Below are 64,070 nucleotides of genomic sequence, written 5' to 3' on the forward strand. Positions count from 1 at the left end.
TTTTCTCTGACTGAATTGCTTTTACAGCAGAAACCAAGACTGTTAGTCTGAGAGACTGTGCTGCTAAGACTGAAATAGTTCTGGAGACCAGTGACATGTGGCCAGCAGCCAGTCATAAACTGGACGTCTCGAATTAATCAAAAATAATTGACTACAGTAGCTCTGTAAATGACACTCCTCTCCCTGTGTGAAGCCTGTGTGGTCAGCTCTCTGGTCTTGTCTGAGAGATCTCACAGTGACGGATATTGTTGTAAAGTTCAATTCACTGTAAGTCCCAATGTGGAGTCCTGATTGAGGTGTGTGTGTGTGTGTGTGTGTGTGTCCAGGCACCGCTATGTCCTCCCCTCGCTCTGAGCTGGACAGTAGCAGTGCTATACTAGACGACAAGGAAGACTCCTACTTCAATGAAATACGAAACTTTATCGGCAATACAGGCCAGAGACAGGCATCTCCTGACCATTCTGAGGAAGGGTAAGTGTCATGGATGTGGGTGTTTATTATTGTATGTGTGTGTGTGTGTGTGTGTGTGTGTGTGTGTGTGTGTGTGTGTGTGTGTGTGTGTGTGTGTGTGTGTGTGTGTGTGTGTGTGTGAATGTATGTCGGTCTTTGTGTGTGAACGACTTCAGCAGAACAGCCTGAACAGACATGGGACTAGTCTGTCTGTTTCTTCAGCAGTCATTCAGAGCTGTGGGGTAAACAGGGAGATGATTATAGGCAAACACCAGTGGACACGGCCTTGCTTGACCCCACGAGACCCCTGCTGCTCTACAGTCCGAAGACTTTATTAATTACAATGTTGCCCAGGGGGGTTCTGGGTAAAACATGATCATAACTGACATTCTGGATCATTACAACATTTGGAAACGTGCAGGGGCTCATTTTAACTGTTGACTTTTGGCCATGCATGTGCAAAGATATCTGTGTGCATACAATTATCTTTCATGATTATGCAAATAAATTCCTGAAACTTGAAGGAGAGTTTAAAGCAAGCTAGTGGAGCAAGAAGGTTGGTGGGTTTATTTATATCTGTCTTGGAGTGATCAGGGAGAGATTGGGGAGAAGATAGAGATCTCCCAGTCTGGGTCGGTCTGGAGGACATGAAGTGTAGACAGTAGAGAGAGAGAAGAGAGAGACACGGGGAGACAGAGAGAGAGAGAGAGAGAGAGAGAGAGAGAGAGAGAGAGAGAGGGAGGGAGACAGACAGAGAGAAGAGAGAGAGAGAGAGAGAGAGGGAGAAGAGAGGGAGAAGAGCGAGAAGAGAGAGGGAGAAAGGGAGAGAGAGAGGGAGAAAGGGAGAGAGAGAGACTTGCAGATGTGAGCAGGCCACATCTGGACCCAACATGTCTGCCTACAGGAAGAGGGTAGAAGTCCGAGGTCAAGAGGTCAGCTCATGTTTCCTTTCAAAGTGCTGTGCTCCTGACTACTTATGATAGATACTTTATCCCCAGCAAATTACCACGTTTGAAAGCGTAATTAGCGAATCTGTTTTCTCAATCATAGAGCTTGGTCTTTTTCTCCCAGAGCTTGTCCCCTTGTGTAGACCTGCAGTCTGGACACTGCACCCCAAGTGTACAGGCTGCCTAGTGCTCCTCCTCCACCAGGGGGCACTGCTTTTTAGAAACTCTCAAAAACTCAGTAAAACATCTTCTGAAATACTTCTGTTGTATCTGAATCTACATCCGTACAGTGTACATTCTGCACTGTGCACAAATATAGACTTCAATCATTTCCCCTATTTTCTGCCACAGTTGTTCAGTTTGTGAGCCGCTTTTTAAAACGCATCACATCCTGTTTGTAAGAATGTTCTCATCTCTGAGGGGAGTTTGGTTATAATATGTTCTGTTCTTTTCTTAATTCATCTTCATGTCTCTCTTTCTGTTTCTTTCTCTCTGTCTCTCTGTCAATCTTTTACTTTCTTTCCCTCTTCTGCTTTCTGGACTCTTTGTGCAGAAATTGCATTTTTGTGAGCTGACGAAAGACATCCCTGAGTGTAATTAGTGAATCAGTCTAAATGTGGTTCCAGATGATTTACCAAATGGTTGTTTCCTGTGGCGCAGAGGCAGTGGGCAGATTAAGACACAGAGAGTTTGGATAGCTGGCCTTCTCTCCGTAGGGACTGGGAAATGGGCTGGTTGGCAACGCTCTCATAACTCTCCCACCAAATGGGGCTGTCAGCTAAATATTTTGCCTATTAGATGAATACGAGATAGTAGGAAAATAAACAGGCAGGGAGGCAGAGCGGCCCAGCTAAGTGGCGGACCGATCCAGTACCCAAAGGGGCCTCCCTGCCTCCCCTCCCTGCCTCCCTGCCTCCCCTCCCTGGCTCCCTGCCTCCCCTCCCTGCCTCTATGACACAATGAATGTAGATCTTTCTCCTCTCTTCCTTCTCTCTGTCTCTTTCTTTCTCTCTCTCTCTTTTTCTCACTCGCTCTCCGTATCTCTCATCCAGTCCGTTTCACAATATCTCTTACGTTTCCCATCTATCACTTTCTCTCTCTTTCTCTCTCTCTTTCTCCCCTCATAGTTAGAGAATTAGCGAATGATGCACCTTGTGTGCAGCGTGTGGTTGAAGTGTGCGATGGTGCAGGGGGCTGGACTGCATGAAGAGTGTGCTTTTGAGTGGTGAGGTTGATGTGTGGTGAGGTTGTAGTGTGGTTGATGTGTGGTGAGGTTGATGTGTGGTGAGGTTGTAGTGTGGTGAGGTTGATGTGTGGTGAGGTTGTAGTGTGGTTGATGTGTGGTGAGGTTGTAGTGTGGTGAGGTTGATGTGTGGTGAGGTTGTAGTGTGGTGCGGTTGATGTGTGGTGAGGTTGATGTGTGGTGAGGTTGTAGTGTGGTGAGGTTGTAGTGTGGTTGATGTGTGGTGAGGTTGTAGTGTGGTGAGGTTGATGTGTGGTGTGGTTGTAGTGTGGTGAGGTTGTAGTGTGGTTGATGTGTGGTGAGGTTGTAGTGTGGTGAGGTTGATGTGTGGTGAGGTTGATGTGTGGTGAGGTTGATGTGTGGTGAGGTTGTAGTGTGGTGAGGTTGTAGTGTGGTTGATGTGTGGTGAGGTTGTAGTGTGGTGAGGTTGATGTGTGGTGTGGTTGTAGTGCGGTGAGGTTGTAGTGTGGTTGATGTGTGGTGAGGTTGTAGTGTGGTGAGGTTGATGTGTGGTGTGGTTGTAGTGCGGTGAGGTTGTAGTGTGGTTGATGTGTGGTGAGGTTGTAGTGTGGTGAGGTTGATGTGTGGTGTGGTTGTAGTGCGGTATGGTTCATGTGTGGTGTCTGTCCTTCCCAGGTTGAATGGGCAGGAGAAGCCCCTCCAGGCTACCCGGGGGTCCCGCGACCCAGAGGATGGGGAGGAGCTTGTTGGCCCCGACGATGAGGAAGACGAGGAGCACAGTGATTCTGCCGGGAAACCGGGAGATGAAACACTTCCCTGTAACCATGACGATGACGACGTTGTGCAAGACGACATCGACTTCGAGGGAGCGGATGATGTGGACCTGAGCTGCAAACCGTCTCCACGGAGGTGAGCGGACCAAACACTCTGAACACCCTCATGAGCCCCTGGGTCTGAACACCCTCATGAGGCCCTGGGTCTGAACACCCTCATGAGGCCCTGGGTCTGAACACCCTCATGAGGCCCTAGGTCTGAACACCCTCATGAGGCCCTGGGTCTGAACACCCTCATGAGGCCCTGGGTCTGAACACCCTCATGAGGCCCTGGGTCGGAGGGAAACGGCATGTCCATTCCTCTGTCTGAAAGTTGAAAGTTGTGTAGGCAGACTTGGCTAGCGGTCGTGCGCCGTGCTAACGTGCTAACATGCTAACGTGCTAACGCCTGCTTCTCCCTCGTCCACAGCAGGTATGAGGAGGATGATCAGAGTGGATACTCAGCGCTCGATCACATCCGCCAGCTCTCTGACATGCATAAGATGGAGGAGAGCGAGTTCAGTGATGGTGACGCAGCCTCCTTCAGCTCCTCTAGTCTGGTGGAGACCATCAAACAGCCCCTGTACAGGAAGTCCAAGTCCCAGGTAACACATGCTGTGTGTACATGTGTGTGTGTGTGGGTGTACCTGTCTGTGTGTGTGTGTGTGTACCTTTCTGTGTGTGTGAGTGTGTGTGTACCTGTCTGTGTGTGTGTGTGTGTGTGTGTGTGTGTGTGTGTGTGTGTGTGTGTGTGTGTGTACCTGTCTGTGAGTGTGTGTGTGTGTACCTGTGTGTGTACCTGTGTGTGTGTACCTGTGTGTGTGTGTACCTGTCTGTGTGTGTGTACCTGTGTGTGTGTGTGTGTGTGTGTGTGTGTACCTGTCTGTGTGTGTACCTGTGTGTGTACCTGTGTGTGTGTGTGTGTGTGTGTGTACCTGTGTGTGTGTGTGTGTGTGTGTACCTGTGTGTGTGTGTGTGTGTGTGTGTGTGTGTGTCTGTGTGTGTGTGTGTGTGTGTGTGTACCTGTGTGTGTGTCTGTGTGTGTGTGTGTGTGTGTGTGTGTGTACCTGTGTGTGTGTGTGTGTGTGTGTGTACCTGTGTGTGTGTCTGTGTGTGTGTGTGTGTGTGTGTGTGTTGTGGTCTAACCCCTCTCCCCTCCATCCCTCCAGGCCTATGCCATGATGCTCTCCCTGGCTGACAAGGATGCGCTCCACCCGGCCTCTCACTCCCCCGCCAGCATGTGGCACAGCCTAGCCCGTGCTGCCGCTGAGTCCAGCGCCATCCAGTCCCTCAGCCATGTATGATAGCCCCCCTCTGACCCCGACCTATGGCACTGGGAGCCCCCTGGGCCGGCGGCAAGGTCTGTGGAGCCTGGCTCATCAGAGACTGCTGAGCAGAACGCCTCTGGCAGGGTCGCCCCAGACCCGCGCCGCCCAAACAGCCCACCACCGCTACATCCGGTTACCCTCGTTAATATTGACAATGATGATAGTGATGATAATAATGACAATAATAATGCTGAATAATAATAGCTGTATTTATTCCGTTTGAGTTTCTATGTTTTGCACAGCAAAGGCAGCTGTTGGACAGGGGGGATGGAGGTTAACCACATGCTTACGTGTCTGAAGCGTCTGTTATCCAATAGGAAGAGCCGAGCCCACTAGACGTGTGTTAGGGTTGTATTTGAACACCTAATTCAGAGTGCCCCACCGTTTCCTTAACCTTGCCCCCTCCTCATCGTGACCTCCCGGAGCCCCCCGGAGAAGCAAAGCTGGCCCTAGAGATAGTATACTTTGCGAAGATGTTTGGAAAGGTGGGGTTGAATTGCAGACGGTTTTTCACATGAAAGTCTCTCCTGAGTTTCAGACACAAGGGCATTCACTACATCACCACGGTTACAGTCTCTAAAGATCTAAAAGAAAGGAAATAGTTTAAAAAACAGTGACCAGACCAGCCTTCTACATTGCCTGTTATTTTGCCGAGGTGCTTGTGTCTGCACAATCCAAGCACTGCACACAAGACTGTCAACTGCTCTCCATCCTGCCCACCTGTGCATCTGTGAAAAGATATAAATAGATTGTCTTTTTAGTGGAAGAAAACCACGTTTTTTTTACTGAGTAGCAAGTACTGAGATGTATTGTCGTTCTTTAAACCCCCACAAAGCCTCTCCCTCTTTAGCCCAAACTCACAGTAGTCAGCCGATCATACCACTACATAGCCTAAATGGTAGTTGTTAGCGACTCGATCTTTGTGTGTCTTTCTTTTTTTTTTAGACAATCATGATTCTTTTTTTTTTTTTTTGTCATTTATGTCGGTGTTGTTGTTGTTGCTGTTGTACGTTGAGAATTGTATTTATTTCTTGGCAAACTGTAGTTTGTTTACTGAATAGTACTGCTCTCCCCTCTGTACAGAGGACTTCCACGGAGCTCGATCCAGAGTTCTGTGGGGTTTGTAGAATATGTCTGAGTGCCGGATAGTATTAAACACCATTCTCTCTTATTCTTCTAATGAAACAGGTCCATGCATAGATATTAACTCGTTTTTTGTATGAAAATGAACTGATTCAAATGTAAGAAAATGAAAAATCCTTATAAAGAATGATCAAATAAAAATGGCATCATTTCTTCATTAAAGCATGATTGGTCTGATTAGATCTATGTCTGACGTTTTTTACGGTTGTCTGCAAGCTTGTGTGATGTTGAGTCCATGTTAATCCCTTGTGCCAGACCTATAAGAAATAACAGATTATATACGTTGATCCATTTTGAGGGACCAGATTGTTGTTTTTTGTCGTCGTTGTTTTGTTTATAATCCGTTTTAAAAAGTAATCAGCAAGTTGAGGTACTTTGTTTATGCTTTCTACAATGTAACTGTAATGCATTTCAATTCAATACTGTGGGAGGAGCAACTAAGAAATAAAGGACTACAAAGTACTTCTGCTCTATTAATGTCCCTACAGTCTCTGAGGCTTCTGCTCTATTAATGTCCCTACAGTCTCTGAGGCTTCTGCTCTATTAATGTCCCTACAGTCTCTGAGGCTTTCGCTTCCTCTGTCAATCTCCAGCTCTAGTGGATCTAGCCAATCTCTCTCGTCTCCCGCCTTGTTGCTTTACTACATTTCCTCTGTCTCCCTCTCTCCTCTGTCTCTCTCTGTCTCTCTCTCCTCTCTGTCTCTCTCTCTCCTCTCTGTCTCTCTCTCCTCTCTCTCTCTCCTCTCTCGGTCTCTCTCTCCTCTCTGTCTCTCTCTCTCCCTTTTTCTCTCCCTCCCTCTCTCTCTCTCTCCTCTCTGTCTCTCTCTCCTCTCTCTCTCTCCTCTCTCTGTCTCTCTCTCCTCTCTGTCTCTCTCTCTCCCTTTTTCTCTCTCTCCCTCCCTCTCTCTCTCTCTCCTCTCTGTCTCTCTCCTCTCTGTCTCTCTCTCCTCTCTCTGTCTCTCTCTCCTCTCTGTCTCTCTCTCCCTTTTTCTCTCCCTCCCTCTCTCTCTCTCCTCTCTGTCTCTCTCTCCTCTCTCTCTCCTCTCTCTGTCTCTCTCTCCTCTCTGTCTCTCTCTCTCCCTTTTTCTCTCCCTCCCTCTCTCTCTCTCTCTCCTCTCTGTCTCTCTCCCCTCTCTCTCTCTGTCTCTCTCCCCTCTCTCTCTCTCTCCCCTCTCTTTCTCTCTCTCTCTCTCTCTCTCTCTCTCTCCTCTGTCTCTCTCCCCTCTCTCTCTCCCCTCTCTTTCTCTCTCTCTCTCCTCTCTGATGTCTTCCTCCCACCTGAGTAGAACAGCCACCTGAATCCTCCTACAGCTCCAAAGCGAAACAGACTGATTAAAAAAGCTGATACTCTTTGGCAAACACACAGAGAGAGCCAAGGAGCGGAGCGGAGGGTCTGAATGCGTCGGGAGCGGAGGGTCTGAATGCGTCGGGAGCGGAGACAGGACTGTGTCTCTTTGTGTGGGGCATTTGTGTGGCATGATGGATGAGGTGGAGCGATGTGATGACCTGGCTCATCGCTCAAGAGCTCAATGAGGGCCCCGTCCTACAGCCGGCCCCCCTAACCCTGTCAGACCCCCTCCATCACCAGCAGGCTGTGTGGGCGGATATTGTGACTGGGGCCCTGACTGGATTGTCCACCGAGGGCCTGGGGGGGGGGGGGGGGGGGGGAGGTTCAGTTGTGTCAGTGAAGAACTCTGGCCCTGACTCTGCTTACAGTGCTCCTGGCATCTTAATGGATGGGAGGTTTTTGCTGCGTGTTGTCCAGTCCACGGGCGCTGTAGGATGTCCATCTTTGATGAGGTCAGAGTGGGGGCGAGCAGGTCTGATGAGGTCAGCAGGGGTCAACCCCAGGAGAACAGGACTGTAATGGAGTGTGTGTGACGAGGAAAGACCCAGCTGTGTTGGTCAGCCTTTCTGGCCAGTAGGACGTTAGGATCCTCGTTCTCAGTGCTGAATGCTCCCTGCCAAAACGCAGCGGCATTCTCCTTTTAAAATTACACCAAATTATGAAAAAAAGTGTCTCCATTGCCGTGACGATGTGTTTTGGGTCCGACTGAGAACAACAGAGGCGTCGGGTCTCGTTGGATTAACGGCGCATAGCATGGTGTCCGTGCATCCTCACTCTTAAGCCACATGCTTTCACCAGTTTTTAGCATATTAGCCTGTCGATCCACACAAAGGCTTCTGTGAGGATAGAGCTGGCAGTATAAATGCTGAGAGCCCCACAACATGCTCCTGACAGGATTACAGCACGACAAGAAGAAGAAAATGTGTCCATGGTTTCCAGTTAACAAACCATTTCCTTGATCTACATGAAATATGTTTTAGGATTAGGATTGTGCGTGTGTGTGCGTGTGTGTACGTGTGTACGTGTGTGTGTGTGTGTGTACGCGTGTGTGTGTGGTTGGGTGGGCATTGTGGGCAGCCGTGCCCGGGCTGGGAGGCACTCAGCTAATGGGACAGCTGGCAGAGGCACAGAATCCACCAGGCCTCGTTATGGCCCCGCCCACCAGCTCCGCCACCACCCAGCCTGCCAGGCTCTCACACACCCTGCCCCCCCCCCCCCCCACACACACACACACACACACACAGACACATCACACCCCAGAGGGCACACACAGCTGGCTCTCAGGGTGATTGGCTTGGCAGCGTCGCTGGCTGGAATGCCAGGGGAAACATTGGTGAGGAGGGAGTCGGGAAGGAAACCCTGAAGAGCGCCTCAGTTTGGCACCAAGCAGAGCCTCAATAGGAGGAACTACACAAATCATCACATCAACTTTTAGCTGTGTTTCCAATCTTGGTGACACCTCCCCCCCTCCCCCCCCTTATCCTCCTCCTCCTTCAGTAACAGGGACAGACAGGACAAATCTCTTCCCTGCTTTCATTAAAGAGTGTGTTATTGTCCCCTGGTGATTCAAGGCGGTAACTGTTATTGATGGTCCTTTACTTACAACAAATCCAACTAGAAAGGCGTGGCAGTGGAACAGCCAGGAGGCTGTTGTTGAACTCCACTCTCCTTGATTTTCTACAAAAAAAACATCCAAACGCTAGTTAGCACTTGCATCATCAATCGCAGAATGTTTAAAATGGGTCTGAATAAAGGTTGTCATTTGGGCTTCAATCGTCTTACATGTTGAGTGCCATCCAGTAGTGAACGTACCTTGTCCACACGTGGAATAGAAAATCCATGTGACCGAAGACATTACAATTCACATTGCAAATGGACTTGAATGGATGAATTAAATGAGTTAATAAGGTAATACTAGTCCTTACTCTACAGTGGGCACCTCGAGGTAAGGCTGCTGGATTTATAGTTTTGGTAAATCCCCACACTGACACACTGTTAGACTGAATGAGAGAAGTAAACTAAGGATGGCTTCTCGGTGTGTTTACACTTGCGAGTGTGGGAGAGTTCTTAGATATTCATCTTTTAGCAGCCTGGTCTTAACTATTTATTTTTCTAGCCAACTACCAGACAAATGGCGCAAGACGTGCTGAAATGATTTCCTCCCTGGTCCTTTATCAGAGCCGCCAGCTTTGTCACCAGGAGTTCAAACAGCGTGCCTCGGGGGTGCTGGCAGAGTGGGAGAGAGGTTATGGACGTCAGACACTGCAGTGATAGAATCATTTTGCTTCGAGTTCTGGCTAATTACAGAGAAAAAGTACCAGAGATGCAATCTTACCTTGAAACAGACTATTTCATTGCTAGTTTCCTGTCTCCCTCTTGCTCCCCTTAGTCCCAGATAACCCTGCCTACTCCCAGCATGCCCTCACTGTTTTAGCCTGGCTCAGCTCGCCCGGCCCGGCCCTGGCCCCTGTGCAGCACCACAGAGCAGCTCTGAAGTGTGTGTGTGTGTGCGCGCGTGAGTAAGCATGTGCGTGTATGTTTGTGTGTGTCTGGCGCTGTGTGTTTGCGCGGTCGGCTTAGCGGCCACCCATAGCTGGGCGGATGGATGGCTTTGGGAGATGTTTGACTGGAAACAGGTGTGTGTCATCTTAGGAGGAAGGGTCTGCCTGATAAACATTATTGGGGAACATCTGTTGCTTGTCCACAACACGAGGCCGGGCAGCGCAAGCCCCCCCCATCCATCAGCCAGCCCCATGTCCTCCTCCTCCTCCTCCGCGGCTCAGGCGGCCATCACTCAGCCCAGGCTCCCCCACCCCGGCCCTGGACGGCTGGGCTCACACACCTGCCGTCCGAGGGGCCAGATGGACGCTCCGCTGAGCTTGAGAAATGCCTCTGAGATGTCTCCCTCCAGCCAGTGACCCCCGCCACCCCCCCTCCCGCCACAAAACAACCAATCACACCGTTCCACTTCCGTGGCCCCTCCACCTTTGACAGGTGTCAGCAGGTGGGCAGGTGCTTCATTGGCTGATGACCTCGCTGTGTGATGTGCAGAGGCCCGTGGGCTCCGAGCCTGGTGCTCTGTCACTTCTCTGGGACAGGCCCCCCCTAGCCCCCCCTTCTCACTGCCCTTCTCTTCACGCCCCCCCTCTAGTGTCGCAGGAGCCGATACCATGCTACACTGCCCCCCAATTATCTGCCCCTTCCCCCCCTACCCCAAGGGACAAACGGAGAAAGACGTTTAGTTTTTTAGTAAAAACTGAAATTGTTTACTTCTACATGAATCCAAACAGCACACTTGACAGTACGTAAGGTACAGTACAGTTTAGCAGTAATGTCCTGAGATGTGAAACACTTCACTCGTCAGGCCATCCTTATTACAGTACACGATAGGCATGGACAACAGAGATTTGAAGGTGTTTCTGAACAAGTCAACTATTTAACCAGCACAAAGATCAGAGCTTTATACTGAAGCTGAAGCGACCTTACAGAGCTGAACATTACACATGAAACATAAATATATTAACAATATTTAACAAGTAAAAGTTTAGTGAATGTAAAACACAATAACCTGTAGGCTGTAGGGTGTGGTGTTAGGGGCGGTAGGGTGGTGTTGGGGGGGTGTAGGGTGGTGTTGGGGGGGTGTAGGGTGGTGTTGGGGGGTGTAGGGTGGTGTTGGGGGGTAGGGTGGTGTTGGGGGGGGTGTAGGGTGGTGTTGTGGGGGTGTGTAGGGTGGTGTTGGGGGGTGTAGGGTGTGTTGGGGGGGTAGGGTGGTGTTGGGGGGGTGTAAGGTGGTGGTGGGGGGGTGTAGGGTGTGTTGGGGGGGTAGGGTGGGTGTTGGGGGGGTGTAGGGTGGTGTTGGGGGGGGTAGGGTGGTGTTGGGGGGGTAGGGTGGTGTTGGGGGGGTGTAGGGTGGTGTTGGGGAGTGTAGGGTGGTGTTGGGGGGGTAGGGTGGTGTTGGGGGGGTGTAGGGTGGTGTTGGGGGGTGTAGGGTGGTGTTGGGGGGGTAGGGTGGTGTTGGGGGGTGTAGTGGTGGTGTTGGGGGGGTAGGGTGGTGTTGGGGGGGGTAGGTGGTGTTGGGGGGTGTAGGGTGGTGGTTGGGGGGTGAGGGTGGTGTTGGGGGGTAGGGTGGTGTTGGGGGGGTGTAGGGTGGTGTTGGGGGGTGTAGGGTGGTGTTGGGGGGGGTAGGGTGGTGTTGGGGGGTGTAGGGTGGTGTTGGGGGGGTAGGGTGGTGTTGGGGGGTGTAGGGTGGTGTTGGGGGGGTAGGGTGGTGTTGGGGGGTAGGTGGTGTTGGGGGGTAGGGTGGTGTGGGGGGGTGTAGGTGGTGTGTGGGGGGTGTAGGGTGGTGTTGGGGGGGTAGGGTGTGTTGGGGGGGTAGGGTGGTGTTGGGGGGGGTAGGGGGTGTTGGGGGGTAGGTGGTGTTGGGGGGGTAGGGTGGGGTTGGGGGGGTAGGGTGGTGATGGGCGGTGTATGTGTCACAGCAGCATGCGGGCCTCGGAAAGGCTGGAGCAGGGATCACGTCTAACTCCTGAAATACTAGAGGCCGACAAAAAAGGAGTTTGGCACCTTGGCAAAAATGAAAAGCACATGTTCCTGGTCTGGTGGAGTCGATGCTTACCCCCGTCTCCGTGAGCTGGGCACGGGGCGGAGGGGCGGAGGGGGTACGGGAGACAGCTTCAATTCAGACTCCCTGCAGGGTCACATTAAAATAACTGTCAGAAGTGGAGAGACTATTGAGATGAGACAGGGAGGTCCCTGGAGCTGCCAGCTTCACCCCAAACACCACACACACACACTGAAACAGTACCTCACTAAGAATGGCAGCTCCACACACCAGCCCAGAGGAGAGGTGAGCGGGGGGTAAGGTGAGAGTTTAGGCAGGGTACAGGTGGGGAGGAGAGCGGATACCTTCAGTGCAGAGGGAACCCAGCCGAGGCAGGGGGCACTCACAGTGGCCAGTACGCACGTCACACTGAGCATGCTGGGAACACTGGCACTGCAGGGAGCAGCAGGGCAAAAATAACCCCTCTGACAGTCTGAGAGAGAGAGAGAGAGAGTGAGGAGAGAGGAGAGAGAGAGAGAGAGAGATGAGAGAGAGAGAGAGAGAGAGAGAGAGCGATGAGAGAGAGATGAGAGAGAGAGAGAGAGGGAGAGAGAGAGAGAGAGAGAGAAGAGAGAGAGAGAGAGAGATGAGAGAGAGAGAGAGAGAGAGAGAGAGAGAGAGGACAAGTAATAGAAAGAAAGGAGGGCATGAGACAAGAAAAGGACAAACAGACTTGTATTACTTAGATGTAGTAAAACCTCTGGATCTGTTTTAATCTTGTGACTGCATTGTGTGAATCCAGTACCCTGTTAACATGTGGCTCCTGTGTGTGTCTCTGTGTGTGTCTCTGTGTGTGTGTGTGTGTGTGTGTGTGTGTGTGTGTGTGTGTGTGTGTGTGTGTGTGTGTGTGTGTGTGTGTGTGTGTGTGTGTGTGTGTGTGTGTGTGTGTGTGTGAATCAGGTACCCTGTTCACATGTGGCTCCTGTCTTCCCTGGTGGGCACAGACACTGCCCTGAAGCTGCATGACACCACGCCTCTCCAACACACTCACAGGCCTGCTGACAGTCCTGCCCAAACCTGCCAGCCTCACATCCTACACACACACAGAGACACAGAGAGACACACACAGAGAGACACACACACAGAGACACACACACACACACACAGAGAGAGAGGTCTGTGGTTTGCCGTGTGTGCACAGTCCCCTCCTTCTGGGGCTGAAGTAGGCATTAGCCCCCCCCGCTGTGCCAGAGCCCCCCCCCCGCTGTGCCGTAGCGCCCCCCCGCTGCAAGGAGGCCACCAGAGACAACAGGAATGCATGAAGCTGTCTGTGCCAACCAGGAAGCACCTGTCTCCCATCAAGTAACCCCACCTCCAGGCTCAACACTCCCTCACACACACACACGTTTCAACTTAACTATACATTTAGTCATTTAGCAGACGCTCTTATCCAGAGCGACTTACAGTAAGTACAGGGACATTCCCCCAGAAGCAAGTAGGGTGAAGTGCCTTGCCCAAGGACACAACGTCATTTTGCATGGCTGGGAATCGAACTGGCAACCTTCAGATTACTAGCCCGACTCCCTCTCCGCTCAGCCATCTGACTCCTCATCTGTCGCCCCAACTATACACATGTTGTGATCGTGCTGATCTGCTCGCGTGATGCTTAAACACACAGAACGTCCACATTCTAACCAGGAAGAGATAGTAGTGGCGTGCCTGTGCCAACAGCTGTGACCACGCACAGGAACATCTACCTATCAGACCAGAGGCTCTCCCACGAATCCCTTTTACTCACGTTTCTGACACCGGGAGCCATGGTAACCCAGAGGGCAATCGCAAATTCCTGTCACATGATGACATGTGAGTCCTCTCCTGCAGTCACATGTGAGGGAACAGTTCAGGCCAAACAGACCATGGGGACACTCTGAAGACGTGAAGATGGAGCACACCGTCACCATGGTGACCACAGACAGGAGTTTTGATGTTCAAAACACTCAAGCATCTTTTCCTTCTCTTTAAAAAAAATTTTTTACATGAAGAATCTGTATTTCTCGATGATCACAAGTGGTTTATTTCTTTTGAGGTCTGTGATACTCACGGTGTTCGCAGGTAGGGCCGTAGAACCCTGCAGGGCAGCTGCACAAGCCGGTAAAACGATCACATGTTCCGTTGTTCTGGCAAGGACAGGCCAGCTCACAGTCAGCACCATACCTTGCCTGGACACACGCTGCAGCCAGGAACAGAAACACACACTGTTCTTACAGGAGCAGAAACACACTGGAGAAACACACAGAAGCAGAATATGTATGTGTGTATGTATGTATGTGTATAGCACCGTGTGGTCTTACCCATGTCACAGCAGGCTCCCGTCCAGCCCAATCCACACCTGCAGGTCCCGTCCCTAGGGTCACACAGCGCCCCGTTCTGACAGCTGCACTTGTGTTTGCACTTCAGACCATAGCGCCCCCTAGGGCACACTGGAGGAACAGAGCAAGGCTACGTCACCCCACAGAAGAGGCTCTTTACTGAGCTCAACAGTTCCACCACAAAGCTCAACTCTGACACACCCACAGACGGATGCACACAAAACCATACTGCACATGTACACACATGCCACACACACGTTTACACACATGCCACACACACACACACACACACACACGTTTACACACATGCCACACACACACACGCACACACGTTTACACACATGCCACACACACGTTTACACACATGCCACACACACACACGTTTACACACATGCCACACACACGTTTACACACATGCCACACACACACGTTTATTTAAGCAGTAGTTCATTAGTAAGATGGCAAAGTGGCCTCATTTGGCAGAGATATAAAAGTACAATCATGTTCTTAGGGTAATTTAGATTTGGAAAACAGTAAGCGAATCCCTTTGATTCTCCTGCGTTTATTTATTTATTTCTCCGGCAGTTCCATCTACACGGAACACAGAAAAGCTGTTACTTATCAGTCTCTGTAAACATTCAACACACGAACACAAGCAGAGCTTCCTCAGAGAGCTGCGCAGTGTGATGTACGTTCTTAAGAGAACATCGTCTGGGATGGAAAACCCCGTCCACGCTGGCGTGTGATAAACAGGGAGATTAGAGAGCAAAGGTTGCTTTTGTCCCCCCTGCCCTGTACCTCCTCAGACGGCGGAAAAGGAGAGTTCTCTAACTAAACACCCATCTGAACATTCACCCTCCTTATCTTGGACGGTTTCCCAGTTGCCAATCAGAGCCTTCATTTCTGATGAGTTCATTGCCTGTTTCCAGTAGATTTACGTCTGAAACACTCAGGGCTCTCTGTGGGAGGGGTGGAAGGGGGAAGGTCCTTACCGTGCTGACAGGACAGTCCGGTCGTGCCTGGGGCGCAGATACACATCCCAGTCACTGGGTGGCACTGTCCTCCCTCCTCACAGCTGCACAGCCGGGCACAGTCCTTCCCATAATGCCCGGCTGGACAACCTGTGTTAAAACCACACAAGATTCAGACATATGTACCTGACAGGAGGCGTCCTGTGGCAGATAGACACTCTGGAGAGCGGACTCACCCGTGCTGCAGGTGGCTCCTGTGTAGCCTGGCGGGCACTGGCAGGACCCTGTCTGGGGGTCACAGCGCCCTCCGTTGGTACACCTGCACCGGGACTTACACCCCAGCCCGTACGTTCCCGCTCGACACTCTGGTGAGGGGTGGGAGAGGGAGGGAGGGAGGGAGGTGGAGATGGAGATGGAGAGATGGAGAGAGAGAGAGAGAGAGAGATGGAGAGGGAGGGAGGGAGAGAAAGAGATAGAGAGAGAGGGAGGGAGATTTAAAGAGAGTGTACATTCGGTCAATTCTGAGCCTCAGTGTTCACAGCTGTCAACTTGTGCCAAAATACCCCCAAAAAATGCTTACTCAGCTCACAGCGGTTTCCGTAGTAACCAGGTATGCAGGTACACGTCCCGGTGGCAGGATGGCACCGCTGGCGCCTCCCGGGGCACTGGCAGGCCTGGCTGCAGCCCGGGCCGAACGTGCCGGGGGGGCACACTGCAGGGACAACACACAGGGGGGGTTGGACCACACTCCAGACTCACACCACCGCTCTCATCCACACAGAGGACAGCATTCTGCATGCCAAAACCGCTCTCATCCACACAGAGGACAGCATTCTGCATGCCAAAACAGCTGTCATCCACACAGAGGACAGCATTCTGCATGCCAAAACAGCTGTCATCCACACAGAGGACAGCATTCTGCATGCCAAAACAGCTGTCATCCACACAAAGGACAGCATTCTGCATGCCAAAACCGCTCTCATCCACACAGAGGACAGCATTCTGCTCTCATCCACACAGAGGACAGCATTCTGCATGCCAAAACCGCTCTCATCCACACAGAGGACAGCATTCTGCTCTCATCCACACAGAGGACAGCATTCTGCATGCCAAAACCGCTCTCATCCACACAGAGGACAGCATTCTGCATGCCAAAACAGCTGTCATCCACACAGAGGACAGCATTCTGCATGCCAAAACCGCTCTCATCCACACAGAGGACAGCATTCTGCATGCCAAAACAGCTGTCATCCACACAGAGGACAGCATTCTGCATGCCAAAACAGCTGTCATCCACACAGAGGACAGCATTCTGCATGCCAAAACAGCTGTCATCCACACAAAGGACAGCATTCTGCATGCCAAAACCGCTCTCATCCACACAGAGGACAGCATTCTGCTCTCATCCACACAGAGGACAGCATTCTGCATGCCAAAACCGCTCTCATCCACACAGAGGACAGCATTCTGCTCTCATCCACACAGAGGACAGCATTCTGCATGCCAAAACCGCTCTCATCCACACAGAGGACAGCATTCTGCATGCCAAAACCGCTCTCATCCACACAGAGGACAGCATTCTGCATGCCAAAACCGCTCTCATCCACACAGAGGACAGCATTCTGCATGCCAAAACCGCTCTCATCCACACAGAAGACAGCATTCTGCATGCCAAAACCGCTCTCATCCACACAGAGGACATCATTCTGCATGCCAAAACTGCTCTCATCCACAGAGGAGGACAGCATTCTGCATGCCAAAACAGCTCTCATCCACACAGAGGACAGCATTCTGCATGCCAAAACCGCTCTCATCCACACAGAGGACAGCATTCTGCATGCCAAAACAGCTGTCATCCACACAGAGGACAGCATTCTGCATGCCAAAACCGCTCTCATCCACACAGAGGACAGCATTCTGCTCTCATCCACACAGAGGACAGCATTCTGCATGCCAAAACAGCTCTCATCCACAGAGGAGGACAGGTATCACTCAGCGGAAGGTCACTGACTGCGGGTCAAGAGGTCACAGGTTTGAATCCGCTTCTGAATGTCACTTTGGGCAAAAACTAAATGAATCCATTGTGAACTAGCTTGACCTCGGGCAGTTTGCAGCAGTGCCCTGGCCTTACCTTGGGCAGTTTGCAGCAGTGCCCTGACCTTACCTCAGGCAGTTTGCAGCAGTGCCCTGGCCTTACCTTGGGCAGTTTGCAGCAGTGCCCTGGCCCTACCTCAGGCAGTTTGCAGCAGTGCCCTGGCCTTACCTCGGGCAGTTTGCAGCAGTGCCCTGGCCTTACCTCAGGCAGTTTGCAGCAGTGCCCTGGCCTTACCTCAGGCAGTTTGCAGCAGTGCCCTGGCCTTACCTTGGGCAGTTTGCAGCAGTGCCCTGGCCTTACCTCAGGCAGTTTGCAGCAGTGCCCTGGCCTTACCTTGGGCAGTTTGCAGCAGTGCCCTGGCCCTACCTCAGGCAGTTTGCAGCAGTGCCCTGGCCTTACCTTGGGCAGTTTGCAGCAGTGCCCTGGCCTTACCTTGGGCAGTTTGCAGCAGTGCCCTGGCCTTACCTTGGGCAGTTTGCAGCAGTGCCCTGGCCTTACCTCAGGCAGTTTGCAGCAGTGCCCTGGCCTTACCTCGGGCAGTTTGCAGCAGTGCCCTGGCCCTACCTCAGGCAGTTTGCAGCAGTGCCCTGGCCTTACCTCGGGCAGTTTGCAGCAGTGCCCTGGCCTTACCTCAGGCAGTTTGCAGCAGTGCCCTGGCCTTACCTTGGGCAGTTTGCAGCAGTGCCCTGGCCTTACCTCGGGCAGTTTGCAGCAGTGCCCTGGCCTTACCTTGGGCAGTTTGCAGCAGTGCCCTGGCCTTACCTCGGGCAGTTTGCAGCAGTGCCCTGGCCTTACCTCGGGCAGTTTGCAGCAGTGCCCTGGCCCTACCTCAGGCAGTTTGCAGCAGTGCCCTGGCCTTACCTCGGGCAGTTTGCAGCAGTGCCCTGGCCTTACCTCAGGCAGTTTGCAGCAGTGCCCTGGCCTTACCTCGGGCAGTTTGCAGCAGTGCCACAGATTAAAACAGACTCCAGACTAAAAAGGCTATTACACAGCTGTCATTATCCATGTCTGTGTTCCAAAAGCCCTTATCCGTTGAGGAGACAAAAACAATGTCTCCAGTTTTTCTTGGCAATCTGAGTGTAATGTTTATCAGATGTCTGATGAGGGAGGGCGGGGGGAGCAAGGGTAGGGAGGGGGAGAGGGAGAGCGGGTGGAGTAAGGGTAGGGTGGGGGAGAGGGAGGGGGGGATGAAGTCAGTGATGACCTTCACTTAGCCACACACACACACCTTCCTGTCCGATGGCTACGATGCTGCCCAGCCTGGTTACAGACACACACACACACACACAGCAGGCTCCGGACCAGCCTGGTGGGTGGACAGGCAGAGGGCTAACACACACTCAGACTAGGAAAATAAATCATTTACCTACGACCCTTCTTATTACAGTTGTAAAAAATCTATGTTGGTCCATCGCCAATCGTTTATTACAACAGTTCACACCCTATTGGCACCTGGCCCTGGTCCACCCTGTCACACAGCTGTCCTGTGGCCAGTCACACGCTCAAACCCCCTGGTCCAGCTGCAGTTCTCTCCAAAGACACACTCTGGACCGCCTTCACTCACACGCACGCACACACACACACACGCACACAGTTATCTCCTTGGCCTGGTGGCAGGATATGGTCATGTATGTGTGCGTGTGTGCATTTTTAGAGCGCTATCAGTACATCTAATGACGAATGTCTAGAATGACATTTGAGTCAAATTGAGAGCGAGGGAAACCACCTAATGACAGAACTGTGTCATTAAGCTGCGCTTGTGGCTTTTTGCTGACTCGGCCCCTGGTAATCAAGACCACAAACTCTGCTCTGGGAGGGAGGAGCCTTCAATAACCCTCCTGAATGACAGACTTTGAGCTTTAGAGGGCATTTCACAAGGTTCATTAAAACAAGAGCATGAAGCTAAGATGAAACTTCTCATGAGAGGAGTACCGAGGGAGCTTTACGGCTAACTTCTGACATACCTCCCCCACAAACACGTGGATGCATTTATCCAGATTCTAACCCTATTAACGCTCTGAGCCCCGGGGGCATTCTACAGCCCCCCCTTACCCATCCCTAAAAAAGGATTGCCGATGTATCATTACAGACATAATTGTTCACAAACACATTGCAGTTGTATTTAGGGCAGAATGCCGTGATGGGCTACAGACAGGCTCCCTCACACCCCGTTTTAATGATGTGGGCTCTGTACCCAGAATGCAGTGCGGCCCCGCCCAGCCAGGGGAGCCTAGGCAGGCTCCTGTGATGTGGTGACAGTGGGCAACGTTCCTCCACTCGCACATCTGGCCACAGTCAAGCCCATAAAAGACACCCGGGCACACTGCAAGCCAAGATGAAACATCCTCTGGTTACCACTGGCAGATTTACAAAAGAGGAAAAGAGTTAGTGCCAACTTTCTTTTCTCCTGGCTCCCTCTCCGTGTCTTACCATCCCACCTCAAATACAGCATCGCATGGCGGAGGCTTGTCTTGGGTGTTCGCGTTGGAGGAGTGAGCTCATGTCAAACATGTGCAGCGTGTCTGTGGCACATGAAAGCTACTGGCAGACCTGGTGATCAGAACACCTGCTGGGTCCTGCGCTCGGCTGTCAGGATCAGGAAGCCAGGAGCAAACACACAGCTACGTTACAGCGCTCTGCTTCACGCACGCCGCCACCGCCTCTCACCACGTCGGTGCTCTGGGCCCGCGTCTGGTTCCTATTGACTGGGAGGTTAGCTAGAGCCAGACTGTCCAGAGTGTGTTTGTTGGTGTGCATGTGACGGTTTGTGTGCATTCAACAGCCACTCAGGGTGTTTGGTAAACAGAACGTGTTCTCTCCTTGTTTGCTTTTGCACTGGGTGTAAACACTGTCTATACGCATGGCTGGCCTAGAACAGGACGGAACCACCATGTTTATTCTCACATTCTGCTGATTGCTCAATTTGACAATAAAAGACAGTAAGATCACAGACCAGACGAATGGTTGTGATTTACAAAACAAGCTGGGCATCACGGCTGTCATCATTATAGAAACGCTTTTCCGGCCTGCCAGAGTCTGTGATTGATTGACAGCTAGCTGACCAGCCCCCTCCTGCTCAGCTCTCGTGTATAGCTGCACGTCTGGAAGCGGTTATGGCACCAGTTGGTGCCCTGTCCCTACATTCCTGTGTCTCGAATGGGCAGTGGGCCAAACCATTCCTTTCATATCCATCCTGCATTACCTGTAAACACAGAGACTCTGTTCTCTTCATTGACCCAGTTTTTTTTTTGTTGGCCCATTCAGATATATTAGGTCCTCATTTGTGGTGGCTTGGTTGCTGAATTGGCCAGTTGGATTCTACCGTCTCATAACAGCTGGTTTTATTGTACATTTTCAATCCATGGGTCTAAGATGACCACACACCACTGGTGGTATTTGGTTAACCGTGTCTCCTGAATGGCTCCAGTTCCAACGCTGTAACGTACAGTATGTGTCAATCATACATTCATGAAGGTGGTGGAACTATATATCCCCCTTGTCATGACCTCTTCGTACAAGCAGAGGGCTACACCGTGACTAGGACATGTAACACTCTCCCAGACAGAGCTGAGAGGAAGGTCCGAGAGCTGTGTGTGTTTATAATAGAGAGAGAGATAGAGAGACACAGAGAGAGAGAGAGAGAGAGAGAGAGAGAGAGAGAGAGAGAGAGAGAGAGAGAGAGAGAGAGAGAGAGAGAGACAGACAGAGAGAGAGAGAGAGAGAGAGACAGAGAGAGAGACAGAGAGAGAGAGAGAGAATGGGGGATCTCTATGAGTACTGAGTAGGAATGTGTAGACAGTCAGGTATCTTACTCTCATCACAGAAGGTCCCGTTCCAGCCCTCTGCACACCGGCAGGCTCCGCTCACATGGTCACAGCGAGCCTGGTTCTGACACTGACACAGCGAGGAACACCCTGGCCCGTATCTCCCCTCCAAGCACTCTGACAGGGAGGGACAGGAGACCACATCAAATACACCCATTAATAATCAACAGTGCTGGAAACAGTGTGTGAAAGAGGTGACCAAAACATTTAGGGGTGACAATGTGTTGCTAACTTTGTGTTGTAATTACACTGCATGTCCAGTAGATGGTAGTATAGCCACAGAGAGTGAAGCGCATGTCTTACTGTGCAGGCAGTGTTCCCCAGTGAAGCCAGATTCACACACACACACGCCAGTCAAAGGCTCGCAGCTCAGAGAACTGTTCCCACACTGACACCTGCTGGAACAGCTCTCACCCCAGAACCCAGCCTTACACACTGGACACACACACACATGCACACACACAGCACCCATACACATGCATGCACACGCACACATAGTTAAAGGGGTCGCTTGGAAAAGAAAACACTCATTAACGAAACTTTTAGAAATTAGATCATTTGTTCAGAAGGTTTTGCCAACAAACTCATTTGATTCATGTAATACCACTGCTGAACTAGCCATGCTGTGTATATCAAGCACCAGAACCATGTGCAAAACATATTTTTTGTTATCTTTGCTTTGACATGCGAGTCAGGTGGCTGAGCGGTTAGGGAATTGGGCTAGTAATCATAAGGTCGCTGGTTCGATTCGGGCCGTGTCAAATGACGTTGTGTCCTTGGCCAAGGCACTTCACCCTACTTGCCTCGGGGGGAATGTCCCTGTACTTACTGTAAGTCGCTCTGGATAAGAGCGTCTGCTAAATGACTAAATGAATGAAATTACATAATTTGTTATTGTGTGGGTGTCAATCATCCAAAAAGTAATCTTCTGGTTCTCTATCATTTCTGACTCCCATGAGATCATCTGGTTGTCATGGTTTGTACCTTCCTGACAGAGTGATCCTCTGAAACCAGGCGTGCACACACACAGGCCTGTCTGCTGCTCACAGGACCCGCCATTCTCACAAACACAGACTGACTGGCACTGCAAACCCCAGAATCCCTCGGGGCAATCTGGAGGTGAAAGCAGGAGAATGTATGGTTATATCTCTGATGACAATCGGATAAACGTCTTTGTAGTACTCAAACATGTTTTGGTTGAAAACATAACTGGCCGTCGTTGTGTAGAGAAATGACGGTTTAGATTCTATTGCTGCAGCCAACCCTTCTGTACTGTATCTCTCCTGCTAGTCAAGAGTGTGCTGGCTGCTCCTCAGTCACGTACAAGGGTGAGGGGCTGTCAGGTAATCTCACCTAGCTGGCACCCGTTTCCATGCAGTCCTGCTGGACACTTCTGAATACAGGCTCCACTCCGGGGGTCACATGACCCCTCAGCCGGGCAGTCGCAGCGCTGAAGACAGCTGTCACCAAAAAACCCTGACACACACTCTAGACACACACATCAGACAGAGACACAGGGCGCTGGTTCAGGTTGGTTGAGGGGCAGTTCTGTGGGTGTATGTGAATCTCTTTGAACCCGTTCCCCAGCATGCTGTGCCAGCATGCTGTGCCAGGTACACTGTGTGAGGTACACACGCTCACCTTCCTCACACTGGGGACCATGGTGACCAGGCTTACACAGGCAGGTTCCGTCGCGGGGGTTGCAGCCTGAGGAATGTTCTAGAACGCAGTCACACTCCCTGGAGCAGCCGGCACCGTGGCTCCACCTGGGGCAAGCTGCAGCGGACAGCAGACAGCGTTCAGACACAGGAGACGTCTCTCTCCAGAGTCAGACACGGGAGACGTCTATCTCCAGAGTCAGACACGGGAGACGTCTCTCTCCAGAGTCAGACACGGGAGACGTCTCTCTCCAGAGTCAGACACGGGAGACGTCTCTCTCCAGAGTCAGACACGGGAGTCGTCTCTCTCCAGAGTCAGACACGGGAGACGTCTCTCTCCAGAGTCAGACACGGGAGACGTCTCTCTCCACAGTCAGACACAGATGTAAAGGACAACCTAACCTCTGAGCAGTTCTCACAGGAGAGCCTCTGTATTCTTTAGCTACACGATCATGGTGCTGGTAAGGGTGCCAGGCAGGTGGGTACTCACGCAGGTGGCAGAAGCGCCCGTACAGCCCCGGGGCACAGAGACAGGCTCCGTACAGGTGGTGGCATCGGACGTTGTTGGGGCAGTTACACTTCCTCTGGCAGCGCTGCCCAAAGTATCCTTGTGGGCAACCTGTCCCCGTGGCAACGGATCAGACCAATCAGCAACAACAGGAAGAGAGAAGAGGAGGTGTGTGTGGGTGGGCGGGGGGCAGTACCTACCGTCCTGGCAGAACAGGCCGAACACACCGGGGGGGCAAACACACCTCCCAGACACAGGCTCACAGGAACCTCCGTTCTGGCAACGGCACAGGCTGTTACACGCCAGGCCATAGGTCCCCACTGGACACGCTGGGGAGGGAGAGGGGGAGGGAGAGAGGAGGGGAGAGAGGGGGAGAGATGGAGAGAGGGAGAGAGAGACAGAGAGAGAGGGGGGAGAGAGGAGGGGAGAGAGGGGGAGAGATGGAGAGGGAGAGAGAGACAGAGAGAGAGGGGGGGGAGAGGAGGGGAGAGAGGGGGAGAGGAGGAGAGTTGTGAGAGTGTTTGTTTCTTTGCATTTCATCGCTTTCTGGCCTTGTTAGTCCAGCCCGTCTGGACCTGAACTGCTACAACCTGTGTAGTGTCGAGTGTTTTGGGGGTGTCCGTGTCGACATAGTAAAATTGGGCTGTCCTGTGGATATGGGCAAAAGGTGTGATTACATTTTGTGTTGGATTTTTCTGTTTGATTCTAAGCTATCAGTGCAGAATACAACACACTAAAGGATGCAGTAGTAGGAGAAGAATGTCCATTCTGTTTTCAGGTGAAACAGACTTGCACCTCCAAGGCGTGCGAATGTGAGGCCTCCGCCTCGGGAGCATGTTTCTGATGACTGATCACCTCTAATGGCTCTCTCCTCCCGTGGCAGCACTCCTAGTCGTGGGTCCAGGCCAAACACACTCATTAATCATGCTGCCTGGAGAACAATGGCCGCCGGCTTCCCAACCAAGCACTGGACATCCTTGGCTCAAGGCTGTGGGCCTTGGATCTCCTCCAGGAGAACACTGATGGATTTCCCTGATGGCCCTGTGTCAGCCCGATCTCCTGCCCTGTGTCAGCCCAGACTCCTGCCCTGTGTCAGCCCGATCTCCTGCCCTGTGTCAGCCCAGACTCCTGCCCTGTGTCAGCCCAGACTCCTGCCCTGTGTCAGCCCAGACTCCTGCCCTGTGTCAGCCCAGACTCCTGCCCTGTGTCAGCCCAGACTCCTGCCCTGTGTCAGCCCGATCTCCTGCCCTGTGTCAGCCCAGACTCCTGCCCTGTGTCAGCCCAGACTCCTGCCCTGTGTCAGCCCAGACTCCTGCCCTGTGTCAGCCCGATCTCCTGCCCTGTGTCAGCCCAGACTCCTGCCCTGTGTCAGCCCAGACTCCTGCCCTGTGTCAGCCCAGACTCCTGCCCTGTGTCAGCCCGATCTCCTGCCCTGTGTCAGCCCAGACTCCTGCCCTGTGTCAGCCCAGACTCCTACCCTGTGTCAGCCCAGACTCCTGCCCTGTGTCAGCCCAGACTCCTGCCCTGTGTCAGCCCGATCTCCTGCTCTGTGTCAGCCCAGACTCCTGCCCTGTGTCAGCCCAGACTCCTGCCCTGTGTCAGCCCAGACTCCTGCCCTGTGTCAGCCCAGACTCCTGCCCTGTGTCAGCCCAGACTCCTGCCCTGTGTCAGCCCAGACTCCTGCCCTGTGTCAGCCCAGACTCCTACCCTGTGTCAGCCCAGACTCCTACCCTGTGTCAGCCCAGACTCCTGCCCTGTGTCAGCCCAGACTCCTGCCCTGTGTCAGCCCAGACTCCTGCCCTGTGTCAGCCCAGACTCCTGCCCTGTGTCAGCCCGATCTCCTGCCCTGTGTCAGCCCAGACTCCTGCCCTGTGTCAGCCCAGACTCCTGCCCTGTGTCAGCCCGATCTCCTGCCCTGTGTCAGCCCAGACTCCTGCCCTGTGTCAGCCCAGACTCCTGCCCTGTGTCAGCCCAGACTCCTGCCCTGTGTCAGCCCAGACTCCTGCCCTGTGTCAGCCCAGACTCCTACCCTGTGTCAGCCCAGACTCCTACCCTGTGTCAGCCCAGACTCCTACCCTGTGTCAGCCCAGACTCCTGCCCTGTGTCAGCCCAGACTCCTGCCCTGTGTCAGCCCAGACTCCTGCCCTGTGTCAGCCCAGACTCCTACCCTGTGTCAGCCCAGACTCCTACCCTGTGTCAGCCCAGACTCCTGCCCTGTGTCAGCCCAGACTCCTGCCCTGTGTCAGGGCTGGAGCCCTCCTCCCTGTCCCAGACCAGGACCTTCTGATCAGTGAGTGGACGGTGATGTCTGACTGTCTGTAGGTCATGGGTGACAGGTGTTAGATGGTTCTCTGGGTGGGTCAGGTCTTACTCACTCTGGTTACAGGCGTGTCAGGTCTTACTCACTCTGGTTACAGGCGTGTCAGGTCTTACTCACTCTGACTCTGGTTACAGGCGTGTCAGGTCTTACTCACTCTGGTTACAGGCGTGTCAGGTCTTACTCACTCTGGTTACAGGCGTGTCAGGTCTTACTCACTCTGGTTACAGGCGTGTCAGGTCTTACTCACTCTGGTTACAGGCGTGTCAGGTCTTACTCACTCTGGTTACAGGCGTGTCAGGTCTTACTCACTCTGGTTACAGGCGTGTCAGGTCTTACTCACTCTGGTTACAGGCGTGTCAGGTCTTACTCACTCTGGTTACAGGCGTGTCAGGTCTTACTCACTCTGGTTACAGGCGTGTCAGGTCTTACTCACTCTGGTTACAGGCGTGTCAGGTCTTACTCACTCTGGTTACAGGCGTGTCAGGTCTTACTCACTCTGGTTACAGGCGTGTCAGGTCTTACTCACTCTGGTTACAGGCGTGTCAGGTCTTACTCACTCTGGTTACAGGTGGTCCCAGTCCAGCCAGGTGTGCAGTCACAGCCCTCCCTGTCCTGGCTGCACACCGCCCCATTTTCACAGTCCTCACAGCCCACACTGCAGTCATCACCAAAGGAGCCTCCTAGACACACTGACACACACACACACACACTACTGTGAATCCACAAAGAAACACAATACAGTATGCTGCCCTATAGGGCTTCTAAACTATATACTGTACCTGTATGGCTGAGCAGTTTCAGCTCTCCTGTAGAATCTCTCTGAAGCTCTTGAAACTTTTCCTGTACCCCCTCATGGCCCAGCTCATAGGGAGTGAGCAGGGCAGCTGTGTACTGCAGCAGCTGAGGGGGGTGTCGAAACAGCAGATCTGGCAACCTGTGCACCTCCAGATCCTCTTCCTCCTCCTCTTCGTCATCATCCCCATCTAGGTCACTATCATACAGAGCTTTAAAAAACACAGAAACATGTCACACATTTGAATCCACAAATGAAACCAGTATGATGTAAAACCCTCACTGGGAAAATCCTGAAAAACCATTTCTGCCCGCGCTGCCACTACTTTATTTGAGTATATATAGAGAGACTAATAACATTGCTTTTCATCCAGCACACCTGATTCTAATGAATGGGTTATCAATCTCTGTGGAGGCCTGGTAACGACCATTCCTTTGAATCAGGTGAGCTGGAGCAGGGAAACATCTACAACACACAGGACAGTGTGGACCCTGAGGACCAGGGCTGACCTCCCCTGCTGTAGAGGGCACTGTAGGGACTCAGCCCATGAAAACCCAGCCTGTACTCACGAAGGCAGGCCCTCTGGTCCTGGTCCAGACTGAAGCCCAGCCGGCAGAAGCACTCGTAGGACCCCAGCGTGTTCACACAGTGATGTTCACAAGCAGTCTTCTCCGACAGGCACTCATCAATGTCTGACACACACACACACACACACACACAGCATGGTTTAACAGCTTCCTAACCCCAACAAACACAGGGGGTTTATACTTGTGGGCGTGTGGCGTACCAGCGCAGCCACAGCCGTCTGTGTTGAGTCTGAAGCCGGCCCTGCAGTTACACTCATAGCCTCCGGGGGAGTTCTTGCAAACCTGAGCACAGCACGCCTCCCCGTGTTCACACTCATCACTGTCTAGGAGCACAACAGAGAGTCGGTTAGTCTGCACTGTACAAGGAGGGGGAGAGGGAGAGAGAGAGACATAGAGAGAGAGAGAGAGAGGCCTACCTATGCATGTCTTCCTGTCCTCTGTCAGGTGGTAACCCTGGTTACACGAGCAGAGAGGTCCGTTGGTGGTGTGTTCACAGTGGTGGGAGCAGCCGCCATTTTGTTTCTCACAGCTGTTTACTATTTCCATCTCAATACCTGGAGCGACACCACGTACAAACACACACACAGGGGCACTGTAACAGGAGGGACACCACACACAAACACACACACAGGGGCGCTGTAACAGGGGGGGAAGATCAGGATGATTCTAAGGGCCCTGGTCACACAGGGGCCCCAGCAGAACCCCAGACTTTCCTGCATGACTTCAAATTTTTGGGCCCGGAGTACACATCAGCCAGGGGGCCCAGGGCTACCTTCAGTTACCACCTCACCAAGGAACGTGCGAGAGAGCGTGTGATTATCTTTACTCACGGTAGCACTGCCTCCCGTCAGCCCCCAGGTCAAAGCCAGGCTCACACACGCAGAGGAAGGAGCCCAGGGTGTTGACACAGCGATGGGCACAGTGGGCGTGGCCTGAGGCACACTCATCTACATCTGCAACGGGAACAGCAAACAGGTCAACAGCTCACACAGTGGCAAATACACAACTACCGTAGACACTCCAAATATATGTTTTTCTCCAACAAGTATGTCATCTGTTCACCTCCTGTCTCTCTGCAGATACACAAGTGGTTGGTGGTCTGGAGTATTTAGGGACCCAGCATACCACAACACACACATTTATACAAACACACACATTTATACACACATGCACTTAGCAGGTTAGACACACTCTGGACCAGCAGGCTTCAAGGCCTCCAGGCGTGTCAGAGGTCAGATGGCTGAGCGGTTAGGGAATCGGGCTATTAATCAGAAGGTTGCTGGTTCGATTACCGGCCGTGAAAAATTATGTTGTGTCCTTGGGCAAGGCATTTCACCCTACTTGCCTCGGGGGGAATGTCCCTGTACTTACTGTAAGTCGCTCTGGATAAGAGCGTCTGCTAAATGACTAAATGTAAATGTCATGTGTCTGGTGCGTGCACACTCACCCTGGCAGTGTTTCCCATCCTGCTGCAGCAGGAAGCTGTCTCTGCACTCGCACCTGAAGCGCTCGCTCCCCAGGTCTACACACCTGTGCTCGCAATCACCGTTCCCCACAGAGCAGGACGTCACAGCTTTACCAACAAGTAAACAATAACGTCAGACATAGTGACGAGGCCACACTGTCACATACCCACACACACACACACACACACACACACAAACACACTGTCACATACCCACACACACACACACACACAAACTGTCACACACTCACACACACACACACTGTCACACACAAACTGTCACACACTCACATATTCCTTTTAGTGTCCATTGGGTGAATTGTTGGATTAATGGTCAATTAATTCCCTGTGAGGAATCACTCTAATGAAGAATGACATGATCCTTGACTTCTGGGTAAGTCACCAGGAAAAACTCTTCCCATTTGGCCAGTGGCTTTGGTCATGTAACAACTGCATTTTGCCAGTTGACCATTGTGTCTGTGTGACCAAGATGGATATAATAATGAAGAACTACAGGAAGTGTAAAAACTGTTTTCACACCTCATGAATTCTAAAGTTACCCTGGGATTATGGAAAATAAAAAAATTGTAAATATGTCCATGTTTGAGCTTTCCAAGTGCGTACAGCTGGTCTAATGGTCTCTCCATCCTGGTTAATCTCAATGATTTACTCCTGTGCTGAATGATGATGTCACCGCTGTGCCGCCTGGACGCCCCAAACACAGACATGAGGATACAGAGCCGATAAAACTGACACAACACTGATGACTTCTACAGACAGCTATTTAGCCCTTCAATCATTCAGCAAAATGTAATTTAATGTAGTTTACTCACCCAGACAGGTTCTGCCGTCAGAGTGCAAGCGGAAGCCCTGGCTGCACTCACAGTGGTATGAACCAGGGGTGTTAACGCAAGTCTGCTGGCAACCACCATTCATCTCCTCGCACTCATTCAGGTCTGTACAAAACATGAACGTTGGTTCATGTTAACCAAGCCCTCTTAGCAACAAAATGTTAGATTTTCTTGTTGCTTCTCAATCCGAAGATCATTCTCACCCTTGTCTCAGATGATTATTATTTTTTGTTAAATTTTTTACATTTTATTTCCAGATATCAAGGAAGTTATTTTTTCTGTCTGTAATATTGTAAATAAATACATGTCTGTATACATACTGAGGTCCACAAAATAGCTAGATGCAGCACGGCAACCTTAACTCCTCCCTCTCTCACTCTCCTACTCACTCTCAGCTGCAGCAGGTAACTGACACCTACACTGTCTTCATGAGCGAAGTGCAGGTGAGTTATTTTCCTGTGTGTCATGTGTGTGTGGCAACTGCAGGAGAGGAGGCAGGACAGGAGGCAGGACAGGAGGCAGGTCAGGAGGCAGGACAGGAGGCAGGACAGGAGGCAGGAGAGGAGGCAGGAGAGGAGGCAGGACAGGAGGCAGGACAGGAGGCAGGAGAGGAGGCAGGAGAGGAGGCAGGTCAGGAGGCAGGAGAGGAGGCAGGACAGGAGGCAGGAGAGGAGGCAGGACAGGAGGCAGGAAAGGAGGCAGGACAGGAGGCAGGACAGGAGGCAGGACAGGAGGCAGGAGAGGAGGCAGGACAGGAGGCAGGACAGGAGGCAGGAGAGGAGGCAGGACAGGAGGCAGGACAGGAGGCAGGAGAGGAGGCAGGACAGGAGGCAGGACAGGAGGCAGGAGAGGAGGCAGGAGAGGAGGCAGGACAGGAGGCAGGAGAGGAGGCAGGACAGGAGGCAGGACAGGAGGCAGGAGAGGAGGCAGGACAGGAGGCAGGAGAGGAGGCAGGACAGGAGGCAGGACAGGAGGCAGGAGAGGAGGCAGGACAGGAGGCAGGAGAGGAGGCAGGTCAGGAGGCAGGACAGGAGGCAGGACAGGAGGCAGGACAGGAGGCAGGAAAGGAGGTAGGTCAGGAGGCAGGAGAGGAGGCAGGACAGGAGGCAGGACAGGAGGCAGGAAAGGAGGTAGGTCAGGAGGCAGGAGAGGAGGCAGGACAGGAGGCAGGACAGGAGGCAGGAGAGGAGGCAGGAGAGGAGGCAGGAGAGGAGGCAGGACAGGAGGCAGGACAGGAGGCAGGAGAGGAGGCAGGAGTGGAGGCAGGACAGGAGGCAGGAGAGGAGGCAGGAGAGGAGGCAGGAGAGGAGGCAGGACAGGAGGCAGGAGAGGAGGCAGGACAGGAGGCAGGAGAGGAGGCAGGAGAGGAGGCAGGACAGGAGGCAGGAGAGGAGGCAGGAGAGGAGGCAGGAGAGGAGGCAGGGCAGGAGGCAGGAGAGGAGGCAGGACAGGAGGCAGGAGAGGAGGCAGGAGAGGAGGCAGGAGAGGAGGCAGGACAGGAGGCAGGACAGGAGGCAGGACAGGAGGCAGGAGAGGAGGCAGGAGAGGAGGCAGGACAGGAGGCAGGAGAGGAGGCAGGACAGGAGGCAGGACAGGAGGCAGGACAGGAGGCAGGAGAGGAGGCAGGACAGGAGGCAGGAGAGGAGGCAGGAGAGGAGGCAGGACAGGAGGCAGGAGAGGAGGCAGGAGAGGAGGCAGGAGAGGAGGCAGGAGAGGAGGCAGGAGAGGAGGCAGGACAGGAGGCAGGAGAGGAGGCAGGACAGGAGGCAGGACAGGAGGCAGGACAGGAGGCAGGACAGGAGGCAGGAGAGGAGGCAGGACAGGAGGCAGGAGAGGAGGCAGGAGAGGAGGCAGGACAGGAGGCAGGAGAGGAGGCAGGACAGGAGGCAGGAGAGGAGGCAGGACAGGAGGCAGGACAGGAGGCAGGAGAGGAGGCAGGACAGGAGGCAGGAGAGGAGGCAGGACAGGAGGCAGGAGAGGAGGCAGGAGAGGAGGCAGGGCAGGAGGCAGGAGAGGAGGCAGGAGAGGAGGCAGGAGAGGAGGCAGACAGCAGCATGTGCTCAGGAGACAGATGAGATGAAGTACCTGAGAGCCCCTCCAAGGACGTCTGCTTTTACTGCACATCTGGACAACACATTTCACATGTTCTACCTTCTGCATGTCCCTCGCTCTGCTCCAAATGGTGTTAGTGGGGGTAGAGGTAGGGGTGGGGGTGGGGTAACTTCTTTACTTGGGACTTGTGGCAATGTCCCACTCTACAGAGACCCAAATTCTGGTTTAACAAACTAGCTAAAATAAGAGTTAAGGATGAGAGGGGGTCAATGTGTGTTCAATGTGTGAACAGTGAATGTGTTCAGGTGGACAGACTGGGTCAGGGTATCCCCCAGGCCCCAGACTGGGACAGCTACCCCATCCAGGCCTGTCTGTTTGTGTGGTGGAGTCAGGTGGCTGAGCGGTTATGGAATCGGGCTAGTAATCTGAAGGTTGCCAGTTCGATTCCCGGCCGTGCCAAATAACGTTGTGTCCTTGGGCAAGGCACTTCACCCTACTTGCCTCTGGGGAATGTCCCTGTACTTAAGTTTACTGTAAGTCGCTCTGGATAAGAGCGTCTGCTAAATGACTAAATGTAAATGTAATGTAATGTGGCCTGCTCTGCTTTTACCTTTACCTTACCCCCTCTCCCCCCAACCACACACACACACACACACACCCCAGATGGTTGGCCCCCATACCCTGGCAGGCCCTGTTGTCTGGCCCCAGTCGACTGCCCTCTGGACACTTGCAGTAGAAGCTGCCAATGATGTTGCAGCATGATCCTTCACAGCCTCCGTTTTCAGTTGAACACTCGTTGACATCTGCAGAAAAAGTTAAGTCAGACTTTCAATCCTGAACGGTCAGAAAAAAACATGTATCTTTTGCGAGAGAGAGAGAAGTTTACAGCCTCTGTTCCAGTAAACCTTGATGTAGGAAGATCCTTGTATCTCAAGCATATGGGCAGTCTGAGATCTGACAGCTGGACACTTTCTTCCATGGCTTTTTAGATGTCTCCCTTGCCCTAACAAAGTAGCAGCTCCAAACTTTTTTTTAAACACTTGTTTTTCAAAAAGCTTTTTTTTCAAAACTTTATTTTCAATAAAAAAATTCTAATACTTTTTTTCAAAACCTTTCAAAAAAAGGAAAAAAAATGTTTGAGCGTGTTTATACTCTCTGTGTCTGCAACGCTCCTTCTTCCTCCTCCATGTTCTCTTTTGGTCGCTAAGGCTACGTGATTAATCCTAAATCCTGCCAAACAAGCAATGCCATTCGATCAGTTTTCCACAGAACTTGTTGCAAACCCAGAAACTGTAAGCATTTTCCCATTCTTTCAACCCAAACTGGGACAACATGCCACAAGGTAGTCACAATATGTTAGCTAGTGTCAGAACAGACCTTGAGTGTGAGAAGTCTCTAATGGCTGTCAAAGCAATCTAGTTCAGCTTCACACACGGCCCCTCTCCCCACACACCACCCCCATGTCACAGCTGGCCAAATATCCTCCTTACATTATTCTATGGTACATTCCTCCATTGGGTGATGCAGGTCATACTGAAGAATAAAATGTGTATGTCTACATGCAACATTAAAAATACTGTATGTGCCCCCCAGAAAGGTCAATGTCTCACTTGCTGTACATCCGACCAATTGCCACATATTAATAAATAACCAAGCTGTGTTTAAAGGTCACGGTTGCTGTAACACAATGCTAAATAGCACAAAGTAGTAACAACAAATCTTTCGACAGTTTACGGCGCATTTCCGCAGAGCCTCAGAAAGCAAGGATGGGTCGCCATGGTTTCATCTCAGGCCACACCCACGCTTGGTTTCTGAGGCTAGACAGTATCCAGTGCGGGAGAAGGTAACCGAGGGTGACTTGACTTCTTCAACCTGCCAAAAACCTCCAGACACTTTCACTCAGCCATTTAGCACATTCCTCTTTATTTGGGGGTAGTGGGGGTGACTCTTTCGCCCTCGGACTGATCCTGCATGCATGCACCACTCCATGGGCTCATTTGCAGGTCATACAGGTCTCTGATCCCGTGACCCCTCTTTCCAGGGGAGGCCCACTTTTATCCTGTTGGGACGGGACTCTGTAAAAAGCTCTGTATGGAGCTCAAGCCCTCCATCATCAGCCCCTCAGAGGCCGGGAGAAGGAAAATCAGTCTGACAGCTGACAGGTTCATTCAGTCGGTCAAGGCACCAACAGGAGGCCTGAGAGCTGTGGCCATAGATATATATAAAGACTAGATGTCTTACGGCAGAGTCTAGAACGTCTGCACGTGGCGTCCATCTTCCTACAGTCAACTCGCTCACCCATAACATTGTGTTGATGCTACATGTACTTTTTAAATGACCATAATTTGCTCAATTTTCAGCCGATTTTTAAACGGTTTGGTTTGTTATCAACGTCCAAACCAGGAAATGCAAAGTTCTTAACCTCTGCCTGACACTCACAAAGATTCTATGATGGTGACAATTCCAGTCGTCAATGTAAGTGGATGTGGAGTCTTTTGTTCACCAAACCCATGCGTGTGAAACTGGTTAACATGCTTAATGAGTTGCAAGAATGTGGTCAGTCTAGTCAAGTGGACATGCTCAGGGGAAATCTGTGCTTAGAATATCTCTTCTGTCAAACACTAAGAATTCTTGAATTGTAAATTGTAAAACAGTGCGTAGTATACAGTCTAAACAGTGCGTAGTATACAGTCTAAACAGTGCGAAGTATACAGTCTAAACAGTGCGTAGTATACAGTCTAAACAGTGCGTAGTATACAGTCTAAACAGTCATATGAAACCATTTGCTCTGTGGAGCGATTCTGGACTCTCGTCCAAGACCACCAAGTGGACCACATCTAGACATTCATCTATAACTTGATACTGAGTAGTGTTACAACAGAGACAATATTTCTACCACTGACTCTAATCACACGATTAATGTTAATCAAACAAATGATCACTCGATATGTCACTGTAATGCCCTACAAATTATCAGGTGAAGAGACCATCTTATGGGGGACACACATACACACATACACACATACACACATACACACATACACACATACACACATACACACATACATACACACATACACACATACATTCCATCACTTTCTAATAATGTGTAAAGGGGCCATTTATACCTCTGGGACACCATTATATAATTTAGATGCAGTCATTCATGTTTTCACATCACAGGAAAGTCAATGTATAAATCTATAATGAATGAAAAGTGTTTCTCCCCTGATAGAATCTGAAGAATGGTGATTATGGCTTCCCATCAAACCATGAGGGAACAGCACAGCTGGTGGAGCACTCTGCTGTCCGCTCGCTTGCACAGTCCTCAGTTCCTCAGAGAAATTATCCCTGCTAACATCATTAAAGGGTTATTGACTTTGCCTGCTGACTCCCCCACCCCAGGAATGATCCTCAGCCCCCCCATGCACCCCCCCCCCACCCCCCACCCCCCACCCCCCAGAAGACTCTGGTTTGAAGTGCATGACCACCAAATAAATCAGCTGTTCAACTCCACTGCAGGCTCCTTCTCAGTGCTGTTGCTGATACCAGACAACTCCTAGCAGACATGATGTCCAGACCTTGCATGGTGTTTCTGTACATTTTAACTTCAACCTAAGAGAAGACTGTACTGCTAACTGCAGAACTGAGTTCTCACATCCATCTGTTATGCTCTACACTCTATTCAGTCTCAAGGAAGCATCTGGAAAGAGTTCTAGTACTAACAGAAGAACTAACAAAATATGATGTGTAGAGCACCGTTCAGACAGACCACAGTCAGTTTGCTTTAAAGCAGTGATCAATTATGATTGGAAAATGATAGCCTCATAAGGAAATCATATGTTTTTTACTAGTCCAGTGCTTCAAGTGAGGAAAATGTACACTTTACTATGTTAATTCCATCCTTCGCCATTAAATCAATTGAATGAATGTGACCCAGTGACTCATAGTATTTCCACTTTCTTTGTAAGATCATCTTGAAAAGAAAAATATCAATCTTACCAATATTTGAGATTTGAGACTTACAACTAAAAACTTTTCAGAGGTTAACTAACTTTTCCCTGTATCGTAAATGCTTCTAATCACAATGGTCTTGAGTCGCTCAGAGTGAGGGATCCTGTTCCTATGGAAACCACCCAGGTTCAGTTTCAGGGCTGTATGTCGGGCAGCCTGGCTCTACACTGTGCAGTGTCTCTAGCAGACCTCCAGACCGTCTAGCTCGGAGCAGGGATGATACGCTCCTCCATCCTCTCCTCTCCGACTCCCAAGGAGCTTCGGTTCCATGGCTCGAGTCCAGAACACCAGGAAAGACCATTTCAGGTCCAGTGTGCCAATTCACAGAACTCCAGTACTGTACATGTTCTAAGCTCTCCGGATGACACACGAGTCAGGAAGTTGCTCAGTGACTGATGCATAATGAGATAGACAGACAGAAACCTTAGAGTTCTGAAGGTAGATTTATGTTTCGATTCAAATCAGTTATTTGTACAGTCCTTTTTACTAGTAATGTTACCCTGGGCTTGAAAGACAGCAACTATATAGGCACCTGTAATGAACCCTAAAACCTTAAAGAATGCAATGAAACATTTTCAGAGATAAAAATGGAGGACACCTCGGTCGAAGCAATTCCTCAAACATTCCTCTAACATCTCATCAGATGCTGCTGGGTCTGTTGCCTGACAGGTCATGATTACCCACAATCCACAGCAGCGAACTTGTTAATGCACAGAAAGAAAAGAGGAAACATTTGTGGACGTGTTTCAGATGGAAGTTCCTCACCACATGGCAGTCATTACCTTTCTGTAAAGCCTCTTCCTGTCTTCCGCATGCTCCAATTAAATACTCTGAGAGCTAAGGCCGTCCACCTTCAGTCTCCTGTCAGCACAGTAACACACATTCCCCTCTCCTATGATGGCATGACATTCCCACCGTCATGCTCATACTGTGGTTTGTTCACTGTCCCCTTTCTCTGCTGAGGCATATAGATACACATCGTAAGAGCAAACAAGCTATGTCCGCATCTTTCCGAAGACCCTGTCTTTGAGCACGTGCGCTGGAGATCTATGGAGCAGTGCTGTCTGTGTAATGCACAGGTACACTGTGAAATGTGGAGGTGAATGGCTAAGGGGATGGCACGGGGAAGAGCAAGGTTGTTAACGTGACGGTATGTCCACTGCTCGGTGCTGGATTACGCCTGTGGAGCGTCAGGTCACCGTCCCAAGGAGGAGATCAGACAGCTGTGTGTGAGTCATCACCTTCCCTGGCTCCAGCATCTGCACCTTCTACATCCTGTCGGTCAGTAAAACACAGTGGCATCTGCATCTGTAACTCCGCGCGTGTCCAGCTGTTTCTTTGTTGTTTTCTGAGTTCTAACAGAAGGCTCCGATCACTATCTTTCCCCCCAAAAGCCCAGAGGTGGCCTTTTTATACAGGCAGACATTCATCACTGTCAAGAAAACAGACCAGACTCAACTTCTGAAAAAGGTTATTCGACTGTAACACTAAACGTTTTTACAGTTGTAATTGAATGATGCTTATGAGGATTCATCTTTCATTGCTGATGTTCAGTACTTGAAAAGTCTGGCCTTTCGTTTTCAGTGTTCTCTGCGTAAGATACAAGACACTGGACTACAGGTACTGCAAATTACTTCAGGAAATTGTCTGTATGCTGTAACAAGTTGTAAAAATGTTAAATAAGCTTTCATTTCTAGAAGCAACATAATTAAAAAGCTTCACTGCCATGCCATGGAATAACCATTATAGAAGTGTAAAGACATAATATCATATTCCCACAGAGATGTTTTGATAAGTGGAAGATCAATTCTGGGTTCCCCTCAGAGGAATAGCCTAGTTTTTCCTGCCATGTTAGAATCAGTTAATTACATCTTTTATTCATAGAACTTGTGGTTGGTGTTAAATGTACAGTACCAGTCAAAGGTTTGGACACAGTTTCCCAGTACTGTGTACACTTCAATAGACTTGATGCTAAACCACTCTCACCAGTCAGGCTTTCCTAGCTCAGTCCAGATGTGACTGGTCCTAAGATTACCATTTTAATACTTTTTTGTTCCTCCAGACCAACAAGTTGTCTCACCACAGACAAGCGAATCCCCAGGCATAACAAGTTAAGACAGAGCGCTGATCCCAGGCATAACAAGTCAAGACAGAGAGCTAATCCCAGTTTGAACTAGCGGAGTCAGAGCTGTTTAGAGGCATGCTAAATCCTGCTGTGAGGAGGAGAACCGTGTCTCAGTGTTACCAAGTAACACAGAGCAGGAGTCTCTGCCCACAACACACAGCCTCAGCAAAGTACTGTTTGAACCACCACAACTAGAGCTAGAGCACCAAATATGTCTTCATTCAAGCCCAGAGTGCTGAGATGATAAGGGGAAACAAGGACCACATATGGCAACATGTTGCTTTCGGCGTTGTGTCATTACATTTAGTCATTTAGCAGACGCTCTTATCCAGAGAGACTTACAGTAAGTACAGGGACATTCCCCCGAGGCAAGTAGGGTGAAGTGCCTTGCCCAAGGACACAAGGTCATTTTTCACGGCTGGAAATCGAACCGGCAACCTTCAGATTTGTAGCCCGATTCCCTAACCACTCATTCCTACCGGGTGACGGTGCTGCCAGCATCAATGGAGAGAGAGAGAGAGAGAGAGAGAGAGAGAGAGAGAGAGAGAGAGAGAGAGAGAGAGAGAGAGAGAGAGAGAGAGAGAGAGAGAGAGTGAAACAGACAGAAAGACAGACAGGCAGAGGCCAGCAGTCCTTGGGGACCACTAAGGCAGATGTATTTGCAACGTGAGGCCCGTGGTACTCAGGTGTTTCTGCCTGCACTGGGGTTGCAGGATTCCAGTTAAAGAGAAACATGCTTGCGTGTTCATGACATGGGGATGAAATGCTGACATATGTTATGTACATTCCAGGATCAAGAGCATGCATGAGATCCCATAAATCTATACTTTGGGTAGCTCTCTCCCTTCCCTCTCTTCCTTGCTACATCCCTCATTCCTTTGTTCAATGATCTGCTGCATATACTGTATAAAGGCATAAAGGCATTTATCTGACCTCTCTGTCATATAGTGGTCCTGTTCAAACACGCATGCATGCGATTGACACCAAAAAAAATTGTTTTCTTGTTTTCTTGTGGTTCTGCAGGCCAGCCTTTTTGACAGGATCCAATAACAATGGATGTAAGTGCATACAGTCGGCTTCCAATAAGGGTATTTTCAAACACATTGAAGGCAAATATTTTGAAAAAGGAATTGTGCTTGGTAACCCCTAAAAACGAACGCACGTGTTTAACAGATTACAGGGAGCTGAGCCACTGTGCTACAGTGTCATGGTTCTGGCTATGGGAGTGGAGGACAAATGATACTCTGGGAGAAAGAGTAAGGAAAAATGTCAACTCTCAGTACCTTCCCTGTGCTCACACTGTCAAGACATTGTGACGCCAACTAGCTCTGGTCTTAATAAACAAGGGATAGAGATACCCACACAAACACACCCACACAAACGTACCCACACAAACACTAACACCCTCATGTGAACCTTGTAAAGAAAGAGCAACAAAAAGCACAAACCCTGGACTGTCTTCCGTCTTGCTTCCTCCCATAGAGGGTCTCAGAGGGGAAGCAGGAAGCAGGAAGCAGGTAGCAGGAAGCACATCAGTTGGCTTGACAGTAAGCTCACGTGAGGATGCTCTTGCATCTTAACAATATGACGTGATGAATGGAGCTGCACATCCAGGAGTTTGGGTTGGTTGTTAGAACAGTGAGCAGTACCCTGTCCTCATTAGGATTTAAGAACGTAGGTCTACACAGGACGTTGGCTAGGGCGCCCCTGGCACTAGGCTTCAAAGGACCCAGAGGCCAATTTCTCGAAGAGTGCAGTTCTAGCACCTTTAATTACCCAACACCTCCCACAGAGCAGCTTCTACCAGCCCCAGCTCAGGAGAGACACATTCACCGGGTTCAAAGTGAAAGCAGAAGGTCTCCACTACAAACCATACACATTTTAAAAGCACTGCCTGGACTTAATGATTAGGACAGACCTCTGGCATGAACTAGGGCCCCTTGGAAACAGGGTGAACTATTGAATCGTTGAGCTAGTTCAGATCTCATCTTAAATACGTTGTGTTTCTGTCTATTCGTCTTATGACTTGTCAGTCTTTCTTGACACCTTTTTGCTTCTCCCTTTGTGTCTTTTTTGTTGACAAACAAACAAAAACATGTCACAAGTTTTCTTGTGTTTTGTCTATTTTCTTACCATACTGGCAGCTTGTTCCCTGGAACCCTTCTGGGCACAGGCAGACCTGATCCCCACTTTCAGCACACCTGCCCCCATTGAAGCAGGTGTCAGCACTGCACATCCCTGCAGAGCACAGGAAAGAAACATATTTCTTCAACAGCACCTAGAAGAACATGGGCAAAACACAGCTTGGTAGTCGGATTCTGGACGAAAAAGTTTGTGTGGACTCACTGTGCAGACAGCCCCTCTCTTCTCCCCTCTGGCTCCACCCGGGGCAGCATCGATACACGGTGTGAAGCTGCATGCTGTACACCTGCCTGTAGGCTGTGTAGTACCCGGTCCTGAAGAGTACCGTGCAAGTTAGAGGCCATGTCTGACAGGAGAGACACAGAACAGCAGTACCTGGACAACAGGCAGAACTGAAAGGTCACCTCCTCTCGTAGCCCAGGCACCAGCGATGGCCTGACAGAGAGACAGACAGACAGACAGACAGACAGACAGACAGACAGACAGAGAGCTGAAGGGTCTCACCTCCTCTCGTAGCCCAGGCACCAGCGATGGCTTGACAGACAGACAGACAGACAGACAGACAGACAAAGAGCTGAAGGGTCTCACCTCCTCTCGTAGCCCAGGCACCAGCGATGGCCCGTGCATCCTTGCTTCCAAACCTTCGCCATCCGTGTGAGGGCTTGGACACATGGCTGGCGAGCGCTCAGCATGGACATCTCCTGGTCGGCGCACACATTAGGCCTGCAGACGCACAAGGATCAGTGCTATCAGATGAACATAGCATTGCAGGGGGTCAGATGGCTGAGCGGTTAGGGAATCGGGCTGTTAATCAGAAGGTTGCAGGTTTGATTCCTGGCCGTACAAAATGACGTTGTGTCCTTGGGCAAGGCACTTCACCCTACTTGCCTCGGGGAGAATGTCCCTGTACTTACTGTAAGTCACTCTGGATAAGAGCGTTTGCTAAATGTAAATTGCAGATACTACATTAACTAAATAAGGAACTCTACAGTGCGTGTATATGTACGGTTTATGGTAAGCTGTCTGGACAGCAATCAGTCATCTGTTAGGCTTATACTCTAAAGACCATCTGGCTTGAATTTTAGGATTTCTTACAGCAAGTATTGGGCTCCTGCCTTAATGTTCTGAACGCCTCTTACTTCACAAAGTACACAAGTGCAAAAATGAAAAATCAATTTACAGAAGCCTCAGCTTATTTCAATTTAAGCATGGAGTCAGGAAAGGGTGACGCCTAGAGGACCTCTCGAAAGTGTAAATATTAATAAAATACATAAAATAACCGTTTTAAAATTAACGTTCATTCGAAATCGAGATTTTTTTGTAAATTATCGCAGTTTCCACTTACATGTCCATTTGTAACTCCGCTGATGCGATGCGCGTAGTCTCACATGATATCATACCCAAAATAAAAATGTGGAACAACATTATTCAATTGTATATTCAGAAAATTGTACGTATATTAATCCATAAGGTATCACTTCGTTCTGCGACAATGTTGTAAGGATTCCAGAGAGTCGACCGGTCACATGAACACTGAGAAAGAGCGTCCTTGCCTTCACTACACCACCACCCACAGCCAATTGGAAGGTTGGTAGAAAGGTATGTTGTACAGTCTGCCTGAACAACCTTCTCTGAAACTTTTAGATGTGTAAAAACACACTCGAGAACGTGATAAATGCGCCAACAGGTTTTTTACTTGATCAATGTATTCAAGCTCAGAGGAACATGAACACAAATTAATTTAAATACGGTGTCACAGCAACATCAAGTAATGAATTAAAATATGTAGGCTAATAATGCCAATATCAGATGAAACCAAAATGAAATTTAATTTGACTGTAACTGTCATAACCAAGACAGGGAAGAAAATGCATGAAAACTCAAATGTTCTCTCAAAAAAGTTGCAATGATCTTAACTGATCAAACTGAACAAAGCATATCCACGCAATGATCAGATCAGTAGGTTACCCTGTCCAGTAACCCAAATGTACTTGTTATTTTTTAAGATGTTTTGGCCTTTATCAGCTTCCCTGGACAGAGACAGTTAGGGGTAGACAGGATATATAGCTTACATGAGAAGGAGAGAGGGGGGGGGGGGACATGCAGAAATGGCCTGAGATGGAATTTAATCACCCCCGCCACACACAGACACACACACCGGACCGGAACTAGTTTTTTACTGAAGTGCTGCCGATCGAGCTCTCGACCGGACCGGAACTAGACTTTTTTCACCACTAGCACCACTGAAGAGCATCTTTGGTTGTCTCTCCGGCGTAGTGGAATTAAAATATGAGAATGGTTGCTGCAATATACGTTTAGATAACCCCCCAACTGTCTGGTTAATCTCTTCGTTTTTATTCTCTGAAGAAGCGTCTACACTAAAGAGGTAAGCTAAGATTGATTTGTCAACTGACGCTTACTAGCTAGTAGCAGTGCTTGGCTAGCTAACTAGCCAAAAGAGCTATGGTAGCCCAGTTGTTTGCTAACAGGGCTAGCGAGACGCACTTCTAAGCTTTGCTGTCAATCTGCCTTCATTTCAGATTTTTTACTAATCTGACTAGCCCGATTCTACATCAGTCTTGTTATAGCAATACTATATCTTGTGACATACAATTTATTTTTGTCTTTAATAATTGTCCAACGGGTCAACGCCTTAGTACTAGCTAAGCTAGGCTACCTACTCTGTAGTGCAACCAGCTAACTGCGTCTGCTTAAAAACCTGGGTTAAATACAGCAAGAGCTGCACTGTGAATCGAAGAACTAGTGCAAGGTATATAACCATTATCTAAGCAGCTGTTACTAAATGAATGACAATGTGCAAATTCATGTGATACCGTGTATTAAAAGATTAGTCGTCAGCCCTTAGCCTAGCTATCACCTGTCACAGTAGCAATGGCATACCGTTAGTTAGATGTAGCTAACATGGGGGTATAACGAGCTTTAACTGCAATTCAACGTTCATCGTTTCATTGGGTTAGTCCAGGAAGTCCTTGTTGTCCTACATAGGCTATGTTGTGTAACCAGTTAGTCCAGGTGATAATGAAAGTACCGAAGAGTAGCAGCTTAGCTGTGTCTTATCACAATCAACTCGTGACGTTACTGCAACTCGACGATCAATTTAACGTGTTTTTTTTTGGTGTTACAGACATGAGCGGAGCTGCATTCCCTTCGCCCACGTCAGAGATGGCCGAAATCAACCGGATCCACTATGAGCTCGAGTACACGGAGGGAATCAGTCAGCGTATGCGAATCCCAGAGATGCTGAAAGTTGGCCCCTACGGGTCTGATGACCCAGAGGCTGGCTACCAAGACGGTCACCACAGTGCCATGATGCAAGTCCCAGAGAGGATTGTGGTGGCAGGTAGCTACACTGCTAGTTCTCCAGAAGTTTCCTGCTGTATCTATGGCAGGGGCCTCCAACCCTGTTCCTGGAGGGTTACCATCCAGGAGGTTTTCGCCCCGACATTAATCCACCGCACCTGCTTCTAATAACTAGCAGTTTGACGTGCTGATTCAGGTTTGTTACAACTTCGGGTTCAAGCAAAAACCTCCTGGAAGGCAGTCCTCCATGGAACAGGGTCGGAGCCCCCTCGTCTGTCATGCGTTGACCCTGACCCCCTCGTTCCTGCGCTGTCCGCAGGAGACAACGAGGAGTCTCAGTTCTCCCGGCCCAGAGACCTGGACCTGATTCAGTCCACGCCACTGGAGACCCTTTCGCTGAAGACCCCTCCTCGGGTCCTCACCCTCAGCGAGAGGCCCCTGGACTTCATGGAGATGGAGCAAAGTGCTTCCCCAGCTCAGCCCAGTGAGGAGGTGAGCAGGCACGGCTGCCACAGAGGTTCAGTGTGTCCCCTACCATTTATATTAGGGGGCGCCCTGCCCCCCCCCCCCCTACCTTTCAAAAACAGGTCTATAGCTTGCTCTTTTATTAAACAAAAGTAATTTATCTTATTTACACGACGGCATGTCATTTCTGTCTCTACATGGTCAGTCCCACGCCCTGCCGCCCCACCCCCCCTCCCCCCTAAAGCTGTAAACCTAGGGGAAACACTGAGGTTAATGTTTTGAATCGGTCCCCCCCCCCATCACACTGTCGTTTCTCTCAGATGCGCTCCCAAGGGCGGTTGCGGAGGGAACGCTCAGCGAGCGAGAACCTTGCTGTTCGTCACAACGGTCAGGTGGCCAGAAGTGATTCCACGTAAGTGCCAGAAGTGGTCCACACTGTGGGAAAAGCGACCTACCTCATCGTCTCTCCTGTGGGTCTCTGCTTGTCTGTCTACGTATCTGTGTCTCCCTCTTGCCTGCACTCTGACAGCTGTTTGGTTGGTGTTGCCCAGAGTGGCGTTATATTTGGCAGTGATTTGGGGGATTTGTGAAAGTAAGTCTTTGAGAATAGTGCTTCTCTTAGCCTGCCAAATATTACTCTTAGGTTGCTTTACCATAAGATCCTTACTCTTTGGATGGAGGAGGTTCCTTATCAATATTACACTGTTCACATTATGGATTTACTTTGTGCTCTTACTCAGAGCATTTGTCATGGTCGAGGATTGTTATGGACTTGTGGTCGTCAAGATCCAATTACTTGCCAAACCAGACTTTTGTTCCAACTATCATACGCTTCTCTATTGAGAGCTTGGGCATATGGGTTTTGTGATGCACTATTTATGGTGTGATTTTCACTGACATTACTCCATCGTGCTGAGTCACTCTTTATTGACTGTCTCCGCAGTTTGTGAAGTCAGGATGGTTTCTACCCCACCACTCCTTTTACTCTTTCCCTTCTCTTTCCTCCCTCGCTCGCTCACTCTTCCCTTGGCCCGGCCGCGTTTGTTGATGGGCAGGGTGACCCAGTCCCCCCCAGCACCTGGCCGTGCTTGTCCCCCTTCCTCTGTGGCTGAGCATGGACAGGACCTCTACAGTGCTAGTGGCGTCCTGTCTTTCCTTCAGTCCACCACGCGCCGGGCTTACCACCAGGTACTGGAGGTCCTGGATGAGACCCACCACAGGTGACTGGCCAATGACACGCCTTCCTGGTGGCATTTTAGCTCAGTACTCGCATTCTTTTTACTGTGCCGCGATATAAAGTCTTCTTTTGCAGTCAGTCTTTGCTCCAAAATAAACATTGAAACTGTTTATCGTCCAAATAGTCAAGTTGACTTGACGTATAGTTAACGGTGGACGCTAAGATTGTTTAGATGACGTTTTCTGTGGTCACTACAAGGCATGCTGTGCCTGTTTCTTTGTAAATGAAGCTTCTCTGAGGCTGAATTGGTTATAAATGTCTACTATTCTACCTGTGGCCTTTTAGTGTGTGAGACTGGGGAAGATGTTCCAGCCCTTTATACAGTACATGACACACATGCTGCTTATTGGTCATTAGATTGGTCTTATGAGTCGCCCCAAAAGCTATGTGGCAAGGAGTCGAATGCAGAGTACATTCATAATGTTGCGACAGACTCTTCGAGTAATACTATACCTATGTTGTTTTCTTCTCTCACCTGTTCTGCCTCCCTCTTCAGCAAACCGTCTCTGAGAGGGGGGTCGGGAGCGACCTCTAACCTCTTGCATGATTCCAGGTAACCTCACCTGGCTCTCAGACGTCACATTTCCTTGTATGGTTTTCCTTTTTCTTTGCTTCCTTTCTTTCATGGTTATTGGTAGCAAAGAATTCGTCCACACTTTTAATAATAACATGTTATTATTGTTTGCACATAACAGCTCTGGAAAAAAAAATTAAACCACTGCACCTTATTCTTTCAGTTAAAAAAAAAAAAGTTGAGAAGGGCTATTTTGAGTGAGAAATTGAAGAGTCCACTAGAACGTTTACCCTTCTCTTCCTCACTCAAAATTGTCTTTCTCAACTTTTTTAAACTGAAAGAATACAGTACAGTGGTCTCAATTCTTTTCAGAGCTGTATATTGTGTTGTGATAGAAGTGCGGCTGCAGATAAATGATCTTATGATTCACAACTTATTAGTACTGAGCATTAGTACTGGTCCAGGACACCATTAACCAGAGGGATGGGTTTCGCCCTTGCTAAAGGTCGGCACTGTCTGTACTGGACACCACGCTGGACGTAGCCCCTGACGACATGGCTGTTATCGATGCTGCGACCCTCCGCCGTCAGGTCAGCACTTCACACACGTATCCGTTACACGCCTCCACTGTTTAAACGGAGCGAGTCTTTATTGGAATGTCTTCCGCATGAAACGGTTGTTTTCTTCCACGGCAGATCATCAAGCTGAACCGGAGGCTTCAGCTCCTAGAGGAGGAGAATAAGGAGCGGGCCAAACGTGAGATGGTCATGTATTCGGTCACTGTAGCTTTCTGGCTGATCAACAGCTGGGTGTGGCTCCGACGCTAGTGCTGCCAAATTAGAGTGAGGGCCTCAGAATGGCCGTGTCACTGCTTTGTTTTTGTTTTTCGTGTCAAATGTTAGCTGACTCTACTCTTTGCACTTAGTCCTTGCACTGTCCTGCTGTGTGCACAATTAGACGTGTTGTGCAAAGGGATTCTTTTCATTAACTGTATATCATGGATGTACTGTTTTTTTATTTTTCTTTATTTTTTTACAGTTCTGTATTATTGATTTTTGTATTTCTGTTTTCTATGAACATATTCTGAGGTCACAAATGCAAAGAGAGCTGTAAATACTTGTTCATGCTTCTAATAATTGTGCTAGAATTATCTCCAGCCAATAATGGGACTCAAGGAAATGAAGACGAGTAGAAACGGGCTCAGTGTTGCTTACCTTTTATTGGAAGTTGGAGGGAGATGTGAATATATTTGACAAATATGTTCTATTGTAAAATAAAACCTGAGACATTTACTGATGTTTAATAGATGTTTGCTGCAATCAAGAACACACTGTTGGTATTGTTTTTCAGCAGATGCATGGCCCATATCCATCAAGCCACTGGCATGTTATGTAATTCTTTCTCATGTTTTTTAAAATAATTTAATTGGAAAGGTTTTTATGACCACAGGTTTATGTTATTCTACCATAACCAATCATTATAATAAAAATTATACATTTTATTTTATTAAATACCTACAGCAGCATAAATGTTTTTTGTTGTGTTAATGCTTAGCCAAATGTATTTATTCAATCCAACATTGTTGTTTTATCACGAGTCAACAATCTTATTTCCCTGGAAAACAAGGCAAGTGTGTTACTATCTGTTGGAGAGATAGCATTGCGGTGTCAGTGAGTCAAACCAAAGATGATATGGTTTAGTGATGGTGCTTTTGGGTCATCTAGCAATGTAAGCTGATAGCTCAAATAGATAGCTGGTTGGTGTACTGTCAAAAGTTCCTAATTTAGTCAACTCCTGAATTATTGACACCCCTTGGCCAAGATGAGTAATTCAGCATAATGTCACACTGAAAAAAAAAAAACTCAACTTTCAATTGAAGTCAATTTATTTTTAGAAAAAAAATCTTTCAGCAAGAAATTATTTTTAGTTGGTAAGTACAGTCAAAGTTGTTTTGGGAAAAGTTATGGTAAATCTGTACAATACTTCACGGAAAAGGGGTATGTATGCCTATACAGTACATTTATTTTTGTAGCTATCTGTTACAAGTAAACAAAAAGCACTATGTAGGTTATTCTGTAAAAAACTAAAAATGTAATCTCAGTACGGAATACTATTCCATGACATTTTATGTTTATTAAATATACAGCTCTGGAAAAAAATGAGAAATTAATTTAAAAATAAAACAATCTAATCTCTACTTCTATGACGACTCAAAAAAGAATGGTGTCCTGGCCAACAATTGCGCAAGCAGCGCTCACTGGACAAATGTGGTTTGGCTTTCATCAAGCCTATACTGCCACACTGTGGCTTCAAAACGCTTAATCATAGTGTCCGTTTCCACTTGTTACTTCTTGAATTTTTGACAAGAATATAGGATAAATCATTTGTGAATAGAGACATCAAATCAAGGAACCTTGAAATTTCCAGGGTAACATGTCAGTTTTTTTTATATAGGCCTACAGGGTGTATTTGTCGTTGTCAATTTGTTCCTAACTCTACCCTTGGAAATGGATGTCAATTAAATAGACTGAAAATTTGCCTATTTATTACTGATTGTAAATTCTCCATGTTGATGTCAGAGAAATGCAGAAAGGGCGGTTTCTTGGTGGACGCGGCTGCGGCAGTTGGGAGAACCGTCTCTGACTTCACGCCTTGAACATGTCGGTGAATTATTGACCTTGTTGCCGTTCCTCTGACGTTTTCGGCGGGCGCGGCGGTTCTTGAACCATACCTATAGGATGAAAAAGAGACCGCTCAATAAAAATGTGGTATTTAACTTTGATTCGTTAATATTTTTTATTTTGTTAACTTTTTCTCACAGTGCGGTTTTCATATCTTACCCTAACTGTCTCCTCAGTAAGGCCGGAGTTAATCGCCAGTTCTGCACGAGCGTCAACGCCAGGATAGTCCGTTATCTCGAAGAGCTGTTCCAGGTCCTTTGTCTGGCTGTCGGTAAAAACGGTACGCATCCTGCACCGCGGTCTTTGACTCGCGGGTTGACCCGGATAGCGATGCACCTGAGAATCTGTAGAGGGGGAAACGCACGGTATTAAAAAAACACTGACACAAATTTAGCACAAACTAGTTAGAAATCTAGCTAAAAACTTGACGTGTCTAATTTCGACCTGTAGGGCCTAACGCTTATAAGCCTACCTCTTTCGTAGGTGAAACCCATGGGTTGTCGAACAGCTTTGTTGGGGTTCAAATCATGATGATGATAACTGAAGGGCCGGTATCCCAGGTAGCAGCCGCGATAACCGATTGGCGCGTGTGATGCGCCCGTGACCGGGATCATGTTGAGCGCGGTCAGGGCCTTAGGCATAGGTATCACGTAGTTCCAATTTCCGTTAAATCCACATGGAACGCCTTGGATATAGACAGGCGGTAGGCCTACATCTCCGACACGGGAGGATTCCGTGCCAGCTGGAAAAGAATGTCCAACTTTTGTTCCAAGGATGTGATCGATGCTGAAGATAGATATTTTGTTCTCATCCATTTTCAAAGTGCCAAAACTCACAAACTCTTAAATTCGCTGTGGCGTGGGCTGATCAAGTTTAAGGATCTAATCTGTCTTCTCTCGCCAGTGGTCAGGGTAGCCTATACTATCCCAACTGAAGTGCAGTCTAAGTCTGAGCCCTAGTTTATATATCTCAGGACATCCTCATGTAGTCTAATAATTATCGCCTTGTTAATGTGCAATTAGCATTCCTCTGTACTCAAAGAAAAGTCCGAGATTGACCACAAAGACATCACAAGGTCTTGAAAGAACGTTTGTTTCTAAGATTAATTTACTTTGCTCCAACTGAATCTGTAGCCTAAAACAAGTGATTGATGTGATGATGTTTGTGTATTACTTTATGTGGTACCAGGTGATGTCATTATGCCTAAACCAAAATTGAGATTTTGGTAGACACGTGGAATAAAGTTTAGCTGTAGTATAGGCTATTTCCTGTAGCCTATTGTTTTCTTATATCCGACGGCTACAATCATCAATTCATAAATAGTCCAGATATGTAAGGCATTTTTGCGTTTGTCTAAAAATATGGTGCAGGTCTCATTCAGACCGCCAAGTGGAGCCGTTCAGCAAATCCCGGACTTCGTTTACTTTGATGATCCACCGCGTAAGTAGGGCACGCGCACAATGTGTCACCCCGCGGTTTATTGAACTGATGTGAAATCGTTGAACGTAGAGTCAGCCAGTGACTGAATCATTTAGTCATTGATACCGAACACCCGAATAGGCCTACTTGTTATTTCGTGTGATCTTTACCGTTGAAGCTGATGTGTGGAAAACGTGCCTTTGATCCGTAGGCTAGCCTACCGTAGACAATGACACATGTCATTGTCCGTTAAAACACATCAGTGCCAAAATGCGCACTGCTCAATTGCAGTCAATTGTCCCAATCTAATTTGGTTTGCGTTTGATCCAAAGCCATGATTATAAACCCCCATATCATTAACGTGATGCGTTGTACTGGCGTTATTCATCAAAATAAGCATCTCAGAGGATTAGTAATGCCGTTTACCAAGCATGACCAGCAGAGGGCAGTGGTATGCTGGAAGACTCTTAAACAGTCACCTACCCTAGCTAAACACACAGTCTGTACAACTAATAATACCCTCGATGATTTGTACTCGACAGGCATTGAAAAAGCCGCACAAGCTCACATATTTGACAGACAATAGGCTACGCCGTTTAACCACTCATGTCATCTTCATATAACGCTGCCTTCGTTTATTTCTCTCTCACAAACCAGAAAGAGGAATAGATAGACTGTTTTTGTTTTGACTAGTGCTTTGCCAGTACACAGCCTGTACTACCTACAATCGATCTACAAAACAATACATCTTAATGGAATTAATACAAGCCTTCAATCTGATGGGTAATCAGTCTAAGGTCAGTCTCTTATCAAAGCCCAGTATCTATGATCCTTCTTCATCCACAGTCAAAGGACCTAAGTCGATCTCAGGTCTTCTCTAATGCATATCTGGTTTTAATGGATGATTAAGATCACAGAGAGGCGAGTTGACATGTTTGATATGCTAATGCTACGATGCTTCAAAGGGGGACAGATCAGTCACTAATAGACTCCATGTGAACATGAGAGGTACATACATCTCATCTTCTGAAGGTGACTTCCTACATTCATCCAAGGTTTATGTACTTGTTGTTAATGATGATTACAGGATGTTTGTAAGGCTATTTAAATTGTTGCTATCAGACATTATGAAGGTCAACATTTATACTGCCTGTGAATTGCCTGCATGTTGTTTCCTTGTGAGGCCTGGCATCTTTATATTACAAGTATAAAACACAGAGAACCATAAAGTATAAAACGTTCTGCTTGCCTCTCTGAATTCTGTCTTCCCAGTACCGTAGTTTGGAAGCTCAAGCATCAGACTATTTCTGTGTTACAGTTTAACATTATCCTGCAGATGACTCGGAATGATTTGGACAAACATCCTCTTAACAAGGCTGACATCATCATCGTATCAGCCTGTCTGCATGTCTGTCTGCATGTCTGTCTGCCTGCCTGCCTGCCTGCTTGTCTGTCTGCCTGTCTACCTGCCTGCCTGCTTGTCTGCCTGCCTGTCTGTCTGCATGTCTGTCTGCCTGCATGTCTGCCTGCTTGTCTGTCTGTCTGCCTGTCTGTCTCTGTCTGCTCTTTCTGTCTGTCTGCCTTTCTGTCTACCTGTCTGTGTTTCTGTCTGTTTGCCCGCTTGTCTCTGTCTGGCTTTGGGGTTTTCTGAACCCAGAGTTCTGGCTCTAACCCAGCCATGACCTAATTCTCTCAGAGAGAAAGAGATGGAGAAAGAGAGAGCGGGGCCGAGAGATAGAGAGGGGGACCGAGAGATAAAAAGAAAAAAAAGAGATGGAGAGAGAGAGAGAGATAGGACCTGAATAGAGGACAGAGATAAAATGTCCATAATGTTCCCATCATCTGCAGGGACCGGCTCGTTAAAGTTGATGATCAAACTGGAGGGAGTCCTACCTCAACCCATACCCTCCCACCCTCTCCCCGGATACACACACACTTACACACACACTTACACACACACTCAACCTTCACTCCTGTCATCCTTCTCCGAGCCATCAGCCTGTGAGTGTGTGACCTCTCAAACTGACAGGATGGGTGGAGTCATCGCAACAGTTGCATCTGGCCTCCTTCCCTGCCTCTCCCTTCATGCAGTCTGCCTCGCCCCCTGCCTCTCCCTTCATGCAGTCTGCCTCGCCTCCAGGCTGTCTCGGGGTTACGCAAGGATTCCTTCTGCTCGGCTTTGAGGGTGACGCTGAAATATTTACTCCCAGGCCGATGTGGGGACCGAACCTGTCGACTGCAGCTCCTCTCAGGGTTAGAGGCGTTCACCCTGTACGGATCACACAGTCCCAGATGGATAGGTATCCCATCACACATCACCACTTGGATACACATCTCATCACATACTATCAGGGAGGAGTACACATATTACCGCCCAGCCTCTCCATACTGGTTCTGAGGGGAGCTATTTAGAGGAAATCAGCCCTAACAGCCACTTGAGGTTATCAGGATTGTAACTGGGTCATTGTGGATGACAATGATAATCTGACTGTAGAAAGCAAGGGCTCGTCAGTAAAGGCTCACCAAGTAATAGGCTTATAATGGCTCACTAATGGTATTTTCTGTTATGATTTGAGCGGTTCAAACCGATGTCAGAGGATTCATCTCACGTAGTTGGACCCCGGAGCCCCTATATGGATAAATGAAACCAGTGTCCGTTCGCCAGCCATTGACAGTCAGCCTCACTCGCCCCACTTACATATCAATTAGCTCTTATCAAAGATTTGCTGTGTCTTCCTGGATTGATTCTGGGGGGCTGCAGTACCTTGCACGAGCAGTAGATGGCGATACACACAGCGTACCCCTAACATGACGAGGATAAGACCCTTTAACACCATTACGTAACACCCTGTGGCCCCCTCTCACCCCCACCCCTGCTCACACTGACAACGCCATGAGTGGATTCAGCCTGAAATGCTTTAAGCAGCCTAACACACACACACCACACACACACAGCTGTGAAACACATGGTAGGTGACAACCTGTGTGAACACACACCCAGGAGAGAGAGGGTCCAGGTGCGCGCATTTTTCAGCAGCGATTTTAACATCTTTCGCGGCACATTGCTTTGTTCCTTTCTGTGTCGAAACTGAAGCACCCACAAAACAAAAAGACTGTTTCCTATTGGAAACACAGATTTGTGTTTCAGACATGACTGCTAACTTGGAACGCCTCGTAACCTTCCGGGTTGTCATGGAGAAGCTACGCTGGTGTCCCACGGGGGGCGCTGCTGCCCATCAGGGAGGTCAGGAGGAGGCAGACTTCAGGAGGAACGAGAGCAGCTGGCCGTCACACACTCACACACCACGAGTGCACACACACACACCACACACACGCACACACACACCATGTGTGCACACACACACACCACACATGTACACACACACCGCACACACACAGACACACACAACGTGCCACCCGCTCACTTAGTTCCCACAAATTGGTACATACATATTGTGTCGACAAACAAGCACACACACACACACTCCGCAAAAGCAGCTCTGATCCCAGGCAGACCTTTGACACCTCCGCCTCCTCACTTCTTCCTCACGCCTGGTTAAACAGCCGCCTCTTCCAACCTGTTGTGTCTCCCTCAGGAGACTGCCAACACACATACACACGCCTAGAGACATGCACACACCTACACACACAACCCTACATACACATTGACACACACACACACCTAGAGATTCACACACCTCTATACACACATCAACACCCACAAACACACACACATTCCTCTCCTGTAGAGTTTTTCCAGCTCATCTTCTGATACTACAGGACCCAGAGTCAGCCTTACCTGGGTCAAAGAATCACCTCGTCCTTCTACTCACGGTTCAGTACAGAATAACAACCAGGAGTACATCATCTAGAACCCACATTTCCAGCAGAGCCGATGATTACGTCAAATCTATTCCTTAAACCTCCATCTAGACCCGCTGTGGAAATATCACATACAAAACAAATCAATCAGAGCCTGCACCCACGTCAACAACGACCTTCAGAATCAGACAGTATGCAATCTCCTGTCTTTCCATTTCCCTCTGCGACATTTGAGCCTGTCTCACCTTGCTGCAGCTGTGCCTCTCAGCTGATGAACCTGACCCCTGACCTCTGACCCCTGTTACAAAGAAGACTGCGGCCTCCTCACCTTAACGCCTCAGCGCTCACCACACAACCCATTGTTCCGCCAGGCGGACCAATCAGAGGGCCTCCTTGTCCTTCCTCTACACCCCCCTTACACCCGCCCCCCTCCTGCATAATTAAAGACCACAGCAAGAGGAGTAAACCTGCTATGATGCATAATTACAGTGTTTCTGGTTGATAATTAGCAGAGGGCCTAATCTATTCAGACTTGCTCAGAGTGTTATTCTGAGCCTCTCCCCTTCCTCTCCCCTAGCCCCCCTTTCCTCTCCCCCTTGCTAAAAAGAGATTTGACGTGAGCTTGGGTTTTAGAGGGGGAGAGCGGTAAGCGTATAATCTCTTCCTCCCTCTCCTCTTTTCTACCTCTCTCTCTCTTCCTCCTCTCCTCCTCCTCCTGCAGACGCTGTCTGAGTGAGCTCCCAGGGATCATGGGAGTGAAGCCATCTTCTCACACTCCAACGTGAATCTCTCCCGCTCTCACACACCCTCCTCTCTCTCTCTTACCCACACACACACACTTCTCGCTCTCACACACACACACACACACACACTCCCTCCATCTCCCTCCTGTCTCTTTATGCTCTGTGTTTCCTCGTGCCTGCAGTACAGTGTGTGTGTATGTATCACAGTGTGTGTGTATGTAGTAGTGCGACCTCAGTTAACTGAGCGTCACCCTAGGTGGGAACTCTTCCTGGTTAGACATGCCCCCCGCCCCCCCCCCCCAGTCAGAGACCGGACCGCAGGGGACAATCTGGCCCATTAGAGCACTGTAGTGTAATCTTCCCATCCTCTGCTAATGACACAAATACTATTACAATCTGCCCCTTATAGAAACCCACCCTGATTCAGCGTCCTATTTAACCAATGTGGACACCATGGGCTTTGCGTTGTAAGCCCCCTGAGGTCATCAGATTAACCGCCCCCCCTCCCCTGCCCTCTTGGTTTATGGGGAATAGCTAAACATCTCGATGTGTTGGTGATTTAGGGATGAACACTGTTTTACACACTTTGCGTCATCAAAAGGAAGGTCTTATGTAATTTCTTACAACTTCCCTTGAAATACGTTGTTATATAACTGGCCTACAATATATCTTCATTTAAATAATTACATATGGAGTACAGAGGCACTGCACAGACCAAGCCCAGGTTAGCGCACATTTGCATTTCGGCAAACTAGATCCGCACTTCAAACCGTGATTGGGTGATTACAGTGGAAATAATCTTTGATCAAATGTAATCACTCTTCAAAAGTAAGGCTTTACTTGAGCCTACTACTGTATCTGTGAAACAAGTCAGCCATCTTTTTTTTCTCCCCTTTCTCAGACGATGAAAGCAGCCTATTTTTACTCGCATCATGGCCTTAGGGTATTTTAATAGCCTCTGTGTTTGGTTTCGTTTTGATTGCAAATCATGCTTCGCGTGAAGACTACTGAAAAGCTAATCAGGCCGCGAGGCACACAGACAGACGCAAGAAAGCAGTCAGTCATTCTGGTAGACAGACAGGTACTCAGAAAGCAAACTATATGACCCAGAAATGCTTGTAAACTACAAATAGACACAGACAGACAGGCAATCAGGTAAGCCGGACAGACAGGCCGATAAGAGAATGGTAGGCACGTAGGCGTGTGTGAATGCCGCGGTTTTCTTTAGGTCAGGGGAGCGGGCAGTGGGTGTGTTTGAGAGGTGTGGTTTAGATCTTGCCTACCTGCAGCAGGTCACGTTACCGGTCGACCAAATTGCAAGAGGAAAAGAACGTATCGGCGTATTGTTGTTCTAGCGCATATTGTACCACACATAACGATTCATGACCTAAATATAAACTTTTTGGCGCCGCGGGATGTTCCTATGGCCTACAATCAACACGCTCCCGCTAACTTCTGTATGCTGTCAACTTAACCAACAAAGCGTGTAAGTTTTCCTCGAAATGTTCACCTGTGCATCAGCTAGCCTACTTCAGTTACAATTTGATTGTGTATAAAACAGGATACACTCAAATGTAAGTAATCTTGTTTAATCTGATGGATCTGAGAAGAACACAAGAAACTCGCCGGTCCGTATAGTGAACAGCGCTGTTGTTTTCAGGGACTCGTTTAAAACCATATAACGTATAATTTCTACGCAGGGTGGGCAAACCGGTTTCAGAGTCTGCCTGACTGTAATTGAACGACGTCAGTATTGTATGCATGACTGGCTGCCACAGTTGTATCCCATGTCATGACCTCAGGGTATTACTTTTTTGAGAACACACACTCAAATACACAATACTGTTACAATCAGAAACCAAATACTCTCCTTGCCTGTGTACAACCTGTTTAAAGAGAAACCCTCTCCTCACATTCTCTTATTCTCTCAAAAAGGCTTTTTATTTCCCTTTCTCAGTTTCTCTTTCTCTCCATTTCTGCCTCTCTCTCCCCACCCCCTCTCTATCTCTAACCGTGTGTACTCGTGTGTGTGTGTACTCGTGTGTGTGTGTGTATTGTGGACATGACACCCTCATCATATCCCCATACAAATCCTTTAATCGCGTCTCTTCCCTCACCACCGCTCTCCAGAGGCTTGCCTCCACCAGAGCGGTGTCTGGCTCAGACAGGTATCTCCTCATCCTGCTAGAACCAGACAGGTATCTCCTCATCCTGCCAGAACCAGACAGGTATCTCCTCATCCTGCCAGAACCAGACAGGTATCTCCTCATCCTGCTAGAACCAGACAGGTATCTCCTCATCCTGCTAGAACCAGACAGGTATCTCCTCACCCTGCTAGAACCAGACAGGTATCTCCTCACCCTGCTAGAACCAGACAGGTATCTCCTCACCCTGCTAGAACCAGACAGGTATCTCCTCATCCTGCTAGAACCAGACAGGTATCTCCTCACCCTGCTAGAACCAGACAGGTATCTCCTCATGCTGCTAGAACCAGACAGGTATCTCCTCATCCTGCTAGAACCAGACAGGTATCTCTTCATCCTGCTAGAACCAGACAGGTATCTCCTCATCCTGCTAGAACCAGACAGGTATCTCCTCATGCTGCTAGAACCAGACAGGTATCTCCTCACCCTGCTAGAACCAGACAGGTATCTCCTCATCCTGCTAGAACCAGACAGGTATCTCCTCATCCTGCTAGAACCAGACAGGTATCTCCTCACCCTGCTAGAACCAGACAGGTATCTCCTCACCCTGCTAGAACCAGACAGGTATCTCCTCACCCTGCTAGAACCAGACAGGTATCTCCTCATCCTGCTAGAACCAGACAGGTATCTCCTCACCCTGCTAGAACCAGACAGGTATCTCCTCATCCTGCTAGAACCAGACAGGTATCTCCTCACCCTGCTAGAACCAGACAGGTATCTCCTCACCCTGCTAGAACCAGACAGGTATCTCCTCACCCTGCTAGAACCAGACAGGTATCTCCTCACCCTGCTAGAACCAGACAGGTATCTCCTCACCCTGCTAGAACCAGACAGGTATCTCCTCATCCTGCTAGAACCAGACAGGTATCTCCTCACCCTGCTAGAACCAGACAGGTATCTCCTCACCCTGCTAGAACCAGACAGGTATCTCCTCACCCTGCTAGAACCAGACAGGTATCTCCTCATCCTGCTAGAACCAGACAGGTATCTCCTCACCCTGCTAGAACCAGACAGGTTTCTCCTCATCCTGCTAGAACCAGACAGGTATCTCCTCACCCTGCTAGAACCAGACAGGTATCTCCTCACCCTGCTAGAACCAGACAGGTATCTCCTCATCCTGCTAGAACCAGACAGGTATCTCCTCACCCTGCTAGAACCAGACAGGTATCTCCTCATCCTGCTAGAACCAGACAGGTATCTCCTCATCCTGCTAGAACCAGACAGGTATCTCCTCACCCTGCTAGAACCAGACAGGTATCTCCTCACCCTGCTAGAACCAGACAGGTATCTCCTCACCCTGCTAGAACCAGACAGGTATCTCCTCATCCTGCTAGAACCAGACAGGTATCTCCTCACCCTGCTAGAACCAGACAGGTATCTCCTCACCCTGCTAGAACCAGACAGGTATCTCCTCATCCTGCTAGAACCAGACAGGTATCTCCTCACCCTGCTAGAACCAGACAGGTATCTCCTCATGCTGCTAGAACCAGACAGGTATCTCCTCATCCTGCTAGAACCAGACAGCAGCACAGTCCAACCAGGCACAGTCCTACCAGGCCCAGAGGCAGGCAGAGTAGCCTGAGAGACAGAGAGATGGTCTCTCTAGCCCAGCTCAGGTCTCTCTAGCCCAGTTTATGGTCTCTGTAGCCCAGCTCATGGTCTTTCTAGCCCAGCTCATGGTCCCTCTAGCCCAGCTCATGGTCCTTCTAGCCCAGCTCATGGTCCCTCTAGCCCAGCTCATGGTCTTTCTAGCCCAGCTCATGGTCTTTCTAGCCCAGCTCATGGTCTCCCTAGCCCAGCTCATGGTCTCTGTAGCCCAGCTCATGGTCCTTCTAGCCCAGCTCATGGTCTCTCTAGCCCAGCTCATGGTCTTTCTAGCCCAGCTCATGGTCTCTCTAGCCCAGCTCATGGTCTTTCTAGCCCAGCTCATGGTCCTTCTAGCCCAGCTCATGGTCTCTCTAGCCCAGCTCATGGTCTTTCTAGCCCAGCTCATGGCCCCTCTAGCCCAGCTCATGGTCCTTCTAGCCCAGCTCTGGCTAGCTGCTCCACAGGAGGAGGTGAGACAGAGTTGTAGAGCAGAGCTGGATGCTGACAGAGAGTAGATATAGAGCCGTATAGATCTGTCCTGGAACACAGACATAATATATCCTGGAACTCAGACAAGAGAGTAGATATCAAGCAGTATAGATCTGTCTTGGCAGAGAGACAGATGCGTAGATATAGAGCAGTATAGATCTGGCCTGAACACAGACAAGAAAGGAGAGATGTAATTGTGTTGTGTTACGTGTATATTGCATCTATGTGATCTGCGTGTTTATGTGAGGCTCTGTACAGCCTGTGGCAACAATATCCTTGGAAAAGTACATCAAAGAATCAGTCTACATATAGAGCAGCATAGATGTGTGGTGTTGGAGGCTGTGGAACAGACAGGCGTGTAGACTCTGTCCTACACTGTGGAACAGACAGGCATGTAGACTCTGTCCTACACTGTGGAACAGACAGGCGTGTAGACTCTGTGCTACGCTGTGGAACAGACAGGCGTGTAGACTCTGTGCTACGCTGTGGAACAGACAGGCGTGTAGACTCTGGGGCGTGTTGGGGCGGCTGTGGCTCAGGGGGTAGAGAGGGTTGTCTGTTAATCGCAAGGTTGGCGGTTCGATCCCCGACTCCTCCTAGGTCATGTGCCGAAGTATCCTTGAGCAAGACTCTGAACCCCAAGTTGCTCCCGATTGGCAGGCCGGCGCCTTGCATGGTAGCTCGCTGCCGTCGGTATGTGTGAGTGAGAGTATGAATGGGTGAATGAGAGGCAAACATTGTAAAGCGCTTTGAGTGCCGCTAAGGTAGAAAAGCGCTATATAAATGCAGTCCATTTACTCTGTGCTACGCTGTGGAACAGACAGGCGTGTAGACTCTGTGCTACACTGTGGAACAGACAGGCGTGTAGACTCTGTGCTACGCTGTGGAACAGACAGGCGTGTAGACTCTGTGCTACGCTGTGGAACAGACAGGCGTGTAGACTCTGCTACGCTGTGGAACAGACAGGCGTGTAGACTCTGTGCTACGCTGTGGAACAGACAGGCGTGTAGACTCTGTGCTACGCTGTGGAACAGACAGGCGTGTAGACTCTGTGCTACGCTGTGGAACAGACAGGCGTGTAGACTCTGTGCTACGCTGTGGAACAGACAGGCGTGTAGACTCTGTGCTACGCTGTGGAACAGACAGGCGTGTAGACTCTGTGCTACACTGTGGAACAGACAGGCGTGTAGACTCTGTGTTCTGGAGAGCCCAGATCTCCTCCTGGACACTCCAGACTCGTGATGCTCCTCTGGTGGCTCTTTACGTTTGATTTTCTGTGTTGTGTGTGTGTGTGAGGGTGCGCCCGTGCAACTCCTTGTGTGCGTGTGTCTGTGTTCAATCAGCCAATTTCCGTCTGGTTCATTACGGCGTATTAGCCATTTACCCAGACACATGTAATCATGTGCACGACCCTGGAGAAGGTCTAATGAATTAATCAGATACAGGAGAGAGAGACAGAGCCGTCCAAAACAACCCAGCTCCTCTGCACATGATCTGGTTCTGGATCTGACAAACTGAGACAGGTTCACGTTAGGCTGTCTCCTCTTCTGTCTCCTCTCCTGTTTCCTCTCCTGTCTCTTGTCCTGTCTCCTGTTTCCGGTCTCCTCTCCTGTCTCCTCTCCTGCCTCCTGTCCTCTCCTGTCTCCTCTCCTGTCTCCTCTCCTGCCTCCTGTCCTCTCCTGTCTCCTGTCCTGCCTCCTGTCCTGTCTCCTCTCCTGCCTCCTGTCCTGTCTCCTCTCCTGCCTCCTGTCCTCTCCTGTCTCATCTCCTGCCTCCTTTCCTGTCTCCTCTCCTGTCTCCTCTCCTGTCTCCTCTCCTGTCTCCTCTCCTGTCTCCTGTCCTGCCTCCTGTCCTCTCCTGTCTCCTCTCCTGTCCTGTCTCCTCTCCTGCCTCCTGTCCTGTCTCCTCTCCTGCCTCCTGTCCTCTCCTGTCTCATCTCCTGCCTCCTGTCCTGCCTCCTGTCCTGCCTCCTGTCCTGTCTCCTGTCCTGTCTCCTCTCCTGTCTCCTCTCCTGTCTCCTGTCCTGCCTCCTGTCCTCTCCTGTCTCCTCTCCTGTCCTGTCTCCTCTCCTGCCTCCTCTCCTGTCTCCTGTCCTGTCTCCTCTCCTGTCTCCTGTCCTGTCTCCTGTCCTGTCTCCTCTCCTGTCTCCTGTCCTGTCTCCTCTCCTGTCTCCACTCCTGCATCCTGTCCTCTCCTGTCTGCTCTCCTGTCTCCTCTCCTGTCTCCTCTCCTGTCCTGTCTCCTGTCCTTTGTGTGCTGTGTCTCCCGTCCTGTGTGTGCTGTGTCTCCTGTCCTGTCCTGTGTGAGCTGTCGTAGAGAGGGCCAGTGTGAGGGACAGGCCTGGAGAGATATGTTCAGGTCACCAGGGGAAGAATGTGCTCTCTGCTCTACTCAGCATTCACACAAAGATGCTTTCCAGCCTCCGACAAAGGCATTGTGCTTTTTAAGAGCTCTCTCTCTCTCTCTCTCTCTCTCTCTCTCTCTCTCTCTCTCTCTCTCTCTCTCTCTCTCTCTCTCTCTCTCTCTCTCTCTCTCTCTCTCTCTCTCTCTCTCTCTCTCTCTCTCTCTCTCTCTCTCTCTCTCTCTCTCTCTCTCTCTAGTGAGTTGGCATTCTCTCTCCGGGTCTCTCGCTCATTTGCTCTCTCTCTCATCTTAATCTCTCTCCTCTAGTCTTTTCTGCTCTTTCTGTTCCCCTCTCCTCCCCCACACCCCTCCCTCCCCCCTCCCCTGCCCAGCCATGCTATCTTAACCACTCTCCCATGCCCTATTGAGCACAACATGGGATAGGATCAGTGTAATGAAGGGTGTGTATCTGAAACCTGGGATTATCTCTGGGCCCACACTAGCCTCTTTGTATGGTCCTTTACCCCACACACACACACACACACACACACACACACACACACACACACACACACACACACACACACACACACACACACACTCACTCACACACACTTCAGACAGTTACACACACATCACACAAAACAAGGGTGACCACCAACAAGTGATAGTCCACAATGAATACACAAACTAGTTACATTTACATTTAGTCATTTAGCAGTCGCTCTTACAGTAAGTACAGGGACACTCCCCCCGAGGCAAGTAGGGTGAAGTGCCTTGCCCAAGACACAACTTCATTTGGCACGGCCGGGAATCGAACTGGCAACCTTCAGATTACTAGCCCGATTCCCTAACCGCTCAGCCACCTGACTCCCTACAAGTTCTCTAGAACCGGCCTCTTCCCTGACCTCTCCCCCCACATAACCTTCCTTCTGTCTCCCCGACCCGGCTCTCTGTGACTGCAGCTCACCTCAGTACGCGTCTCAGGCAGCCTGTCTTTCCACTCATCCCTCAGAGAGCCAGACTCATCCTCCACTTTCAGGCCCTGTTCCCCAGACCCTGTGGATGACAGCCGTACTCAGCCCCTGCATTAGGCCCTGTTCCCCAGGCCCTGTGGATGAGACCTGCAGCTCCAGTTTCCCTGACGTGGCTTTGTGGTGCCTCTGAATCAGCCCTGTGTTGTAAACACTGAAGAGTTTGGGGGAGGCCTGGGAGAGGGGGAGGGAGGGGAGGGTGGGAGGAAGGGGCTGCCAGGAGAGAGAGAGGGATGCAGAGGAGAGTGGAAGGAGGCTGGGGAGGGAGAGGAGGGGGGAAGGAGGGAGGCCTGTGAGGGAGGAGTTGCAGGGAGGGAGAGAGGGAGGCATGGGACGGAGGGAGTCCTGGGAGAGGGGGAGGGAGGGAGGACAGTGGGCCTGTCAGGGCTGCCAGGGTTGGAGGTGTGGGAGAATACAGTAGTGAAGAAGTGGTGAGGTGCTGACGGCGTCAGATCATGCACTCTATGGCTGTGTCCCCTGCCTGCCTGCCTGCCTGCCTGCCTGCCTGCCTGTCTGTCTGCCTGTCTATCTGTCTGCCTGTCTGTCTATCTGTCTGTCTGCCTGTCAGTGTTAGTCCCCCACACACACACACTCACACATCCTGCTGCTTCACTGTATCTCTCTTCCTGTCTTTCATGCAGACTCCCTCTTCACTGTCTTTCTCTCTCCTAGGCTTTGTCATTTCCTCTCCTCCCCTATCCTCCCCTCTCCTCCCCCTCTCCTCTCCTTTCCTCTCTCGGGTGCAGAAAGGCCCAATTGTTCTCTCTCTGCCTCCTTTGTGCTCCCCAGACAATGACTGCTGTCTCAGGGTTGATGAGGGGCGAGCAGGGGGCAAGGGGGGTGTGGGAGGGGTGACGGGCAGTTTGGAGGGGGGGGGGGTGGTGGTAGAAGACACCCTCCCTCTCTGCAGCTCCCTGTTCCTGACCCCCTCCCCCCTTTTCTACCCAATATCTCCTCCTCCTCCATCTTCTTCCCCTCCCTCCCCTCCTCCTCCTCTGTCCATTCCCCTGCTGGTAGTCCGACCTATCATGCCCCCCCCCCCCCAACTGCCCCGCCTCCCTGCCCCTATACCCTCAGTACCACCTATGGCTCATGCTGCTCCTCTCCTCCACCCTCCCATTTCCTCTCTTTCTTCCCCTCCTCTGCTCTCCTCCCCTTTCCACAGCAGCCCTCTTCTCCTCTGCACCCTCTCTCCTCTCCACACGTCTTCTCTTCTCTCTGCTCCTCTCCTCTAGTCTTTGCACCCCACTCCTCTCTCTCTGCCCGGGGCACAGCAGGGTGCGGGTGGTACGCCTCAAACACAGACTGGCACGGGCACAGCCCACCTGTCACTGTGAACCACAGACGTGCCAAGCCGACGCTCATATGAAAATAAACCTCTGTGTTGATCCACCACGGCTCCGACTGGCACGAGGAACAATCAAGACGCCATTTCTCAGTCCCTGTGCCCCGCCCCCTGCCGCCCGCCCACATACCCCCGCGCCCCGCCCACACCCCCCCCCCCCCCGCCCACACACCCAGACTGGGGAACATCTGTCCTTCAGAGAGGCCGGACGGCGTTACCTTGAAAACCAACGAGTCTGGGTTCATCTGTTTACATTTCCATCCCAGCTAAAAAACACTTCCTGTTTCTGCGTATGTGCTCTCAGGGAGACCCGCGGAGTTCAGGAGCGGTTGTCGTGGAGATAAAGCCAAAGGTCGTTTTGCCTCTGGTTCTCCCGAATAATAAAGCTCCATGCCTTTGGCTCGGAGCAAACTTTTAATCAACGGCAGAGTGGAGGCGGGCCCGGGGTAAATGAGGTGTGTGATTGGCTGTTGGGCCAGTGGTGAAGGGCGGGGGGCAGATGAATGAGAGAGCCGAACTCCCTCCAGAGTAACTGTAGGGTCAGAGGAGGTGTGGCACAGACAATCTAGTGGTGAGAGATAAATCACATTCATAAGGTGTGTGTGTCTCAGTCTGGTCTGCTGCTCTCTCGCCCTGCGCATGGTGCTGCATACTCAGAGACAGGCACACACATACACACACACACTCAAGCACAGGCACACAGCATCAGACTAGCGTCACACTAGACTATTGAGATGCAGGATAGGAGACCAGGAGAGGCAGTCACACTAGACTATTGAGATGCAGGATAGGAGACAAGGAGAGGCAGAGACACTAGACTATTGAGATGCAGGATAGGAGACAAGGAGAGGCAGAGACACTAGACTATTGAGATGCAGGATAGGAGATAAGAAGAGGCAGAGCCACTAGACTATTGAGATGCAGGATAGGAGACCAGGAGAGGCAGAGGCACTAGACTATTGAGATTCAGGATAGGAGACCAGGAGAGGCAGAGGCACTAGACTATTGAGATGCAGGATAGGAGACCAGGAGAGGCAGAGGCACTAGACTATTGAGATGCAGGATAGGAGACCAGGAGAGGCAGAGACACTAGACTATTGAGATGCAGGATAGGAGACCAGGAGAGGCAGAGACACTAGACTATTGAGATGCTGTGTTCTGCTGATTTGAGGTTGAGCCAATGACATGTCGTTCTGCTCATTCATCCTCTCCTGTCGTGGTTCTGGATCGAGACCTCGCCGTCGCCGGGTTAACAGTGCCGTTTCTACGGTAATGTGATCGACCAATCAGATGTCACGGTTGTGGCTACGCTGTCGTGCG

General features: G+C 49.9%; 4 protein-coding genes across 10 annotated transcripts in view; 2 read left to right on the forward strand and 2 right to left on the reverse strand.

Moving 5' to 3' along the window:
• Nucleotides 1-6,347, forward strand: part of mecom (MDS1 and EVI1 complex locus) — a 25,714-nt gene extending 19,367 nt beyond the window's left edge. For all 5 annotated transcript variants that reach the window (XM_062472874.1, XM_062472871.1, XM_062472870.1 and 2 more), the window contains exons 13-16: nt 327-471; nt 3,277-3,510; nt 3,844-4,018; nt 4,583-6,347. In XM_062472874.1, coding sequence (XP_062328858.1) covers nt 327-471; nt 3,277-3,510; nt 3,844-4,018; nt 4,583-4,717 — 689 coding nt within the window. In that variant the 3' untranslated portion in view covers nt 4,718-6,347. The remainder of the gene's footprint in view (nt 1-326; nt 472-3,276; nt 3,511-3,843; nt 4,019-4,582) is intronic.
• A 6,260-nt stretch (nt 6,348-12,607) lies between these two features.
• megf6 (multiple EGF like domains 6) lies at nt 12,608-40,899 on the reverse strand. The gene is made up of 27 exons (XM_062473520.1): nt 40,892-40,899; nt 40,135-40,269; nt 39,751-39,860; nt 39,538-39,642; nt 31,946-32,068; nt 29,196-29,318; nt 28,345-28,470; nt 27,728-27,850; nt 27,314-27,451; nt 27,098-27,220; nt 26,880-27,002; nt 26,297-26,521; nt 26,075-26,206; nt 23,398-23,526; nt 23,180-23,308; nt 22,673-22,807; nt 22,385-22,519; nt 22,016-22,144; nt 21,335-21,466; nt 21,020-21,148; nt 15,693-15,824; nt 15,349-15,477; nt 15,134-15,262; nt 14,124-14,252; nt 13,874-14,002; nt 13,571-13,699; nt 12,608-12,865 (listed from the first exon to the last, which is right to left on the reverse strand). Exons 1-27 carry the CDS (start codon nt 40,897-40,899, stop codon nt 12,729-12,731), a joined length of 3,426 nt encoding a protein of 1,141 aa, XP_062329504.1. The 3' UTR covers nt 12,608-12,728.
• An 884-nt stretch (nt 40,900-41,783) lies between these two features.
• Nucleotides 41,784-46,602, forward strand: mffa (mitochondrial fission factor a). 3 transcript variants are annotated; one of them, XM_062473267.1, is made up of 8 exons: nt 41,784-41,932; nt 42,692-42,907; nt 43,187-43,359; nt 43,653-43,744; nt 44,388-44,552; nt 45,066-45,122; nt 45,589-45,673; nt 45,779-46,602. In XM_062473267.1, the coding sequence occupies exons 2-8, from the start codon at nt 42,694-42,696 to the stop codon at nt 45,908-45,910; spliced, it is 918 nt and encodes a 305-aa protein (XP_062329251.1). In that variant the 5' UTR covers nt 41,784-41,932; nt 42,692-42,693; the 3' UTR covers nt 45,911-46,602. The 3 variants fall into 3 exon arrangements, with proteins under 3 accessions (XP_062329251.1, XP_062329252.1, XP_062329253.1); XM_062473268.1 differs by lacking the exon at nt 44,388-44,552; XM_062473269.1 differs by lacking the exons at nt 44,388-44,552; nt 45,066-45,122.
• Nucleotides 46,603-47,087: 485 nt separating this feature from the next.
• dharma lies at nt 47,088-48,424 on the reverse strand. Its single transcript, XM_062473270.1, has 3 exons — nt 48,237-48,424; nt 47,924-48,108; nt 47,088-47,814 (listed from the first exon to the last, which is right to left on the reverse strand). Exons 1-3 carry the CDS (start codon nt 48,403-48,405, stop codon nt 47,659-47,661), a joined length of 510 nt encoding a protein of 169 aa, XP_062329254.1. The 5' UTR covers nt 48,406-48,424; the 3' UTR covers nt 47,088-47,658.
• Between the last annotated feature and the right edge of the window lie 15,646 nt (nt 48,425-64,070).

The sequence above is a fragment of the Osmerus eperlanus genome, chromosome 11 (genome assembly GCF_963692335.1).
Source record: "Osmerus eperlanus chromosome 11, fOsmEpe2.1, whole genome shotgun sequence".
In the NCBI taxonomy this organism is placed as follows: Eukaryota; Metazoa; Chordata; class Actinopteri; order Osmeriformes; family Osmeridae; genus Osmerus; species Osmerus eperlanus.

Excerpts from the sequence above, each read along its gene's own strand:
- megf6 (XM_062473520.1), bottom strand. Across the intron at positions 29,319-31,945 it reads AGACAACAGGGCCTGCCAGG|ACCTGAATGAGTGCGAGGAG; the intron begins GTATGGGGGCCA and ends TGTTTTGTACAG. Across the intron at positions 27,221-27,313 it reads GGACAGGAAGACATGCATAG|ACAGTGATGAGTGTGAACAC; the intron begins GTAGGCCTCTCT and ends TTGTGCTCCTAG.
- mffa (XM_062473267.1), top strand. The coding sequence starts at position 42,694 with ATGAGCGGAGCTGCATTCCCTTCGCCCACGTCAGAGATGGCCGAAATC. Across the intron at positions 45,123-45,588 it reads AACCTCTTGCATGATTCCAG|GTCGGCACTGTCTGTACTGG; the intron begins GTAACCTCACCT and ends CCCTTGCTAAAG. Across the intron at positions 45,674-45,778 it reads CTGCGACCCTCCGCCGTCAG|ATCATCAAGCTGAACCGGAG; the intron begins GTCAGCACTTCA and ends CTTCCACGGCAG.
- dharma (XM_062473270.1), bottom strand. The coding sequence starts at position 48,405 with ATGCCTAAGGCCCTGACCGCGCTCAACATGATCCCGGTCACGGGCGCA. Across the intron at positions 48,109-48,236 it reads GGGTTTCACCTACGAAAGAG|ATTCTCAGGTGCATCGCTAT; the intron begins GTAGGCTTATAA and ends CCCCCTCTACAG. Across the intron at positions 47,815-47,923 it reads TTACTGAGGAGACAGTTAGG|GTATGGTTCAAGAACCGCCG; the intron begins GTAAGATATGAA and ends TTCATCCTATAG.